Source organism: Lolium perenne, chromosome 4 (assembly GCF_019359855.2).
Source record: "Lolium perenne isolate Kyuss_39 chromosome 4, Kyuss_2.0, whole genome shotgun sequence".
Taxonomy (NCBI): Eukaryota; Viridiplantae; Streptophyta; class Magnoliopsida; order Poales; family Poaceae; genus Lolium; species Lolium perenne.
The window spans coordinates 147,866,387-147,938,475 of NC_067247.2; the positions used below are offsets into that span (position 1 = coordinate 147,866,387).

The window sequence follows — 72,089 nt, forward strand, 5'->3', positions numbered from 1 at the left end:
AGAGCACTGTCAAAATGCCTAACTTGTACTTACTAAAACCATCAAAATGAACACTGTTAGCATCAGCAGTTAGAACTAAATTCCACTAAGCCTACAGTCAAAATGAACACTGTTAGCATCAAAATGAACACCTACTGCTGATGCTAACACCATTATGATGTTTTGCTATTCGTTTTTACATTTCATTCAACACCTACAGTCCTAATCCTAACTCCATCATTCCACTAAGCCTAATTTTTCTAGGGTTAGGGTTGGGTCATGGCAGGGAGGGGCGGCCAGGGGGAAGGGGTGAAGGAGGGAAGGGGCGGCCAGGGGGAAGGGGTGTACCTCCCCGAAAAAGAAGACGGCGGGCGGAGGGAGACGCAGGGAAGAGGGAGGAGGTACCTGTCGCCGCCGGGAGGGGAGCCTCTCCGTCGCCCGATGACTGCGGTCGGGAGGGGTGGGATCTGGTCGGGCCGGGGTGGCGAGGAGAGGAGGCCGCCGTCGCTCGTGTCGCCGTCGCTCGTGGCGAGGAGGGCGTCGCTCGTGTCGCCGGGGAGGTGGCGTCGGAGACGAGGCCGCCGTCGTCGGGAGGTGGGGAATGGGGAATGGGGATGGGGAGAAGAAGAGATGGTCGGGATGGCTAAGTCCCCGACCCCCCCCTAAGCAATGGCGCACTGCTAGGGGTGCGCCACAGTGATGCTTAGTAATGGCGCACCACTACGGGTGCGCCACTACGACTTTAGGATAGGGTCAAAAAGAATATGGCTCGTAGTGTTGACAAGATCCGCACCGTACCGCAGTGGCTAGCTATCTGTCCCCTGTTTGGTTAACCCTGGCCGGCCAGGTTCGAACCCTGGCGGCCCCAATTTTTTTTCCCTTTTTTTAAATTGATTTAATACTATAATAAATAGCATAATACACCAACATAAAAGGCATAAATAATTATAATTATGTAGAATATCCAAAAATATAAATTATATGTCTATTTTGATCGGTACAATGTGTAGATTAACAATATGACATCCATTATTCATACAAGAAAATGATACATAATTGATCTCAAAAAAAAATGATACATAATTATCTTTTCACAATCTTCTTGCCCTTCTTTCTCGCGGTTGAATAATTTAGCCCCGGAACTCCTAGACTTCTTCTCTTGAATGGACGGCCTTTAGGTAGGGTGGTCCTGCTTCTTCTTGTTGTGTATGGTTCTTCATCATCGTCGTCGTCATCTTCCATCTTCGGATCGCCGTACTGGTCAAAGTCTAGCTCGTTGGCGGCTCCATCCATTCCGATGATGCTCCTTTTGCCTCTCCTCACGACAACACGGCTGGGCTTTTGCGGGTCGGTAATGAAGAAGCATTGGTCCACTTGGGAAGCTAGTACCCATGGCTCATATTTCGCGGTGACCTTTGCGCCCGCTGTCTTGGATTTGGCTTCGGGTATAACCATGGTGGTGAAATGCCGGTCTTCTTTTATGACGTTCTTGGCCCACCTGACACGGAACATCGGCACATTCTCTCCGGCGTAGCTCAGCTCCCAGATCTCCTCGATCTTTCCGTAGTATCTCTGCTTGACGTCACCGGTGTAGGACTCCATCGTTACCCCGGAGTTCTGATAATCGCTCTTCATGTCCTTTTCCTCGGTGTAGAATTTGTAGCCGTTGATATCGTACGCCTGAAATGTCATCAGGTTGTGTTCGCGCCCTGTGACAAGGCGAATATGAGTTTTTCTTCCGCAGAAGAATCCTCGTCTATAGGGTACGTCAGCATCTTGTCCTTGAACCACCGCGTGAAGGTTGAGTTGTGCTCTTTGATTATATCTCCGTCTGTCCTCTGTTGGCCCTGATCACTGTACGTCTTTGCGATGAAGGTTTTGTGCTCTACCACCCAAGGATCGACCACGTCTATGTGTTGTAGCGCGACTAGGTTTGCTCTTTCAAAGTCGGCGATTCGACCCTTGAAGTCGACATGCATTTCACGGCTACCGTCGCGGTGACCCCATCCAGCGAGCTTCCCGAGATGCTGTTTACGGGCAGGCCAACGGGGTTCTCGATTTCTAGATAACTCGTGCGAAGGAGATGCACTCTTCGGTCGTAAAGCCCTTGGCTATGCTTCCGTACGGACGTGACCTGTTGCGAACGTACCCTTTGATGACACCATTCATCCTTTCGAACGGCATCATGCTGTGCAGGAACATCGGCCCCAATTGGATGATATCCTCCACGATATGTACCAGCAGATGCACCATAACGTCGAAGAAAGCGGGCGGGAAGTACATCTCAAGCTCGCACGATATCACCACGATCTCTTCTGTAGCCTTCTAAGTTGCCTCACGCCAACAGACTTCCGAGAGATGACGTCGAAAAAGTTGCATAGGCCAAAAGCGTTTCCACGAACGTGCGCGTCCATGATCCCACGGATTGCAACCGGAAGTATCTGCGTCATCGGCACGTGACGGTCGTGAGACTTCATCCCGCTGAACCTCTCGCTTTCGCTTTGTCTAGGTACACGCTTATCTTCCCAGCGTAACCGTAGGGAAGTTTTACTCCTAGGAGACAGTCGAAAAACTGCTCGATCTCCTTCTGACTTAGAGTGAAGCACGCGGGGGGGCAGTAATATTCAATCTTTTTGGCATTTTTGCCCTTGCGACGACTTTGCGTGTCCTCCGCCTCATCATCGTCATCGTCATCATCATCATCATCATTAGGGCGTCCCGCGTGAAGCTCCTCCTGATCCCAATTGATTGCAAGTCGTACCTTGCTTTCGGCCCATCTTTGGTCTTCTCGGCATGTTGAGGAGGGTACCAAGCAGACTCTCGCACACGTTCTTCGTGATGTGCATGACATCAAGGCTGTGAGGCACACGGAGGATCTTCCGATGCGGCAAGTCCCGAGAAAACAGACCTCGTCTTCCATACCTTAAGCAGCGGCTCTGGCGCCTTTCGCTTCTTTCCCGGCGGTGGGCACTCTTTCCAATTTTTCAATAGCTCGTCTATTTGCTCGCCGCTTCTCGTACGTGGCCGTCTTCGAGGTTCGTCTTGACCATCGAACAGATCCTTGCGTTTCCTCCATGCGTCGTCCTCGCGAAGCCACCTTCGATGTCCCATGAACACCGTTTTCGAGGACCCGGGATCTCTATCTAGCTGGCGGTACGTTGTGTCGTCCATGCACCTGACGCATGCATTGAATCCGTGGACCACCTGCCCCGCGACATATCCGTAACCGAGAAAGTCGTGCACCGTCGTGAGCAGTGCGGCTCTCATAGGGAAATATTCTTCCGCGGCGGCGTCCCACGTATTGGCAGGCGTGTCCCATAGCGTGGCTAGCTCCTCTTTCGAAGCCCCATATCTGATTGATGTCGTTCCCTGGTTGTTTCGGCCCTTCAATTAGCATACTCATTTGAATGTACTTCCTCTTCATGCACAACCAGGGGGGAGGTTGTACATCCACACAAACACGGGCCAGGTGCTATGCGTGCTGCTCTGGCTGCCAAACGGATTGACTCCATCGGTGCTCGCGCCCAGCCTTATGTTCCTAGGATCGTCCCCAAATTCTGGGTACTCGAGGTTCAACGCAATCCACTGGCTAGCATCCGAAGGGTGTCTCAACATCCTGTCCTTTTCCTTTTTGTCCGGATCATCTGCGTCATCTTCTACCTTCCTCATCTCCGCGTGCCAGCGCATTAGCTTTGCTTGCTTAGGATCCGCGAAATACCGCTACAGACGAGGAGTGATCAGAAAGTACCACACCACCTTCCGAGGAGCTTTCTTCCCCTTCTTGTACCGACTGACGCCGCACATCGGACATATGGTACACGCCGCGTGCTCGTTCCGATAAATGATGCAATCGTTCAAGCACACATGATATTTCACATGCGGTAAATCCAGAGGACACACGATTTTCTTGGCCTCCTCGATACTAGTCGGACACGTGTTACCTTTGGGAAGACGTTCACGCGAGAATGACATGTTGTCGTTGAAGGATTTGTCGGTCATTTTGTGCTTTACCTTCATCTCCGGTGCCATGAGCGTTACTTTCAGGCGGGTATCCTCCGGCCTGCATCCTTCATACAATGGAGTAACCGCGTCTACCTCCGAGTTGATCCATCTTGGCTTTCTCTCGGGCGGCAGCTCTTGCGTTACTCGTCCGCGAGAAGCAGCTCTTGAAGATAAGGGTCCTGCACCCAGTCCATCGACGATGGTCCATCGTCTTCATCTTCATGATCGTCATGATGACCTCCATCTTGATCTTCCTCATCATCAGGTCCAGGATCTCCCACATTGTGATCATGATCATCTCCGGGATCTTCTACATCCTGATCATGCCCGAGATCTTCTACATCCTGATCACCTCCTTCCTTATTTCTTGTTGAAATCCCATGGACAAATTCATAATCATCTTCGTCGCCTTCCCACCGATAGCCATCCATGAAACCACGCATGAGAAGGTGGTCCCGCACCATATCGGCTTTAGGGTCCATAAGGCTCGTCAGCTTGCATCTTCGACACGGACATCTTATCTCCTTTTGGTTATTTCTAATCATCTCGGCTGTCGCGGCTTTCAAAAACCTAGCCACAACGCCTTCGCTCATCATGCGGACCATGATCGCCTGCGGGTATAGAGAAAATGGATATCTTAGCATACCAAAAGAAAATTTTGGCATGACCTTCCCTAAAAATAGGACATATGTATATGCGAGTATGCCCACTATTCGCCGAAACGGAAATGAATCAACGTTTCGGCAAAATATTGGCAACTCCATCGCATTTCAAATCCCTGCAAACAAACACATGCAACACATGTGTGGATCGGAGGCTTTGCATATACAACACATGTGGAGGCTTCGCATACAACAACACACATGCACGTGATCGCGACAAGCTTTTCGCGCATGCGCACAACACATGAGCTTCGCATAACATATGTGCACACACACGTGTGTGTGCAAGACGATCGGAACCGGTCACACACAAAGCATAAAACCAACAAAGTTACCGATACGGCGAGACCTAGAGTGTTGGATGAGGTAAAAAGTTGAGATTGAGTAGGTATTGAGCTAAGAAAGCTTCACCATTACTTACCTATGAAGAAAATTAAGTTTACCAACTTAATTTTGGTGAATGAAGAGGTGAAAATGAGGTGGGAAGGAGGGGCAACACGACCAGATCCAGATTTGGTGGGAGGTGGTGGTGCAAGAGTGTTTGGGGAAAGTGGGTGGCACATGTGAGTGGAGGGTGAAAAGCAGGAAATGGTCCCAGGTTAGCAGTGGCGCACCACATAGCCGTGCGCCACTGCTAGGGTAACATAGCAATGGCGCACTGCTATGTGGTGCGCCACTGCTACGCCTCTCATCTCTAAAGGGGCTCTGGCCAACCCCTAGCAGTGGCGCACCTAATGACATGCGCCATAGGTAACCTATGTAGCAGTGGCGCACCACCGAAGTGCGCCATTGCTAAGCCTATCATCTCTAAACGGGCTCTGGACACCTCCTAGCAGTGGCGCACCTCACCAACGTGCGCCATAGGTAAGAAATGTAGCAGTGGCGCACCCCGTAGACGTGCGCCACTACTAGGTTGGGGGAGGAGCTGGCCTCCTGTCACCACTTACTTATGGCGCACCATAGTCAAGGTGCGCCACTACTACTTTTGTAACAGTGGCCCACCGTTTTGTGGTGCGCCACTGCTAAGTAGTAGTGGCGCACGGCAGCCATGGTGCGCCACTGATGGCAGTCTTACGGCTAGGCCTTTTCCTAGTAGTGTAATGGTGACAGTGTGTGCATCGTGTAGTACTTGGCGTAGGTTATGATTGTAATCTCTTGTAGATTATGAAGTTAACTATTGCTATGATAGTATTGATGTGATCTATGCCTCCTTCATAGTGTGATGGTGACAGTGTGCATGCTATGTTAGTACTTGGTGTAGTTGTGTTGATATGTCGTGCACTCTAAGGTTATTTAAATATGAACATCGAATATTGTGGAGCTTGTTAACTCCGGCATTGAGGGTTCGTGTAATCCTACACAATTAGTGGTGTTCATCATCCAACAAGAGAGTGTAGAGTAGAGCATTTATCTATTTATTCTGTTATGTGATCAATGGTGAGAGTGTCCACTAGTGAAAGTATAATCCCTAGGCCTTGTTCCTAAATACTGCAATTATCGCTGCTTGTTTACTGTTCTACTGCATCTGTACTGTCTGCAATATTACCACCATCAACCACACGCCAGTCCTGGACAGCAAAGCACTTTTCTGGCGCCGTTACTACTGCTCATACTTATTCATACCACCTGTATTTTACTATCTCTTCGCCGAACTAGTGCACCTATTAGGTGTGTTGGGGACACAAGAGACTTTTTGCTTTGTGGTTGCAGGGTTGCTTGAGAGGGATATCTTTGACCTCTTCCTCCCTGAGTTCGATAAACCTTGGGTGATCCACTTAAGGGAAACTTGCTGCTGTTCTACAAACCTCTGCTCTTGGAGGCCCAACACTGTCTACAAGAATAGAAGCACCCGTAGACATCAGCACTCGATCGATGATCCCTAAACCTTAAACCATAAAACCCTAAAACCCTAATCCCTAATCCCTAAACACCCTAAACACTAAACCCTAAACCCTAAACACTAAACCCTAAACCCAAAAACCCTAAACACTAAACCCTAAACCCTAAAAGCTAAACACTAAACCCTAAACACTAAACCCTAGACCCTATACCCTAATTAACACTAACCCTAACCCTAACCCTAATTAAACCCTACATATATAGGCCAAAGACACTTAATTGCGCATCAAGCAAGCGACCAACTAATTAGCGCTGATAAATTAATTAACATGAATTTTGACAAGTTCTCGATCTCGAATGAAAACACATTTGATTAAGTAGTCTCATAATATATATATAATTAGTGTGCATGCGCGCATGGCATACCTTGCATATCATTCGTGCATATATTTCAATATATATTTGAACATATTCTTGGGGATATATATATATTTCAATCTCTCTCTCTCTCGGTCTATATATCGTTGGTGGCCAAGAAACACACTTATATATACGCATGCACTTTATGCGCAAAGGCGCGGGTGCCTCTAATAATGTGTGTGTGTGCACTCGATCGATGATCCCTAAACCTTAAACCCTAAATTAACCCTAATCCCTAATCTCTAATTATACCCTAAACATACACCCTAAACACCCTAAACACTAAACCCTAAACCATAAACCCTAAATATATTTCAATCTCTCTCTAGATCTATATATCGTTGGTGGCCAAGAAACACACTTATATATATACGCATGTACTTTATGCGCAAAGGCGCGGGTGCCTCTAATAATGTGTGTGTGCACTCGATCGATGATCCCTAAACCTTAAACCCTAAAACCCTAATCCCTAATCCCTAATCTATACCTAATAATAAAGAAAATAAGGCTTCTTGTTGGTCCATCTTTTATTACCCCTAAAATTGGTTAAAATTACATCATATGCCACCGGTAAGTTAGATTTGCTATGTTTTCCTTCGCCGCACGCGTGAGACTTCTTGACTCGGTGCTTTTAGTCCGTGCGCTGGCTCAGGCCTTTCCGTGGCCGACGCTGATTCTTCCAAACCGTATCATAGTTAGGTCTGGCTTTGCGTTGTCCTGGGCTACCTCCAATCTGTGTACAACACGATTGGTCCTGCTACTTATATATCGCTGAGTACACGTACGGGCCTTCAAATCCGTCCGGCCACGAGAAAAGATACGCATCGATTTGTTCAAGACGCCATATCTGTCGTCGGGCTGCATGGTGCTTCCGGCTGTGCCACGGATAGCGCGCCGGTGTTCTACTTACTGCGACGATGGTTCCGACTACTCGGACCGTGTCCGAGTGGAGAGGTTCTAGGCCTGCCGGTGGTGGCCGAGCTTGCTGCATCATGGGACGCGACCTCCTCGCCGGCGGTGGCGCCGCAGGGATTCCAATCTCGCCAGAATCCGCGTTTTCTACGTTCACCATATGGCCGTTGATTTGGTGGTGGCCAGTGGTGCGCGATATCGACGGGCTCAAGTGTATGACGAGACCGGAACCTAGCATCGTGGCCTGTGGGCGGCGTCAAGGATGACATCGCCCAACATCGTGCAGCCCCTCCAGGCACCGTCTCCCTCGCAGGCAGGTTGTGCGGCTCAACCCAGCTCCTGCTCCTCCCGGGTCCCGGCCATGGGCGGTCTAGTCCGGCAAGTCCCGGCCTTCCCTGCTCTTCTAGGTGCGCACCGACAGGGAGGCCAACCGCCGACCTGCAGCAGTTGTTCTCCTCCAAAGGCAGCGCCGATGACAGGCTTGCTGCTGCTGACCGAGTGCCCACGCAGCACGCCGGTGAGCACTGCGATGTCGTCGACCCCTCACTTCTTTACCTCAAGTTTCTTAATCTGAAGATGATACGAAAATCGACACAAATCTGGGTGTTCTGTGGTGGTATCAACTTAGCCTTGCAACTGTAATTGCCCACCATCGACGGGATTTAATTGGTGAAGGTTAATGAATTAATAGTGCCAGGACCATCGGCCTCAATATCTTGGAGACGGACATGCTGGTCTGGTCGAGCTCGCTGCTGCCGATCTGAAATATGACCGTGGATGTGGAGACGAGGCTTCAAGTTAATCCTTGCAATACACCTACGCGGAAACCTTCCTACGTCCAAGCCCCACCACCTTTAGTAAGAGATTCAAAGCTAATGTATACTGATTGCATGTCATGCAAAAAAACAGGATCCAACACTGGAAGATCTACGAGTATGATGGCGATGTACGAGTTGATCTAGGTCAAGGAAGGCACACGAGTGAAACCGTGGTGGGGCGCGACCTCCTCACCGGTGGTGGCGCCGCAGGGATTCCAATCTCGTCGGAATCCGCGTTTCCTACGTTCGCCATATGGTCGTCGATTTGTTGTATGCACCGTCGACCATCTGTACAACGAAACCAAAACCAAAAGTGACAAAGTTATACACGGACTCCTCTCTATCCCGATCGATCGTTAATGAAAAGACAAGAATTAATGATAGGCTCTCTTAAAGGATTCTCTTATAGAAGGCGAGAATGTGTATTATTACCTCATGAGAATACCACAACAATTTTGCTTTCAAAATAAATTGTGTACAATGCCCCTTCGATTGCATCATAGTATCAACGTGGCCAGATGGATAGCAACGTCCCACTAGAACCGCACACAGAATATCATATGTGCAGCAATTCAAATTTCATCCAAGTAGATATTTATATGTTTTCTCCAATAGTTATAGCGTGATCTGTCATCTCATGAGCAAGTTATTAAATACTTCCCTAAAAAATGTTTTCTTAACATACAAATAATCTTATTCATCTTGATGCAGAACTCTCATGACTTTATTTTTTCGATAATTGACGCTTTATTACTTAAGAGTTTTGCCATTACACCCGAACTTTGCATATCTTAGATGCACATATTATGGTGGGAGGGGAAGTTCACAACAATCATGTTGACCCAACCATGAATGATATATGACTAAACTGTAGTGATGGCATGGCTGAAAAGCCAAGGGAAAGGCAAGAAGAAAGCAAATTCTAAGGAATATGATTTTTGGTTTTCTCGTGATTGCTCATTTTTAATTACCCAGTGCAACGCACGGGCACATTTACTAGTTATACCCTAAACGTACACCCTAAACACCCTAAACACTAAACCCTAAACCCTAGACCCTAAACCCTAAACACTACACCCTAAACCCTAAACACTAAACCCTAAACCCTAACCCTAGCTAGACCCTAAACACTAAACCCCAAACCCTAAACCCTATATAGACCCTAAACCCTAATTAACCCTAACCCTAACCCTAAAATCCTAGCTAGCTAACCCTAAACCCTAATTAACCCTAACCCTAACCCTAAAATCCTAGCTAGCTAACCCTAAACCCTAAACCCTAATTAAACCCTACATATATATATATATATATATATATATATATATATATATATATATAGGCCAACGACACTTAATTGCGCATCAAGCAAGCGACCAACTAATTAGCGCTGATAAATTAATTAACTTGAATTTTGACAAGTTCTCTCGAATGAAAACACATTTGATTAAATTGCCTCATAATATATATATATACAATTAGTGTGCATGCGCGCATGGCATACCTTGCACATATCATTCGTGCATATATTTCAATATATATCTGAACATATTCTTGGGGATATATATATTTTTCAATCTCTCTCTCTCGATCTATATATCGTTGGTGGCCAAGAAACACATTTATATATATACGTGCATGCACTTTATGCGCAAAGGCGCGGGTGCCTCTAATAATGTGTGTGTGCACTCGATCGATGATCCCTAAACCTTAAACCCTAAAACCCTAATCCCTAATTCCTAATTATACCCTAAACATACACCCTAAACACCCTAAACACTAAACCCTAAACCCTAGCTAGACCCTAAACCCTAAACACTACACCCTAAACCCTAAACCCTAAACCCTAAACACTAAACCCTAAACCCTAAACCCTAACCCGGCCTAGACCCTAAACCCTAAATATATTTCAATCTCTCTCTCGATCTATATATCGTTGGTGGCCAAGAAACAAACTTATATATATACGCATGCACTTTATGCGCAAAGGCGCGGGTGTCTCTAATAATGTGTGTGTGCACTCGATCGATCATTCCTAAACCTTAAACCCTAAAACCCTAATAAGTAATTATACCCTAAACGTACAACCTAAACAATGTAAACACTAATCCCTAAACCCTAGACCATAAACCCTAAACACTACACCCTAAACCCTAAACAGTAAACCCTAAACCCTAAACCCTATAATTAAACCCTACATATATAGGCCAACGACACTTAATTGCGCATCAAGCAGGCGACCAACTAATTAGCGCTAATAAATTAATTAACTTGATTTTTGACAAGTTCTCTCGAATGAAAACATATTTGATTAAGTTGCCTCATAATATATATATATATATATATAATTAGTGTGCATGCGCGCATGGCATACCTAGCTTGCATATCATTCGTGCATATATTTCAATATATATATTTGAACATATTCTTGGGGATATATATATATAGTTCAATCTCTCTCTCGATCTATATATCGTTGGTGGCCAAAAAACACACTTATATACGCATGCACTTTATGCGCAAAGGCGCGGGTACCTCTAATAATAATGTGTGTGTGTGCACTCGATCGATGATCCCTAAACCTTAAACCATACAACCCTAAAACCCTAATCCCTAATCCCTAAACACCCTAAACACCCTAAATCCTAAACCCTAAACCCTAAACGTACACCCTAAACACCCTAAACACTAAACCCTAATTAAACCCTACATATATATATAGGCCAATGACACTTAATTGTGCATCAAGCAGGCGACCAACTAATTAGCGCTGATAAATTAATTAACTTGAATTTTGACAAGTTCTCTCGAATGAAAACACATTTGATTAAGTTGCCTCATAATATATATATATATATATATATACAATTAGTGTGCATGCGCGCATGGCATACCTTGCACATATCATTCGTGCATATATTTCAATATATATCTGAACATATTCTTGGGGATATATATATAATTCAATCTCTCTCTCTCGATCTATATATCGTTGGTGGCCAAGAAACACACTTATATATATACGCGCATGCACTTTATGCGCAAAGGCGCGGGTTCCTGTAATAATGTGTGTGTGCACTCGATCGATGATCCCTAAACCTTAAACCCTAAAACCCTAATCCCTAATTCCTAATTATACCCTAAACATACACCCTAAACACCCTAAACACTAAACCCTAAACCCTAGCTAGACCCTAAACCCTAAACACTACACCCTAAACCCTAAACTCTAAACCCTAAACACTAAACCCTAAACCCTAAACCCTAACCCGGTCTAGATCCTAAACCCTAAACCCTAAATATATTTCAATCTCTCTCTCGATCTATATATCGTTGGCCAAGAAACACACTTATATATATACGCATGCACTTTATGCCCAAAGGCGCGGGTGCCTCTAATAATGTGTGTATGCACTCGATCGATGATTCCTAAACCTTAAACCCTAAAACCCTAATCCCTAATTATACCCTAAACGTACAACCTAAACAATGTAAACACTAAACCCTAAACCCTAGACCCTAAACCCTAAACACTACACACTAAACCCTAAACAGTAAACCCTAAACCCTATAATTAAACCCTACATATATAGGCCAACGACACTTAATTGCGCATCAAGCAGGCGACCAACTAATTAGCGCTAATAAATTAATTAACTTGATTTTTGACAAGTTCTCTCGAATGAAAACACATTTGATTAAGTTGCCTCATAATATATATATATAATTAGTGTGCATGCGCGCATGGCATACTGATACGTCTCCAACGTATCGATAATTTCTTGTGTTCCATGCCACATTATTGATGTTATCTACATGTTTTATGCACACTTTATGTCATATTCGTGCATTTTCTGGAACTAACCTATTAACAAGATGCCGAAGTGCCAGTTCCTGTTTTCTGCTGTTTTTGGTTTCAGAAATCCTAGTAACGAAATATTCTCGGAATCGGACGAAATCAACGCCCAGGTTCCTATTTTACCCGGAAGCATCCAGAACACACGAGAACCGCCAGAGAAGGGAGGCAGGGCCACCACACCACACCCCGGCGCGGCCTAGGGGGGCGCCCCCTAGGGTGTGGGCCCCCTTCGACCTTCTGCGCCGCCTCTCCGCCTATAAAAAGCCCTGGATCAGAAAACCCTACACCAATTGACGAAACCCACGAAAACCTTCCCGGAGCCGCCGCCATCGCGAAGCCAAGATCCGGGGGACAGGATCTCTGTTCCGGCACCCTGCCGGAGCGGGGAAGTGCCCCCGGAAGGCTTCTCCATCGACACCGCTGCCATCTCCACCGCCATCTTCATCACCGCTGCTGCTCCCATGAGGAGGGAGTAGTTCTCCATCGAGGCTCGGGGCTGTACCGGTAGCTATGTGGTTAATCTCTCTACTATGTACTTCAATACAATGATCTCATGAGCTGCTTTACATGATTGAGATTCATCTGAGTTTTGTATCACAATTCATCTATGTGCTACTCTAGTGATGTGTTATTAAAGTAGTTCTATTCCTCCTGCACGTGTGTAATGGTGACAGTGTGTGCACCGTGTTAGTACTTGGTTTATGCTATGATCATGATCTCTTGTAGATTGCGAAGTTAACTATTGCTATGATAATATTGATGTGATCTATTCCTCCTACATATGCATGAAGGTGACAGTGTGCATGCTATGCTAGTACTTGGTTTAGTAGCGTTGATCTATCTTACACTAAAGGTTACTTAAACATGAGCATTATTGTGGAGCTTGTTAACTCCGGCATTGAGGGTTCGTGTAATCCTACGCAATGTGTTCATCATCCAACAAAAGTGTAGAGTATGCATTTATCTGTTCTGTTATGTGATCAATGTTGAGAGTGTCCACTAGTGAAAGTGTAATCCCTAGGCCTTGTTCCTAAATACTGCTGAGTTACTACTGCTTGTGTTACTACTGCTGCAATACCACCACCATCAACTACACACCATCAAGCTATTTTCTGGCACCGTTGCTACTGCTCATATATATTTATACCACCTGTATTTCACTATCTCTTCGCCGAACTAGTGCACCTATTAGGTGTGTTGGGGACACAAGAGACTTCTTGCTTTGTGGTTGCAGGGTTGCATGAGAGGGATATCTTTGACCTCTTCCTCCCTGAGTTCGATAAACCTTGGGTATCCACTTAAGGGAAAACTTGCTGCTGTTCTACAAACCTCTGCTCTTGGAGGCCCAACACTGTCTACAGGAAAGGAGGGGGAACGTAGACATCAAGCACTTTTCTGGCGCCGTTGCCGGGGACCAGAAAGCTACACAACGGGATTTCCTCCCTCGTCAACCACGCGCCAGTCCTGGACAGCATCAAGCACTTTTCTGGCGCCGTTGCCGGGGAGGAAAGGTAAAAGGCTCTCATACTACGGTCCCAGGTAAAGTATTTTTCTGGCGCCGTCGTGTGTGTGCTCGAAGCTATTTCCTTTAGATCCTGCAATTGCATCTTTTTGTTTCTTGTTTACACTAGTTTGGCATAATGGACAACAATGAGCTTCTTGTTCTATTTCCTGATTTAAAACATGGATTGTTTGATGCGAAAATTAAAAAACCTATGAAATCTTCTTTGCATGCTGGTAGTAATATTAGTATGAACGCTTTGAACACCATTGTTGACAATAATATAGAAAGTTCTAAGCTTGGGGAAGCTGGTTTTCATGATATTTTTAGTCCCCCAAGCATTGAGGAGAAAATTTTCTTTGATGATACTTTGCCTCCTATTTATGATGATAATGATACTGGTCTTTTAGTGCCGCCTACTATGGAGAGTAAATTTTGTTGTGATTATACTATGCCTCCTACACTTGATGAGAATAATAATGATAGCTACTTTGTTGAATTTGCTCCCACTACAACTAATAAAATTGATTATGCTTATGTGGAGAGTAATAATTTTATGCATGAGACTCATGATAAGAATGCTTTATGTGATAGTTATATTGTTGAGTTTGCTCATGTTGCTACTGAAAATTATTATGAGAGAGGAAAATATGGTTGTAGAAATTTTCATGTTACTAAAATACCTCTCTATGTGCTGAAATTTTTCAAGCTACACTTGTTTTATCTTCCTATGCTTGTTACTTTGCTCTTCATGAACTTGTTTATTTACAAGATTCCTATGCATAGGAAGCATGTTAGACTTAAATGTGTTTTGTATTTGCCTCTGGATGCTCTCTTTTGCTTCAAATACTATTTCTTGCGAGTGCATCATTAAAACTGCTGAGCCCATCTTAATGGCTATAAAGAAAAGAACTTCTTGGGAGATAACCCATGTGTTATTTTGCTACAGTAATTTGTTTTTATTTGTGTCTTGGAAGTTGTTTACTACTGTAGCAACCTCTCCTTATCTTAGTTTTGTGTTTTGTTGTGCCAAGTAAAGTCTTTGATAGTAAAGTAAGTACTAGATTTGGATTACTGCACAGTTCCAGATTTCTTTGCTGTCACGAATCTGAGTCCACCTCCCTGTAGGTAGCTCAGAAAATTAAGCCAATTTACGTGCATGATCCTCAGATATGTACGCAACTTTCATTCAATTTGAGAATTTTCATTTGAGCAAGTCTGGTGCCATTTTAAAATTCGTCAATACGAACTGTTCTGCTTTGACAGATTCTGCCTTTTATTTCGCATTGCCTCTTTTGCTATGTTGGATGAATTTCTTTGATCCACTAATGTCCAGTAGCATTATGCAATGTCCAGAAGTTTTAAGAATGATTGTGTCACCTCTGAATATGTTAATTTTTATTATGCACTAACCCTCTAATGAGTTGTTTCGAGTTTGGTGTGAAGGAAGTTTTCAAGGGTCAAGAGAGGAGGATGATACACTATGATCAAGAAGAGTGAAAGCTCTAAGCTTGGGGATGCCCCGGTGGTTCACCCCTGCATATATTAAGAAGACTCAAGCGTCTAAGCTTGGGGATGCCCAAGGCATCCCCTTCTTCATCGACAAATTATCAGGTTCCTTCTCTTGAAACTATATTTTTATTCGGTCACATCTTATGTGCTTTACTTGGAGCGTCTGTATGTTTCTTGTTTTTGTTTTTTTTTGTTTGAATAAATGCTTGTGTGGGAGAGAGACACGCTCCGCTGGTTCGTATGAACACATATGTTCTTAGCTCATAATATTCATGGCGAAGTTTTCTTCTTCGTTAAATTGTTATATGGTTGGAATTGGAAAATGATACATGTAGTAATTTGCTAATGTCTTGGGTAATGTGATACTTGGCAATTGTTGTGCTCATGATTAAGCTCTTGCACCATATGCTTTGCACCCATTAATGAAGAAATACATAGAGCATGCTAAAATTTGGTTTGCATATTTGGTTTCTCTAAGGTCTAGATAATTTCTAGTACTGAGTTTGAACAACAAGGAAGACGGTGTAGAGTCTTATAATGTTTTCAATATGTCTTTTATGTGAGTTTTGCTGCACCGGTTCATCCTTGTGTTTGTTTCAAATAAGCCTTGCTAGCCTAAACCTTGTATCGAGAGGGAATACTTCTCATGCATCCAAAATACTTGAGACAACCACTATGCCATTTGTGTCCACCATACCTACCTATACTACATGGTATTTTCCGCCATTCCAAAGTAAATTGCTTGAGTGCTACCTTTAAACAATTCAAAATTTATCACCTCTAATTTGTGTCAATGTTTTATAGCTCATGAGGAAGTATGTGGTGTTTATCTTTCAATCTTGTTGGGCAACTTTCACCAATGGACTAGTGGCTTCATCCGCTTATCCAATAATTTTGCAAAAAGAGCTGGCAATGGGATTCCCAGTCCCAAATTAATTAACAAAAATAGACACTCCTCCATGGTATGTGATTGTTGGACGGCACCCGAAGGATTCGGTTAGCCATGGCTTGTGTAAGCAAAGGTTGGGAGGAGTGTCATCATAATAAAACTAAAATAAAAAGGCACTCCTTCATGGTATGAGATTGTTGGCAGGCACCCGAGGATTCGGTTAGCCATGGTTTGTGAAAGAAAGGTTGGAAGGAGTGCCACCCAAAAATAAAATAAAATGGGAGCCGCTCTTTGAAGGTTTGTCTGGCAAGGGGGTTAGAGTGCCCACTACCATTCGTTGACAACAACATACACCTCTCAAAACTTTATTTTTATGCTCTCTTTATGTTTTCAAAACCAAAGCTCTAGCACAAATATAGCAATCGATGCTTTTCCTCTATGAGGACCATTCTTTTACTTTCAATATTGAGTCAGTTCACCTATCTCTCTCCACCTCAAGAAGCAAACACTTGTGTGAACTGTGCATTGATTCTTACATACTTGCTTATTGCATTTGTTATATTGCTTTGCATTGACAACTATCCATGAGATATACATGTTATAAGTTGAAAGCAACCGCTGAAACTTAATCTTCTTTTGTGTTGCTTCAATACCTTTACTTTGAATTATTGCTTTATGAGTTAACTCTTATGCAAGACTTATTGATGCTTGTCTTGAAGTGCTATTCATGAAAAGTCTTTGCTATATGATTCACTTGTTTACTCATGTCATATACATTGTTTTGATCGCTGCATTCATTACATATGCTTTACAAATAGTATGATCAAGATTATGATGGCATGTCACTCCAGAAATTATCTGTGTTATCGTTTTACCTGCTCGGGACGAGCAGAACTAAGCTTGGGGATGCTGATACGTCTCCAACGTATCGATAATTTCTTGTGTTCCATGCCACATTATTGATGTTATCTACATGTTTTATGCACACTTTATGTCATATTCGTGCATTTTCTGGAACTAACCTATTAACAAGATGCCGAAGTGCCGGTTCCTGTTTTCGCTGTTTTTGGTTTCAGAAATCCTAGTAACGAAATATTCTCGGAATCGGACGAAATCAACGCCCAGGTTCCTATTTTACCCGGAAGCATCCGTAACACACGAGAACCGCCGAGAGAAGGGAGGCAGGGCCACCACACCACACCCCGGCGCGGCCTAGGGGGCGCGCCCCCTAGGGTGTGGGCCCCCTTCGACCTTCTGCGCCGCCTCTCCGCCTATAAAAAGCCCCTGGATCAGAAAACCCTACACCAATTGACGAAACCCACGAAAACCTTCCAGAGCCGCCGCCATCGCGAAGCCAAGATGCGGGGACAGGATCTCTGTTCCGGCACCCTGCCGGAGCGGGAAGTGCCCCGGAAGGCTTCTCCATCGACACCGCTGCCATCTCCACCGCCATCTTCATCACCGCTGCTGCTCCCATGAGGAGGGAGTAGTTCTCCATCGAGGCTCGGGGCTGTACCGGTAGCTATGTGGTTAATCTCTCTACTATGTACTTCAATACAATGATCTCATGAGCTGCTTTACATGATTGAGATTCATCTGAGTTTTGTATCACAATTCATCTATGTGCTACTCTAGTGATGTGTTATTAAAGTAGTTCTATTCCTCCTGCACGTGTGTAATGGTGACAGTGTGTGCACCGTGTTAGTACTTGGTTTATGCTATGATCATGATCTCTTGTAGATTGCGAAGTTAACTATTGCTATGATAATATTGATGTGATCTATTCCTCCTACATATGCATGAAGGTGACAGTGTGCATGCTATGCTAGTACTTGGTTTAGTAGCGTTGATCTATCTTACACTAAAGGTTACTTAAACATGAGCATTATTGTGGAGCTTGTTAACTCCGGCATTGAGGGTTCGTGTAATCCTACGCAATGTGTTCATCATCCAACAAAAGTGTAGAGTATGCATTTATCTGTTCTGTTATGTGATCAATGTTAAGAGTGTCCACTAGTGAAAGTGTAATCCCTAGGCCTTGTTCCTAAATACTGCTGAGTTACTACTGCTTGTTTACTGTTTTACTGTGTTACTACTGCTGCAATACCACCACCATCAACTACACACCATCAAGCTATTTTCTGGCACCGTTGCTACTGCTCATATATATTTATACCACCTGTATTTCACTATCTCTTCGCCGAACTAGCGCACCTATTAGGTGTGTTGGGGACACAAGAGACTTCTTGCTTTGTGGTTGCAGGGTTGCATGAGAGGGATATCTTTGACCTCTTCCTCCCTGAGTTCGATAAACCTTGGGTATCCACTTAAGGGAAAACTTGCTGCTGTTCTACAAACCTCTGCTCTTGGAGGCCCAACACTGTCTACAGGAAAGGAGGGGGAACGTAGACATCACATACCTAGCTTGCAAATCATTCGTGCATATATTTCAATATATATATTTGAACATATTCTTGGGGATATATATATAGTTCAATCTCTCTCTCGATCTATATATCGTTGGTGGCCAAAAAACACACTTATATACGCATGCACTTTATGCGCAAAGACGCGGGTGCCTCTAATAATAATGTGTGTGTGCACTCGATCGATGATCCCTAAACCTTAAACCATACAACCCTAAAACCCTAATCCATAATCCCTAAACATCCTAAACACCCTAAACCCTAAACCCTAAACCCTAAACGTACACCCTAAACACCCTAAACACTAAACACTAAACCCTAATTAAAACCTACATATATATATAGGCCAACGACACTTAATTGTGTATCAAGCAGGCGACCAACTAATTAGCGCTGATAAATTAATTAACTTGAATTTTGACAAGTTTTCGAATGAAAAACACGTACATTTGATTAAGTTGCCTCACAATATATATATATATATATATATATATATATATATATATATATATATAGAGCTGGACTATTCTCGAACCCCCCTTAAGAGGGGTTCTAGAATAGCTATTCTCGAACCCCCTATTCCCGCTACAGTTTCTTATCCCGAAACCGACACATGTGAACGCCCGAGAAAAGAACCCCAACTGGTCCATCCGAACAACCCGATTCCCCATCGTTCCGCTCCCCACCACCTGCCGCACACCCGGCGACCGCCGCCTCCACCATATGCCGCGCGCCCGGCCGCCGCCTCCCACACCACCTGCCCCGCGCCCGGCGACCGCCGCCTCCACCACCTGCCCCGCGCACGGCGACCGCCGCCTCCACCACCTGCCGCACGCCCGCCGCCGCCGCCCACACCACCCGCCCCGCGCTCGGCGACCGCCGCCTCCACCACCTGCCGCGCACCCGGCCACCACCGCCCCCACCACCTGCCGCGTACCCTGCCGCTCCCAATCAAACTCCCTCCCTACCCCCGCCTCCATGCCCTCGTTCCAAGGCCCTCCCCCACCATTCTCGGCAACCGGCGGTGCCCTGTATCCCCGCATCGTGTGGATCTCGTCTGCATCCGGCCCCTCCCCTTCAGCAAGTGCATCCGGCGGTGACCCACCTTCCCCTGCATCGCGTGGATCCTGCCGGCGCGCCACCGCCCCTCCACCGCGCGGATCTCGCCACCGGCGCCCCGCCCCCATGGTCGAGCGCCACTGCGTAGGCCCTCGTGCTAGCTGAACTGTGCCTCTCCTCTCTCTGAGCTTCACCGGCCGGCGCCGCCCAACCACGCCCCTGCAACCGCGCGTCCAGCCCGACGTAGCCCCGTGAGTCCACCACTGTGACGCCTTTGCTCCCGCTCTCTCTCGGCCGTCCTTTTCTCCAGGAGGGAAGGCTGACGCCACGGTTGATGGATGAGCTAAATGAGCTACATGGTGATTTGTCGTTTTTGCTTATTGGTCTGTATAATTTTTCCATGCAATGCAATGTTGAATGCGAAAGATTAACCACATGGTTTTTTGTATTGTAAGGAAGATTGCTTTAGTGCGACATGAAGTTTGGAATCCCAGTTGTGTGGCCGTGGACACCTAGGAGCGCCGCCGTGGACTCTGGAACCAATGTTCCGGGTGACCACGTCTTTGGCGAGTCTATCATGCCCAGGTCAGTCTGCTCCTCGCAATATAGACAGTGGTTGCTATGCTAGTTGCTGCTATGCAAATGCTATTGCTGCCTGCGTTTTTATTATGGTCATACTTTGCTTGTGGTTTTTTACAGCACTGAACGTTTCACTTTTTAATTGTGAACAGTTTGGTTAGGCCAAATAGGGCACGTTCCTATTGGAAAAAGAGCAGAAAAATGACCTTGGTACACTTGTTAGTTTTAGGAAGTTCGGTACGTCCGGTTTAGACAGTGCACTTGTTATTTGTTTCCATCTTAACATTCAATTTTTAATCGAAGTTCTGGTTTATTATCAGCAAAGTTCATTCCAAGTTAATTTCATCGTAAAAAATGAAGTACACTATGCAAACCAAGACGTTTCAGTGTTTTCAAATTAAACTAGTGAAAAATAGACTGATCAAGATCTTGGCCAATGGAACATTGAGAGAAGTTCACTACATGTACAAAGAGAAGTTAGTTTCTGAGTTAATTTATGTTATGTTATACCATCCATACCATGCCTTTTTGTACTTTCCTGATAAAAGCGTGGAAAAGGTTAAGAAAAATAGAAGTGCACTTCTTAAACTACAGAGGTTCACCGATGTAAGAAGTTCATTCTACCTCCCTGGAAGTTTTTACTTCTATGTGGTTTTGTCAGAACAAGAAGTTAACATATTTAGGAACAGGAAGTTAGCATGCTTATTAGAGGAAATGCACTTAATACATACATATTAAAAATTAAAAGAACCAGGACATCAACAGCTGGTCATGCTGTATATTTGTAGCGCTTATATTGTAGTTCAGTTTATTTTTGGACACAGTTCAGATCTTCGCGCTTGAATTTTGGTTCGTATGCTATTGTCACAATATAAGTTTGCTTTGTTTGTTCAGTACTTAAAAGAACCAGCTCCGCCCAGCGCACCTCCCCTGTTGGTTGAGCTCCTGTCTGATGAGTAGCACTGATCTTAATTCAGAGGCTAGCTACTACTGGTACGCAACTTACCAAAGGCACTCTTATGCAATGCGTAGCTGGGCAAAGTCCCGTGCAAATTTTTGTGTTTGTTTTGTCAGTTCGCTTATATTTGTATGGAAAAATACCATCGGTGCTACAGATGTACAAGCTAGAAGCACGTATGTAAATGTGAAGCAGCGCAGATTGCGGAGAATCTTATTTGATAAAAATGGATATATGCTAGTACATCTGTTTTCTATTTGGTTAATCACATCAACATCGGAAAAGGGTTAATAAGCAGCAATAAACTGATGATGATTTGCGGTTAATAAGCAGCAATGATACGATACAGAGTTCATGATTCCCTTAACGTAAAGTCCACTTCTTCCATATGGCTGGTTCAGTATAAAATGGAAATTGCTATTAAAACTAAAACAAAATTGCAGCTATCATTTAAAAAAAATAGGCACAAAAAATTCAGAGAAAAATGTAGTGTTGATTCTGAAGTTCAATTTTATTTATTGGAGAAGCTCACTTTTAGAGAAAAATGCAGAGAAATGATCTATATTTATTGGGCAGAGTTCGCTTCGTCCGAAAGCGAAGTCCAGTTTTGTCATCGGAACAATTCAATTCATAATCAGCTAGCTATTATGAGAAAATTAAACAGAGTAAAAAATAATGCTGCTTGAACATCATCATTGAAAAGTAAATTGTCGAGCTCTGGATTATTCTTATACTTGAAGATACCAGAATTTGCATTCACTTGTACCAGGTACCTAGCAGTAGTTTCATTTCACGCCATGATAGAGTAGCTTAAGAGTTTGACATTATCGTGCTTTGGCTGCATTATTAATTTAATCATGGTTATGCATTTTCAGCAAAGCTGACTGTTTTCATTTGGATTACAGATAAAGATCTTGACCATGACCATCCAATGGAGTCTAATCGCCTTCATCGGGATGCACCTGGTGTGTGCTAATATTTTTGTCCTTTGCTATGCACAAAAGCTTGTGGCCGGGAGAGCTGTAGTATACGGGCGGGCAGTCGAGTCCTTAGCAAAAGGCAGTGCCGTGATGCGAAGCAGGTTAGTCAAGTCTCCTATGAAACAAATTAAAGGATCACAGTGAGTTGCTGTAAAAGTGAAGTTTACTTCTCTATGTTTTTGTCGGAACAAGCAGCCAACATAATCAAAGAATAGGAAGTTTGCGCCTCCTGGACCCCGCCGCCGCGCGCCTCCTAGATCCCCGCCGCAGCGCGCCTCCTAGACCCGCCGACGCGCGCCTCACAAGCTAGAGTTAATTACAATTCATGGTAGCCTACAGTCGTCGAACTCATGTTTGTCATTTCCTTTTTATTTCTTAGTTTGTCTCCCAACAAGCATTTGCATGCCATTACTTCATACAGCCCTTTCATCCATGTATGTATAAACTAGTCTGTTAGTAAAACCAAGTGCATAAACGGATGTATATAATGGTATGAAACGATGATGGACACTGAATGTGAGAAACAGAGCAGTGTACACCCACTTTTTTTTGACCTGGAATAGAAGTTCTATTTACTGTAAAAAATTGTGGAAAAATAGGAAGTTCACTAGTTAAGCTACAGCGGTTCTTTATTTGAGAAGTTTGTGAAGCTCATTTCTATTAATTTGCGAAGTTTACATCTACTGCTATTTTCATTTTTTTCTCGCCTAGGAGTTCAACTATTCATTTATATGTTGATGTATGCCTGACAACATGTTACTTCTACAATAAAAAAATTCAGGGGATTCGCCTTTTCCTGTCCTAAAGTTCATTCTCTGTTGGCAGGAAGTTAGTTTGCGTTTGCGCAATACTCGAGCAGCTACAGGATGCCGGCGATATTCTCTCAGGAGCATTGCCAGGACGAATGCAGTATTGCTGAAGTTCATTTCTTCTAATCCTTGTAGTTCACTTCCCCTAATTCATGAAGTTTACATCTCTTGCTACTTGTTATTTAGTTCATCCATTTGGTTTAGATATGCACTTGTTTATTTAGTTCCTTGTGAAAGTCAATTTTTTGTCGAAGTTCAGTTTTATTGGTGGGAGAGTTCACTTTATTTTTTAGAAGTTCAATTGTTATAGTGCAGATATTCATTTCTTCCAGCAAAAAAGGTTCTAATTCACCCACGAGGGAAAAAGTTCGCATTTTGTTGTCACAAAGTTCACTATTTTCAAATCTGGAAGTTCGCATCTGTTGCTAATTTTTATTGTACTTCTATATGGTGTGTGGTACTAACTAAATTACCCTCAGTTCATGTCACTTGCGGTACTTCTACATGGTGTGTGCTCCCACACAGCGCCACCTCGCCCTTCAATGCAGGTAATGGTCTCAGGCACTGGAGCCTTGTGCCTCTACTTTGATTCCATGTCAAACCTTCTCTGTTGTTGTATTCGGTGCCATCTGAAGTTCAGATCTTAGGAAGTTCGGTTTGTACAAAAATGCGTAGTCTACTTTGTCCATAAAAAAGAAATTCATTTTCTTGTGAATTATGTGGGAGTGTAATTAGTCATGGAATTGGAAAAATTCTTGCCAGGAAGTTCAGAATGTACACATGTTGCAGAGCATGCATTTATTCTTCCTACTGCATTTTTTTCAAAAATTGAGTATTAGATTCAATGGCATTTTAACTGTGTGGTTGTGTAATGTTTATTTATTCTATATTATGGAGGATTCAACTCTAAAGTTATTGCAGGCAGTGCACTTATCCAAAATCTGGTAGTTAATTGTATGAGAAAATAGAGGGAGGAAATATCCCTGAGAAGCCCATTTGATTGGAGAATCATTTCAAACTAGAAACAACTTTACGGTCATTCAAACTAGAAATATCCCTGTCCGCTTGTTTTTATATTTGGATACCTTTTCCGATGAATTTATACTGCTGCATGTCCCATCCGATCGTGTGATTAATTTCTTCAGGGTGTCTACTTTTCTTATATTTGGATCCACTTTTCTGTAAAATTTATGCTGCTTGCATGCTATTTTACAGAGAACTAAATAGAAAGTATATGCTTGGAAGTGCACATAGGAGAAAATAGGCAGTTCTTTTTATATAAAATAATATAAGTGTGCTACTTTTCTTGTATTTAGGTTGTCTTCAGCGGGAACAGCCTGCATATAAATTCACTTCTTATCACATTGATATTTTCCTAATCCCTGCATGTGCACTCTTGTTCCATAGCAGTCCACGGTGTCAATGATGATCGGCAGTCCACATTGCATCAAACCAAGAAGTCAATCTGAAAAGAGGTAATTTTTTTCTAAATTATTAGAGAATGCACTTTGTTTGTCCCCAGAAGCTCGCATCTTCTATCTAGGAAAGTTCAGTGTGTATACACCTAGTTGTGAAGTTCACTTTATATTTTTTAGTTGACCTGAGCTTGTACGTGTATGGTTATGAACTTGCGTATTTTTTAGTTCTTTGTTTTTTATGGAAAAAATGAATCAAGCATGGGCAAAACACGGTACAAGTATGTGCTGATGCGTGTCTGGCTATAAAAAGTAGAAGTTCCTTTGGTTTACAAAGAAAGTTTATGTTTCATTTTGTACATGCTCACTACTGTCGGTTCATCTAGAAAAAAATAGCTTTTCCATGTGTACACATAAAATCAATTCATGTGTGCTTTATTTGTTGTTTGCTATGGAGAAGTTCACTAATTTGTTTTTGGAAAGTTCACTCTTATGCGGTTAGCTATATCTATGGGTAAGTGTCGATGGTACAGACGTAGAAAACTAGAAGTTCGGATTTAATTGTGGAGCAGTGCAGTTCACATGGGCGTTGGCGAACATCCGTCGGCGCACCTACCTCCGCATCGGCGTTGGTGAACATCAGTGCACACCAAGTTCCTCGTCAGGCTGAGATGTTTTTGCAACTGACTGGCTATGAAGTTCACATCTCTTTTTAGGGTAAGTTCACTGCGTGAGGGGAAAGATGTTGGGAAAGACGTTCAGTTAAACACTACAGTAGCTAATATGTTGTGGTACAGTTCATCATTGGTCATGATATGCTGTTGGATGCTGCTGATGTATTAGCTGTCGTGCAGTTTCCATTGATGCATTAGCTGCTGTAAGCTACTATCGATGTTCATGTTTGGATTTTACCCCTTCTCGTTTGATGTTAATGCTTAGTTATTTACCAAGATGCGGATATAGAATTTCACTATTGTTTTTTTGGGAAGTTCGTTAGTATATGATCTGAACTGAGCTGTTGCTTTCTTCGTTAGTCATGGCCATGCAGGGAGTTAGCTTCATCTCTAGAAGAAGTTCATTGTGGGCTGAAAAGAGCACTGGCATGGACTCCTGCAAGCACAGCTCTAGACTTCCGCGAGTGATAGTGTGGTCTTCACGAGCATTGTCGTTGCCGCTGCTGCTTCAAGCGAGATGGTGTCTGGTTAATCTCTTTGAACCTCTCTGAACTTCTTTGATTTTCTCTGTTTTATGCAGCCAATTTAATTGGATAGCTTTTTCTTCACTGCAATTCTTGAGAAAGGAGAGATAGGAGAACCACAGTACTTTGTTCTTATGCCCTAGGTGACATCAAGCCTTATAATTATGCAGATTGGAATAGATAAAATAGCATATCCAAATTCTCTTATAATACAAATATTTGGTTTACAAGCATGTATTCTTGTAAGGTGGTAATCAACCTGATGTAGTTCTTTTCCTATTGCAGTTTCATGTGTGATGGTGATAGTTCGGAGTAAGAAAAGTGATCGTTTTCCTGTGAGCTCGCCGCTGCTGCAAGCTCGACCAAGTGCGATTTGCCCATGCCATCAGCACTTAGTAGTTCACCCTTTACAGTGGAGCTGTACCTTGTGGAAGCACGCATTGGCTGTGAAGTTCAGGGGGGCAGATTTGTGAAGTCCAGAGACCAATAGCTATGTAGTTTAGAGAGCTCAATTTGTTATTTTGGTTGAGACATTGGATTAGCGTTGTGAACATGATTTGTGCTAATGTTATTTTGTTTCTCTTGTCCTGCTTGTGGTTTGGCGACTTTGAGGTTGAATGGAAGTGGACAATTGTATAAAATGTATAACCGATGCGGTTCATTTTATGTAAAATGCGAGTTCACTTTTTTAGTCCAAAAAGACAGTCTTTGTTGGGAAGTTCGTTTAGTATGTACGAGAAGTTCTCCTTTTGTTGGCATCGAGCTTTGACTCATTGACAAATAAAAGTTCAGATCTGTATCCAGAGAAGTGCAGATGCGACGGAAGTTCGCTATATTATTTGAAGTTCACTTTAAACTAGACTAAAAGTTTCGAAAGTTCGCCCTGTATATTATTGAAGTTCGTCGAGAAGTTCAGATTCAGGGGAGAAGAAGTTCACATCCACAGAAGTCCGCTATAATTTTATTACATGCCCTGAAACTTTTATACCGCGATCGGAAGTTCACTAACAAAATATAAGGAAGTTCACTTCTATATTCAACCACCTCATGCACTCTGTTTTTCTGGGCGGAAATCATACGCATAGAAATCGTCCGTACAACCACCGATTACGCAAATCGACTAACTCAACGTACAATTAGCACTAATATAACTCTACTAATACTCCAACATATCGCAATGCCACACCTAATCAATCTAGATGAGCCAATTTCGAAATGTTCTTGTGTCGGCGTTATCTTCACTTTTATGTATTTCTGAAATTAAACTAAAACTATTTAGAATTTGGAAAAACATTCAACATGAAAAATATTCGCCTAATCAATATCTTTTCAACGCAATATCATTTAGAACATTCCGATAAGTGGTTCGGAAATAAGCCCCAAAAACAGTTTGAAAAACCGAGAAGTTTGAAAAACGTAATCACGTATTTTCAAATCTGCTCTTAAACTATAAAGAATTTTGAAAAGTGTTCTTCATGAAAAAGGTGCGCCTAGTCAGCACCTTTCCAACGGCATATCATACGCATCATTCCGATAAACGGTTTGAAAACTGGAACCCCAAAACTATACAAAAATAGAGAAATCCGCGAAAACGTTGTTTTGTATATTTCAAATTAGTTTTAATCAATATAGAATTTGGGAAAACAATGAACACGAAAAAGTTGCGAAATTTCCGTGCGAATCCAACGGTATATTATACGCATCAATCCGATAAGCTGTTTGAAAATCATCATGAAAATACCGTCCGCACGAACATGCAATTCTCGTATTCCGTCGGGAAGTTCACTAGGAAAACACCCGGAAGTTGAAAGGGTTCGAGAATAGTTATTCTCGAACCGGTTCGAGAATAGCAGACCTATATATATATATATATATATATATATATATATATATATATATATATATATATATATATATATGGAAAATAGTGGGCTACCATGGGTGGTAGCTATGCATATACATCTAACCCTTAGATCTTCTATAGGGAGCATGAAACTGCATCGAGAGAGCACAAATTATTAACAGAACTGGCTAACGTCGTCACATCAAAAATAGCATATCCACAACCTCGCCTTCCCCACATGCCGTAGCCATTCTTCGTTGCCTCCCCAACCCCACATCCCCCACCCGTCCCCATTTCTCCTCTCCAACCTCTGCTCACATCCTTCCCCCCCGCGGCTGGCCGCTACATCGCCTCCTCCCGCACGGCAGCATGCGCGGGGAGAAATCAAGGTGGCGTGCAAACCGGAGAGATGGGAGGAGGCGGGCAGGCGCATGTTTGTGAAGGGTTCGCGACGGACTCAGAAGCTCATCCCCGCGGGTGGTCCACCCTGCCTCCTTGCGGCTTCCTTGCCGGGGAAACCGCCACGCCACCTCTACCGCAAATCCCACCACCGGCGACCCTCACCGTGTCCTATTTCTCTAGTACTTCTTTTCTTGGTCTTCACTTTGCCCTTTTTCTCTAATCTTTTTCTTGGTCTGTTGCCCTGTCGACGGCCGCACCTCGTTCGCCCCGTTGGTGGTTGCGCCTCATTTTTAATCACCGGCGGCTGCGCCTCATTTTTCCATGCCACCGGCCTGCATCTCACGGCCCAGTCGGCATCGGAAAGGAGCCAGGGGAGCTGGCGGTGCGAGCAGACAGTTGGGGCGGGAGGCGCTGTCTCCGTCGGGCGAATCTAGGACGGAACCAGAAAATACGGGACGCGGGTGGAGGTCTTCCCGTCGTTCTTTTTTTCAATCAGTTTTGCTTTACTATTTTTTCTTCTTTTCGATCTGGATTTGTTCACGGTTTCAGAGAATCAGTCGGCAGAGAAATCAGTGGTGTGCAGGTTCTAGATCAAGCTGTTTCTTACTACCTTTTTCTTGATCTCTCTTCGCGTCATTTTCAACCGCAAGAGGAATCGGGCGAGCGCCCTCGCTGCCGTCAGCCCCTACCCGGAATCCCACCATCACGATGGATCTAGTCCGACCCAATCTCTCGCCGATGGGGCACTGTGTCGTCAGGCTCCATCCCCCGTCCGCCTCCTCCTAGCGGCAGTTTGCATCGCAGCTTCTCGTCCTTCCCCCGCGGCTGGGCTCCATGGCGTCAACGCAAATCGGGCAACCTCCGCGCGAAAATGGTGAGCGGGACGGAGTGCCTCGGTGTTGATCCGTCCTCCCCTCACATCCTGGGATCGCGTGCATCGCAGGCGTGGGATCCCGAGCCGCGAGCGGACGACCACAAGCCCGTTGCTGGCTCCCGGCAGCGGAGGAAGATGTGGCCAGCACGTGGAGGCCGTAGGCTCCGGGCGGTGGAGGAGGGTGGTTCCGGCGCTGGGAGGCTTCAGGATCTGTGCGGCAGCAGAGTAGGTTGCTGGCACAGGTCGGCCTTGGGCTTCCGACGCGGTGGAGGAGCCAGAAGTCGATATTGAGGTCTGGCTGCTGCTTCTGCAACGCAGGCATCTTCATGCTCGTAGTGATGCCAGCAGTTTTCCGATTTGGCTTTGTAGGTTCTTTTTCGGTTTGGATTTGCTCTTAGTGGAGTTGATGTGCAGCATTGGAGGCAGTCCGCATTCGGGATCCTTGCCTGTGATTTTGTTCTTTATTTTCCATTGGTGTGTGTGGGGTAGTCAAGAGCCGACAAAATGGTGCTTGATTTTACATGCTCGCTTGTGAATAAAAAATTTGCTCTAGGTATCTGATAAGGAATCATTTTTTCACATGTTCCCAGTGATTTTTTTTTTTCTAATATCCAGTTACCATGCCCCACGCCCTGTCATGTTCCGTAGCTGCAATCCATGTTGTTCATTATGCAAGATGGTTTTGTTCCATTTTTATGCGATCATGGTACTAAAAACTGTCCTCCTGTGGCTTATTTCCTGCTGCCCTTGCCTTGATACTGATACACCCCCTTTCCTTTGTTTTTCTAATCTGCACTTTGCATTTTCTTTCTAACCTGAATCTGTTAAATTCTGGGCTTTGCTGTGTACTCTACATGGATTTGATGTTTCAGATTGATAAAATAGAAAGCAAGTGGTGATGAGTTACAGTTAGATGTGCATTTTCTAGTGTATTGAACTTATCAGCTTGAGTCCATGAGGATTGCGAGTGCTATTTTCCCTCCCCAGTTTCGCTTTCTGCTCTATAGTGCTCAAAGGGACACATGTTCAGTTGGCACTGCAGGAGCTAGGTTCTTGGTTGATTTGCTCTGGTCAAATTGTCCTCCTGTATGTGCTGCTATTGAAGACTAATTTCGTGAGATATAGAGCAGGTCGCCTGGTCAAATTGTTGCTTTCCTTTGTTTGAGAGAGAAGTAGAGCGGAGAGACAGAGCTGATTGGGAATCAGATAACAGGAGAGACACCTGCGGCTGCTGGAGTTGATTTCAATTTTTGGGTTGAAGAAGACGCTAGAGACAAGCAAAATTAACCCCTGATTGCTCATGGTCTTGATGCCCTTCTGCTGGAAACAATATGAAGAACACTCACCTCAGGTAATTGATTGCTCGTACAGTCATACTCAAAAGACTTACAATTGTGTTTGTAGACTGTAGTTATTCATCGATGAAATTTGGGATTATGGCTATGTACAATTTTTCAGTGCCGCTAGGACTTTGGACTTCTTTATTCTAAATTATATAAAATGGTATCCATCACATATTTCTGTGTATCTCCATGATACTTGATGATGTCCATTCTTTGACTAAAGGCATGAAGCAATTAAAAGTGGAGCTTGTTTTGCCTTTTAATATCTCAATCCTGGCTACTTTACCGCTAATCCTTTAAAGAGTACTTATGATTCAGTCTTTCTTTACCAAAAATAATTGCTTTTTGTTTGTGGCAATCTGTTTGATGTAAAGATAAAATAAAGTTCTACTCACTGTTATAGAAAACAAGGATTCTTTCTTTGGTATTGATGGTTAATCCCTGTACCTTAAGTCTAACAGCTGAGTGCGCTGTTACTTATCATATATGTTCGTGAACACAAAGACTTGAGAAAGATGCATAAATACTACCAGAAGTGAATGTTAGTTTGCTCAAAAATTTGCCAAGATCAGGTTCTCTGTGTTCATTTGTTGCATACAGTTGTGTCCGCTTGTTTTACAGGTTCTGCTGCAAGTGTAAGAAGGGCACCCAGAGCAGGTGACTATAGCTCCAGATTCAGACAATAAGGAGCCTGAGATAGCGGACAGTAGGTATCATCTAAGATCATTCTGATGATGATGTTGCATGCGAGAAGTAATGGGAAAGGCACCAGATTCAGAAGGTCAAGCAGTTGCTAGAGATGAGAAGTAATGGGAAAGGCACCAGATTCAGAAGGTCAAGCAGTTGCTAGAGATGATTAAGGGCACACACTATGTAGAGATTTCCATTTGTTGATGTATACTGGTGTATTGTTGAAATAAACAAATTTATGTTGTAATTAAGAACCAGTAGAACGTTCCTGACAATTAAGTCTTATAAGTCGTAGACCACAAGATTATGTATGTGTAGCTCTTGAAAAACACAAATAGACATGGCCTCTCACAAGTTTGATTTACCAGCCTAAGATCCGAATACAATCACACTTTTTTCTCGATTGAAAAGTATATGGCCCTGGCTTTCTCATGAGTGTTTTATATGAGTGCGCTCTAGCTAGGTGAGTAGTATTGTAACATGGAGCGTACTAGCAGTCTAGCACAAGCTGTCAATTTGTACATGCACCTACTGTTTGCCCATCATCACCGTGCACTTACCGTCGTTTTTTTGCATGGTTTTACCACTTGTTGCCTCCAACCAGGTTGCAGCACCACCGAGCTCGGATAGTTTTACCAAGGCTACGACTATCCTAAATCAATTTGAACCGCACACGGATGACAGCTCACTGGAAATGATTGACAACCGTAGCCGTCGCAATGTGTGTTTTTAGAAGCAAAACAACAACGTGACTACGGTAGCTACTAGTACTTGTACAACACCTAGCAACACCACACAACTCTATCCGTTACCGAGACAAAAGTGTGAAAAGAGGTTAAAAACGTCAGTGTGTAGACTATCCGGTACCGGCTACCGTCACCGGTGCAATTTGTCAAAAAGACTAAAAAAGGCTAAAATTTCACAAGACGGATGGTCACCACCGTTGCCGACACAATGTGTGAAATCATGTTAAAAAAGGTGTGGGAAAGTTGTGGCAACGTTTTTTCCTGCATGCAATCACGGAGCTCAAACGGCCGTTTAGTGAAAGTGCTCCTAGGTATTTGATCTGGACATGAGTAGAATCAGAACTCCTTCTATCCAACGGCTGCTACCCTATGCATAGCTACCACCCTTGGTAGAAAATCCGCGTCGATATATATATATATATATATATATAATTAATGTGCATGCATGCATGGCCTAGCATGCATGCATGCATATATATATATATATATTTGAACATTCTTGGCGATTTCAATAATCTCTCATCTCTATCTCTCTCTTTATCGATTGGTGTGGCCAGCGTAACGACACACATTATGCTTGCACTTTACGTGCAAAGGCGGGTGCCTCTAATAGTGCATGTATGTGCACACTTGATCGATCTAGCTAGAGTTTTGATTAATTGTGTAGCACACTAATAAAAAGTTGTAATTTAATTAACAAAAAGTTATAATTAACCCTAACACATAAACCCTCTAAATAAACCATAAAACCCTATATAGCTAGCTATAGGCCAACGACGACCCTTAATTGGGCATCAAGCAGGCCAAGGGTCCTCGCGGTCCTCTAATTAAATATATGTGCCATTAACCCTAAACCCTAAACCGTATATATATAGAAAACTAACCTTAATTAGATAATCAAACCCTCGTTAAAACACATAACCCCAAGCTAATTAATAACCCAATCTAATAAAACCTTGCTATATATAGCTAGTAAACCCTAGATTATATAACCCCAATTAATATATATGGCCTATATCGATCATATACATATATAGACATTATTGGGATTCATTAATTATATAATAAGTACTGATAATTCAATTAATTATATATATAAGTACTGATAACACAAATAAAGAAGTTGTATTTGAATCCACACAACCCTAATCTAAAACACATAGCCCCTAACATGGCCTAATTAATTGACCACTTCTCTCTAGCTAATTAGTGGAAATTGCACAAAATCAAAAGGGGTCCCTCACTAATTATACATATATATCTAGATTGTGATAAACTTTTGCCCCATATTTGGTGGATGGGTGCATCTTGGCATGTAAAACAATTAATGTTTGCAAATGGCGTTGTCAAAATTTATGTACAAATGATTTCTTTCCATCCAAAGTGCATAAAATGGGAATTTTAATGAAGAAAGTACAAATAAAACAGCTCAACATGCCTCCACACCCCGATTTTCACACGAAGTAGAGCATATTTAAAGGATAATTCCAGAGTTTTACTATTTTTAAAGCAACTTTGCTAATTTCCACCCACTCACATGACTTTATCTCCATTTAACGAAAATAGGGCAAATTTAAACTACATGGGCGGGATAGTTTGAATTGTGCGCGTGGCAAAGGGAACCACCTATTCCTCAACCTTGTGCACGACAAATTACACACGCAACTCCATTAAACACCACCTACCGGGCGGTCCGGCCGCATGACCCCCCACCCACCGCTACACAACTTATCCCCGTCCGTGCGAAGAGCTTCCCCTCCCCGTCCCGTCTGTGCGAAGAAGAAGCTTCCCCTCCCCGTCGTTCTTCTCGAGACGCACCGGCGGTCAAGTTGATCCACGGTAGGGCTGCATGCATCGGGCAAGACGGCCTAACGATTTATATTTTCTTGATGCTGCTAAAAAAATCGTCAGTATGCTCGAACTAATTTGCACTTTATAGTTTTCCGCTCGATTTGTCCTCGATCAATTTTTTCATTTGCGTGGGCATATAGAGTAAGTTCTGCACTCGATCCGTTAATTTGCTGAAATGCCATGGCAGAGTTTTGTACACGATCTGTTTGCTAAAATGTCGATGGGCAATTTTTGTTTTGTACTCGACATGATTGCTGAAATGCATAATCATGTACTAGTATAGTTTTGTACTCGATGGATATACATTTCCTACTTCACCTTAAATTAATCACCAACCATTGTATCTCATAATTAAACAGATGGACAGAACTTGGATACTGCATGGACACTTATGTTCCCCTTCATATATAAATGGTGTTCAACTCTTTATGGGGTTTATTAGAGCTCATGAAGGTCACAACCTGGACGTGTATTGCCCGCGCTGCACATGTATGAATGGTGAGAAGAGGCCTCACCATGTAGTGGAAGATCATTTACACATTTTTGGGATGGACCGCACATATGTTAGGTGGGTTTATCATGGTGAACCATATAATGATCCTTCAGCGGGAGAAGCAGATCTTGCTCACCTTTGTATGTGTCTTTGGCATATGTAGTTAATTATTTATATTGATGATGCCGCTGTTTCGATCAATAGTTTGCATTGTTGTGCAAGGTTCTGTACTCAAATTTAACTTGTTGCAGATGGATGGACGGGAAGGAGAGAAAAAGCGCTTGCTTCAGGAAATGGGTTTCAGCTCTGGGACATGTGTTGTGCCAGATGAGAAGGTAAATATGTAAAACGACATTTGTTCAGGTTGCATCCCTTAGATGTTTGTCTAATATGTTGATGTACTAATTGCAGAAGCATAGAGTTGAAGAGGTCTCTCAGTTTGATGGGAGATTTGAAGATGAATCTCAGTTTGATGCACATGTGGATGGTACTGATGACGAGCCTTTCATAGACGAAGGTCCTGCACCTGAGATTATCCAGCCTACAGAAGGAGGCCGTGGACCGAGTACACAGCTTTGCGTTAAAGTGGATGCACGCCCAGAGATCATCAGGGGCGTCCTGGTAGTCTCAAGACCACCCAGCCCTGATGCACCTGTGGATGGTACTGATGACGAGCCTTTCATAGACGAAGGTCCTGCACCTGAGATTATCCAGCCTACAGAAGGAGGCCGTGGACCGAGTACACAGCTTTGCGTTGAAGTGGATGCACGCCCGAAGATCATCAGGGGCGTCCCGGTAGTCTCAGGACCACCCAGCCCTGATGCAAAATGTTGACCTACTTTATGATTCGTACTCTTATGTTCTGGTGCTGTAGTATGTACTATCTTTGTTATGATTTGTACCCCTTTGGCGCTAGAACTATAATTAAGCATTCAGTGGATGATCGCGTTGCAAAATTTGACACCCACACAATCAGTTCATCGTATGAGTAGTAGCACAATTACTTCTACAGCCAGTCCTGCCAGCGCATTAATTGGTAGCATGAAACACTTTCAGGCACTCCCCTCTAATTCATATTAATTGACTCAATTTTGTCTAGATATGGATGTATCTAGATGCATTTGTTAACTAGACTAACAAACTTGAGTCAGTTAACATGAATCGGTGTAAACCACACAAGTCCTCGAGCAGCTAGTTTATTGACTCTGGACTCCAAGTCTCTCGCGGCAAGCCATCGACGAAGCTTTGACCAGATCTTGGCCCGCTTTTTTTTTGCGAATAGCAAAGCTTTGAACAGTTCCTCTCGGGATACAGCACGCTGGTGAGCTTGCATGGTTTCCATGAGCACTTTCCGGCGGAACTTCCTCTGCAGCGCCCTCAAGCCGCCGCTGCGAGACAGCATGCAGTGCCTCGAGGTGGACGGAACGGACGAACTCGGGATCTCAGGGCGGGGGGTCCGCCTCGTCCGGGAACGATCTCCAGCGGGTTAACGAGGACATGCATGGCGGCCAGGGGATTTGGGTTTTTTTGTTGTTTGAGCTTGGGATTTGGGGTTTTTTCGGACAGGGGAGGAGGAACCGAGGAAGAGGAAGGAACAGCCCGCGTGCTTGGCGCGTGGCAGTGTGCTTGAATTTCGAATTTTTGTAAAATGTTTCATTTCCCCGCTACAATTCGGGGGTTTTCTTCACGCGCCAATGCGTCCCGCGGGCAGGTTCAAGTGAATTTGGGGTGCCACACTATGGGCTCCATTTTCAGTGAGACATGTAATGACTAGTCACATAAGTAAGTTCATTGTGTAATAAAATATGTTACCCCTCCCCTTTATGTAGCCTCCCTTGTCTCTCCGATCGAGTGCCGACAGCCGACGGATGCAAGCCGCTAGCTCGATCCCCTTCTTTCGCCTCCACCGTCCAGGCATCCAGCTTGGAGGGGCAAGTTGCATATAGACCAAGCGGATTAGGTAGTACTAGTAATGTTCTTTCCTTTCTCGAGATCGCTTCTTTTTTCCTCACCTCGATATCTTGCGCATCTATTTCCTATTCTGGGCGAAGGGGTGTCTTTCTGGTCACCCTCGCGCTGGGATTGATTGATGGGGGTGGGGGCGGGGTCTACCTTTGCTTGGATTGGGGTGTTCTTCCTTTATTTGTCGACATTTGCAACCTTTGTAGTTTTTGCTGATCCTCACTGTATCTTTTGTCAGCTTGTACAGGAAAGGAAAGACCTCGGTGGTGGTGTGGGCGGGAATGGAGCGTAAGGCCACCACGCATGTGGGCAGTTGGCTGAGCCTGAGCTGCGTCCCCAGCCCCGCAAAGCAGGTACTCCGTTTGCTTATCCACTATGTCTGTCTGCATCCTCATTCTGTTCCTGTTCTGGAAAATGCTTAAAGTAGCACATGTCTTCAGCTGTTTGTGCGTAAAGCCTCTGTGACACCATGCTCTATATTCTCTGTATCAGGTTGGTACCTCCAGGTTCCGTGCTGAGGCTATGGGGAACGATAGCGCCCCACCTGCTGCAGGAGCATGGCCAGATCTGCAGCACAAGAAGCGAAATTCCACTGCCGAGCTGGGCAGGGACCACCCAGGGGTAATTTTTTTTAACCAACTTACCATGATGTAGTCTGAATCTGATACTCCCTCAGATCCAAATTAATTGACTCAACTATCTGTAGATACGGATGTATCTAGACGTGTTTTAGCTCTAGATACTACTACCTCCATCCCAAAGCTTAGGGCTTATATTATTTTTGGAAAGTCAAACTATACCATATTTGACTAAGCTTTTACCAAAAATCATTAACATGCAAAATACAAAATTAATATCATTAAATAGGTTGTGAAATCTATTTTCCTACGGTATCTACACAATATTATATTTGTTGATAGAATGTTCTAAAATTTTGGTTAAACTTTACTTGTTTCGATTTCTCAAAAATAAATAAGCCTTAAGCTTTGGGATGGAGGTATCTAGACAAAGCTGAGTCAACTAGTTTTTTTTGTCTGTCCATAGCTAGTGTTCATGGTGCAAAAAGTTAAGAGAATCCACTATATGCATCAGTCTATCTCATACAGTAATTCAATATCACTGCTGAGGTCTGCCTTTTGTTTTGCTATTCATATGCAGACTCAAACTTTGGGGCCTTTACTCAAAAGGAAGATCAAAACTGCGGCTGATCAGGCTGCCAGTATGTTGATGCCGCCCCCATCTTCTAAATGCCTCTACAAGCACAAGGCCACGCGCCCGCTGGGTGTGATCTTTTAATGAATATGGTATATTTTCTTAATCCACAAAACATGCCTTGATTTTTGTCTGTTTATTGTCGGTTTTTTCTAATGCTTGCCAAAAGTTTACAACAACAACAACCAAGCCTTTCAGTCCCAAACAAGCTGGGGTAGGCTAGAGTTGAAGCCCATAAGATCTCGAAGCCAAAAGTTTAGAAACACCAAATTCGTTTGCTTACAATCATCATACAGTAATGTTCATCTACTCTCCAGTTCCCCTAACCCAACAAAAAATGATGTTAATTACGATTTTTAGATTAAAAGAGCACCATTAGGCGCTGTTAATTACGACTTTGAGATTAAAATGTCATTTGCAATTGCTAATTACAATTTTGAGATAAATGATTAGTTTAACCTCGATCTGTTCTGCTCTCCATTTTTCCCAACCGAAAAATGTAACCATTCCATTCCTCTGAAATGGAACCATTCCATTCCATTCCACGCTGTTTCAGAACCGAACACACCCTTGCATTGTTGTGAACTGTTGTCCATACACAGCCATACCCTTCCACTTACATCCAACACTATATGCATCAGTCTGTCTCAGAGTCATTCAATATCACTGCTGAGATCTGTTCCCATTCTTATGCAGGCTGAAACTGCTGCGCCTTTACTCAAGTGGATGCAAAATGAGGCTGATGAGGCTGCTGTGAGGACGATGGTGCCGGCACCATCATCCGAAAACCTCTACAAGCACGAGGCCATGGGCCAGCTGGGTGGTGACCTTTTAATGAATCTGGTATATTTTCTTAATCCACATACATGATTTTATTATTATCTGTTTAATTACTGTTGGCTTTGCCTAATGCTTAGCAAAGGTTCAGAAACACTGCGTTTGCTTACAATCATCATACACTAATTTTTCACTTTTCAGTCTGTCTCATCCAGTATATAAACTGTTGAGTTCCGTTGGCTTCTTTTGTAATCATTTGCATTGTTGTCAACTGTTGTCTATGCACAACCCTATTCTTCCACTTACACCCCGCACTACTTGCATCAGTCTATCTCATAGATTTATTAAATATCAATGATGAGTTCTGTTGCTATTCATATGCAGGATGAAGCTTCTGTGCCTCTACTCAAATGGAAAAAAATGATCGTGATGAGGCTGTTGTGAAGACGATGGTGCCGCCACCATCTTCTGAAAACCTCCTCAAGCACAAGGCCACGGGCCAGCTGGGTGGTATCCTTTTCAGTAAGCAGGTATATTTTCTTAATCCTCATACATGATTTGATTTGTCTGTTTATTGCCGGCTTTGTCTAATGCTTACCAATAGTTCAGAAACACACACAACCCTATTCTTCCACTTACATCCAGCACTATATGCATCAGTGTATCATAGATTCATTTTATATATCACTGCTGATGTCTGTTGCTCTTCAATTTTCATATGCAGACTGAAACTGCTAAGCCTTCATTGGTCAAAAGGATTGCAACTGCTGCTGATGAGGCATCTGCAGAGGCTGCCACCAAGTTACTGTCAGCCCCACCTTCTGGATGCTTATATAAGCTCAAGTCCAAGGACCAGCCGGGCCGTAATCATCCAAGGGTTCGGGTATATTTTCTTAAGCCACATATACATGCCATGATTTATGTCTGATATTATCACCGGCTCTGTCTAATGCTTTTTGGAATTCGGAAACGCCAAATTAGCATGCTTATAATTCATCATACACTAAATTTTGACTGTTCAGTTTGTAACATAGTGTTATGCACTCGCTTGTCAACATTTCCATTGCTCTGAACTATGCACTTTACACAACCTAATTCTTCCACTTACATTCAGCGCTACGCACCAGTAGTACCTCCCATGTTTCCTTCACCATCCCGATGCCGAGCTTGCGGGAATATGGCGGGCCCATGTACATACCCCGCATATAACACCTCCTATGGCTCTATCTACCTTTCTAATAACTCCTTCACAGAGTTACAGGTATGTATTCTCAGTGGTTTAGCATGAATTGGCATATAGTAAAGTCTTGTTTTTAGTCTTCCTGCTTCTTACATTAGTATCAATTTTCACCTGCAGACTGTACCTTGTGAACTTCGTCCAATGATTAACCAGATGTATCCGCATGAAGGGTCTTTCACTATGCATGGCAATGGCAAATTGATGAACACCTACACGGTCTATGAGGTGTATTTCTACAAGACGCAGGCCATCACATATTTGTATGGACATGATTGGAGAAAGTTTGCTTTTGACTACGGTCTGAAGAAGGGCGACGAGCTGAGGATCAGAAACTCAAACTGGCAGATATACGTAACTGCTTACAGAGTTGGAGAAACTTCCAAATATATAATATGTAACTTTTTTGTACTCATATCCTTTGATTACTGCATTTTGAGCAGTTGTTCTAAACCATTCCCTCTGTTCTAGCTTGCTGGGTTTAACATGATCAAAGCCGCAGATCCCCTGATGGAACAGGAGCGGATGTCACAAAGGGCACCCACACCAGCACCGGCACCGGCTTCCCACTCTCCTGCATCAGCACCGGTTCCTGTACCAGCTCCGTTTACTGCATCTACCCAGCAGGCCCCTACATCAGCATTGGTTCCTGTAGAGGGGACATATACTACACCTGCCTAGCAGGCTCCTGCATCAGCACTGGTTCCTCTAGCTACACCGTTTACTGCACCTGCCCAACAGTCTCCTGCATCAGCACCGGTTCCTCTAGAGGCACCGTTTATTGCACCTGCCCAGCAGTCTCCTGCATCAGTGCCAGCTCGTGTACCAGCCCAGGCTCCTGCACCTGCCCCAGCCAGATCACCGAGGTCTCAGCTCATTGTTGTGGCCACCCGTGTGGTGACCAGGACGCATTTGAAGGCTATGTTCGTGAGTATATGACAGCATAACTGCTCTTATCTTGATGTCTTCTCTGCTCAAAGTCTCACATGGTTCAGTCTTTAGTGCATTGGTGCCATTGACTAAGTTTTGGTGGTATCTCTTGCTTTGAATCAGAAATTGCCTAAAAGTATCTCCAAGGATCTCAATGCTGGCCGAAGGGGCAAGATTTCCCTCGTCATGGAGAGTGAAGGTCTCACCGTGGAGGGACGGTACTCCGTCAGTCCCACAGATGGCCGCTTGGCTGTTACTTCCAGGTGGAAAAAGTTCATTGACGGTGCCAAACTTCGCATTGAATCAAAGTTGAAGGTCAAGATCTTTCGATGCCACTGTGACATGCTGGTCATAAAGTTTGCGGTTGTCTAGTTCTGTTGTCCCATAAGCCCTTAGCAAATGCATTTGTAGTTATACTTATATAAGGTTATCTTATCTGAAATGCTAATTAATTGTATGGGTGGTAAAACTCTGGCAAGCTTTTGCTCTTAGCAAGTATGTATGTATGATCAGCTATTATGATAACTAATGTTCGTGTTCATCTTAATTTGCATTTCCGTTTTAGAAAAAAACTTAATTTCTATTTTGGCTGACCTGTTAGAGAACTATCAGATTGAATCCACAACATGATTCAAATAGATTCATTACACCGAGCCACATGTCTTGACCTTGCTATACACAAGTTCCATTAATCAGTGCAAGAAGGCTTACCTGAGCTGCCTGAACCACGGTAGATTCAAATCCACCTTAGCTATCTGGCTAGAAATACAACCTTTGCAGAAAGAGGATTTGCAGTACGGGGAGGCTGACATTGGGGACCCATGAGCCAGCAGCGTCGTCAACGTTTTAAAGGCGGCAGGAGATCGAAACAAAAAAATAAGCCAAAAATCAGTTGGTAAACAAAATTCAAGAAATGAAACATTTACCTTTCTGAGAGGATGACATGCGGGACCCATGAGGCAGCAGCATCCTCAACTATTCCAAGGCGGCAGGGGATCAAAATAAAAAAAGGAAATAGCCAGAAATTAATTGGGGTCAAAAATAAATCTATCAAAGGAAACCTTTATTGTTCATAGAGGATGACATGTGGGACCGACCTGCCAGCTGCGTCGTCATCGTTTCAAAGGGGGCAGGGGATCAAAAGAAAAAGGCAAATAGCCAGAAATTAGGGGTAAAAAATAAATCCAACAAAGGAAACTTTTATTGTTCATAGAGGATGACATGCGGGACCCATGAGCCAGCAGGTTCCTCAGCGTTTCAAACTCGGCATGAGATTGAAAGAAAAAGGCAAGTGACCAAATATCAGGAGCCAAAAATAATCCAAGAAAAGAAATTTTATTGTACATAGAGGATGACATGCGGGTCCCATTTTGCAGCAGCGGTCTCAACGTTTCCAAGGCGGCACAGGACCAAAAGAAAAATGAAGTAGCCAGAAATCAGGGGGTGAAAAAAATCCAAGAAAAGAAAGATTTCAATTGGGCTGCATCTGGACATCTGGGCCTTCGAACTATCCAGCTGGGCCTTTTGACTCATACAATTTCAGCCCACTCCAAAACAGGAAAGTTTGGATTTATCTAAAAAAACAGGAAAGTCCTATGCTTCGCAAAAAACACAAAACAAGGAGATTCAACATATAAGTTTGTTTATGTAAAAATAAATATTTACTTTATCCGTTTGCAATAGCTCAGAGCGAAATACAATGTTTATTGTCTGCAAAAATAATCAAGATATCACATGTTTCTTGTACGGGGAGGCTAACATCGGGGACCCATGAGCCAGCAACGTCATCAACGTTTTAAAGGCGGCAGGGGATGGAAAAAAAACCAAAAATCAGTTGTAAAAAAATCGAAGAAAAGAAAACATTTATCGTTTCTGAGAGGATGGCATGCGGGATCCATGAGGCAGCATCCTCAACGTTTATTGTTTATAGAGGCTGACATGTGGGACCCGTGAGCCAGCAGCCTCTCGACAATGTTTTAAAGGCGGCAGGAGATCGAAAGGAAAAATAAGACAAAAATCAGTTGGTAAACAAAATCCAAGTAAAGAAATATTTACCGTTCTGAGAGAATGACATGCGGGACCCATGAGGCAGCAGCATCCTCAACGATTCCAAGGCGGCAGGGGATCAAAAGAAAAAAAGGAAATAGCCAAAAATTAATTAGGGGTCAAAAATAAATCCACCAAAGGAAACTTTTATTGTTCATAGAGGATGACATGTGGGACTGACCTGCCAACAGCGTCCTCATCGTTTCAAAGGGGGCAGGGGATCAAAAGAAAAAGGCAAATAGCCAGAAATTAGGGGTCAAAAAATAACTCCAAGAAAGGAAACTTTTATTGTTCGTAGAGGATGACATGCGGGACCCATGAGCCAGCAGCTTATTCAACGTTTCAAAGGCGGCATGAGATCGAAAGAAAAAGGCACGTGACAAAATATCAGGAGCCAAAGATAATCCAAGAAAAGAAACTTTATTGTACATAGAGGATGACATGCGGGTCCCATTTAGTAGCAGCGGTCTCAATGTTTCAAATGCGGCTTGAGATCAAAAGAAAAAGAAAGTTGATTGTACATAGAGGATGACATGCGGGTCCCATGAGTCAGCAGCTTACTCAACGTTTCCAAGGCGGCAGGGGATCAAAAGAAAAAAATCCAAGAAAAACTTTTATAGTACATAGAGGATGACATGCGGGTCCCATGAGCCAGCAGGTTCCTCAACATTTTCAAAGGCGGCATGAGATCGAAAGAAAAAGGCAAGTGACCAAAAATCAGAGGGTGGAAAATAATCCAAGAAAAGAAACTTTTATTGTACATACAGGATGACATGCGGGTCCCATTTTGCAGCAGCGGTCCCAACGTTTCAAATGCGACTTGAGATCAAAAGAAAAAGAAAGTACCCATAAATTAGGGGGTCAAAAAAATCCAAGAAAAGAAAGTTGATGGACATAGAGGATGACATGCGGGTCCCATGAGCCAGCAGGTTCCTCAACGTTTCAAACGTGGCATGAGATCGAAAGAAAAAGGCAAGTGACCAAATATCAGGATCCAAAAATAATTCAAGAAAAGAAACTTGATTGTACATAGAGGCTGACATGTGGGACCTATGAGCCAGCAGAGTCCTCAACGTTTCAAAGGCGGCAGGGGATCAAAAGAAAAAGGAAATAGCCAAAAATCAGAGGGTGAAAAAAACCCAAGAAAATGAACTTTTATAGTACATAGAGGATGACATGCGGGTCCCATGAGCCTGCAGGTTCCTCAACATTTCAAACGTGGCATGAGATCGAAAGAAAAAGGCAAGTGACCAAATATCAAGAGCCAAAAATAATTCAAGAAAAGAAAGTTTTATAGTACAAAGAGGATGACATGCGAGTCCCATTTAGCAGCAGCGGTCTCACCGTTTGAGAGGCGGTAGGGGATCGAAAGAAAAAGGTAAGTGACCAAATATGAGGTGCTAAAAAAAATCCAAGAAAAGAAAGTTTTATAGTACATAGAGGATGACATGCGGGTCCCATTTAGCAGCAGCGGTATCACCGTTTGAGAGGCGGCAGGGGATCGAAAGAAAAAGGTAAGTGACCAAATATGAGGTGCCAAAAAAATCCAAGAAAAGAAAGTTTTATAGTACATAGAGGATGACATGCGGGTCCCATTTAGCAGCAGCGGTATCACCGTTTGAGAGGCGGCAGGGGATCGAAAGAAAAAGGCAAGTGACCAAATTTGAGGTGCCAAAAAAAACTCCAAGAAAAGAAAGTTGATTGCTCATAGAGGATGACATGTGGGTCCCAATTAGCAGCAGCGGTCTTAACATTTCCAAGGCCGCAAGGGATCAAAAGAAAAATGAAGTAGCCAGAAATCAGGGGGTCAAAAAATCCAAGAATAGAAAGAATTTTGGTTCATAGAGGATGACATGCGGGACCCATGATCCTGCATCGTAAACGGCTCGATCGGAGAGCGTTGAACGAGATGGCGCGATCGAGAAAAAAAACAATGCCAGAGAGGCTGCCATCTGGGCCCTACATCCCTCGGTGGTGCGGATTTGCGTTGACTCGGCCGGCGAACCCAAGAATTCGAGATGCACCACGTCCCGGGCCACCATACGCAACGTTTTGGCCGTTTTCGTCGGGCTAGGTGGCCTCAAAAACGAGAAAAAAACGTTTTGATATGCACAACGGAGAGACCACAAATCGTCGGCCATGGTGCACTAGCAACCACGGCGCGACTTCAACTTCGTCGGCCATGGCAACTTTTCTTGTAGTGTATCGCTTTAATCAATGTGTGTAAAGTAAACTATGAAACTACCCTTGAATAGAACACCTCTGCTTTCTCCCTAGTAGCAACGGCACATCTACAACCGTAGAGAACAAGGTCACTTCCTATGGTTAAATAGAGGCATGAATCCACTATCGAGCATAAATACCCCCTCATGGAGTCGCTAGCATCTACTTGGCCAGAGCATCTACTAGAAACGGAGAGCATGCAAGATCATAATAACATAATACATAATCGCAACCAAAGCAATATCTCTATAAATCGGATCCACATCAAACCAACATGTAGCAATTACAAATAGATGATCTTGATCATGTTAGGCAGCTCACAAGATCTATACATGAAGCACAACAAGGAGAGGACAGCCATCTAGCTACTGCTATGGACCCATGGTCCCGTGGAGGACTACTCATGCATCACCTCGGATGAAGACATGGCGATGTAGAGGCATCCGGAGGTGATTTCCCTCTCCGGTAGGGTGCCGGGATGGACTGCAGAACCCTCACGAACTGGGGTTTCGGTTGACGGCGGCGTCGAAACTTTTCGTGGATGGAGGCTCTGCTCCTTGGGGTTTTACCGATACGAGAAATAAATAGGCGGAAGGGCGGAGCAAACGAGGCGATGAGGCGCCACTACACGGGCCAGGCGCGGCCAAGGGTGGGGTCGCGCCTGCACTATGTACTGCCATGTGGCAGCTCTCCTGCGCGTGTCCTTCTGGCTCCGTCTTCGTTCCGGAAAAATAAGACTCTGGGCTTTTGTTTCGTCCAATTCCGAGAAACTTTCATGTACAACTTTTCTAAAACACAAAAACAGCAGAAAACAGGAAGTGGCACTGCAGCACTGCGTTAATAGGTTAGTCCCAGAAAATGCTTAAAAGTGTAGAAAAGTGCACATAAAACATATAATAATTGTAACAAAACAAGCATGAAGCATCAAAAATTATAGATACGTTTGGGACGTATCACCTGCCATGCTGAATCAACTGCCGCCAAAGCAGCGCCACCAGACCAGCTTTCCCCACCGCCGCCCCTGTGAAGCCCTACCTCCACACGTAGGAGGGTCTATCGAGCGCGCCACCGCCACCCCCGCCTTCGGTGGCCGGAGAGACGAGATCGGGGAGCCCCCAGAGTAGCCTCGTGCGAGGCGGCCCGAGGGGTCGGTTTGGTATGGGACGCAATTGAGTGTGGTCGAAACTTACCGTTTATAGTCATTTCAAGGACGCAATTGCCTCCTTGGGAAACCACAGCTCCTGTCACTTCTCTGAGACGTGGGTCCAAAGTTCTGCACCATCGACACGTTGCACAAGTGGGGGACACACGTCCTCCGTAATTTCCGTCAAGCGCGCAGTAACTCCAACCAGTAAGTTTGGGGTGATAAGACCAGTTTGCCCCTTGGAACACGTGTAAGGATAAAAACACCTCATATTTTCATCCAACGGTGTGGCGGGTCAGCTTCCTGCTATAAAATTACCAAATTGTCCTCATTCTCCCTCTTCGCTGTGCCGCACATCTGCTTAAGCACAAGGTGCCCGGTTGACATAGGCATCCCAAATGGGCCTGCCGAAGATGGTACCCGGGGTTTACTGAAGGCCCACGACCCGAAGGATAAGAAGAATCGAAAGCCCAAGTTGCTAGTTGATGTCTACGGGTGCTTCTATTCTTGTAGACAGTGTTGGGCCTCCAAGAGCAGAGGTTTGTAGAACAGCAGCAAGTTTCCCTTAAGTGGATCACCCAAGGTTTATCGAACTCAGTGAGGAAGAGGTCAAAGATATCCCTCTCAAGCAACCCTGCAACCACAAAAACAAGAAGTCTCTTGTGTCCCCAACACACCTAATACACTTGTCAGATGTATAGGTGCACTAGTTCGGCGAAGAGATAGTGAAATACATGTGGTATGAATACATATGAGCAGTAGTAACGGCACCAGAAAATAGCTTGATGCTACAACTGGCGTGTGGTTGATGGTGGTAATATTGCAGGCAGTACAGATGCAGTGAAACAGTAAACAAGCAGCGATTTCAGTATTTGGGAACAAGGCCTATGGATTATACTTTCACTAGTGGACACTCTCAATATTGATCACATAACAAAATAGATAAATGCTATACTCTACACTCTCTTGTTGGATGATGAACACCACTAATTGTGTAGGATTACACGAACCCTCAATGCCGGAGTTAACAAGCTCCACAATATTCGATATTCATATTTAAATACCCATAGAGTGCATGATAGATCAACACAACTACACCAAGTACTAACATAGCATGCACACTGTCACCATCACACTATGAAGGAGGCATAGATCACATCAATACTATCATAGCAATAATTAACTTCATAATCTACAAGAGATTACAATCATAACCTATGCCAAGTACTACACGATGCACACACTGTCACCATTACACCGTGCAGGAGGAATAGACTACTTTAATAACATCACTAGAGTAGCACATAGATGAATAGTGATACAAATCTCATATGAATCTCAATCATGTAAGGCAGCTCATGAGATCATTGTATTGAAGTACATAGGGAGAGAGATTAACCACATAGCTACCGGTACAGCCCTTAGCCTCGATGGAGAACTACTCCCTCCTCATTGGAGACAGCAGCGTTGATGAAGATGGCGGTGGAGATGGCAGCGGTGTCGATGGAGAAGCCTTCCGGGGGCACTTCCCCGTCCCGGCGGCGTGCCGGAACAGAGACTCCTGTCCCCCAGATCTTGGCTTCGCGATGGCGGCGGCTCTGGAAGGTTTCTCGTACCGTGGCTTTTCCGTATCGAAGATATAGGTCAGGGACCTTTAAATAGGCGAAGAGGCGGAGTCGGAAGGTCCACGAGGCGGCGACACAGTAGGGGGGCGCGGCCCACCCCCTGGCCGCGCCGGCCTATCATCTGGGGCCCACAGGTCCCTCCTCTGGTGGCTCTCGGGTGTTCTGGAAGCTTCGTGGGATTCTAAGATGCTGGGCGTTGATTTCGTCCAATTCCGAGAATATTTCCTTACTAGGATTTCTGAAACCAAAAACAGCAGAAAACAGGAACTGCCACTTCGGCATCTCGTCAATAGGTTAGTTCCGGAAAACGCATAAAATCATCATAAAGTGTGAACAAAACATGTAGGTATTGTCATAAAACAAGCATGGAACATAAGAAATTATCGATACGTTGGAGACGTATCAGCATCCCCAAGCTTAGTTCCTACTCGTCCTCGAGTAGGTAAACGATAACAAAGATAATTTCTGAAGTGACATGCTACCAACATAATCTTGATCCAATAATAATGTAAAGCATATGAACTGAGATCAAATCACTCAAAGCAAATGTCTATATCGATATAAGAGATGATAATGCAAGAGTTAAATAAGCTAGAAGTTTTCATGAACTATTGCTTCAAAGACATGAAACCGTACAAAGTTCATTAAAGATGTGTTAAGTATTCAGCGTAGAAGTTCTATCCTTCATTCCAAGCATCAAGTAAATTTTCACAACATAAGAAGGATTCAGTCAAGTAAACATAAACATGAACGTCATGAATCAACTGTTTCGAAGTCTACTCAACTTGTGAGCGCAATCATTTGGTATTAGCACCAGGATGTTATGGCATAAAGAACGTTAATGGGGGTTTGGAAGGCCAAATGGAAGAAAGGCTTGCAAAGCTATAAGTGACCATTAGACAAGAGGAAGCCTTATGATCGAAGCTATGCAAGGAGTAGTGATTGCCATGCAACGGATGCACATAGAGCTATATGTGTATGAAAGCTCTCCAATGGAACTAGTGGGGTTGCATCCAACTTGGTTGCTCACGAAGACCTAGAGCACTTTTGAGGAGGCTCATCATTGGAATATACAACCCAAGTTCTATAGTGTAAATTCCCCACATAGTTATACTAGTAAAACATGAAAACTCTCTCATATGGAATATAGGTGCTAAACATGAGCACAAATGAAGACTATGAATACTGCAGGTGCTAAAACATGAGCACAAGTGTGGGTAAAAGATAGTAATGCTGCCCCCTTTTTCTTTATTCTCTTTTTTTTCTTTTCTTTTTCTTTTCTATTTTTTTCTTTCTTTTCTTTTTCTCTTTTTGATGGCCTCCATGGCTCTTTTCACTTTTAGGGGCAACATCCTAATATGACAACACACTTTTTGGTACAAATAACTCATAATGAATAAAACATGATGTATGAAACTGTATGCCTCTGCCAGTGTAGCAGGATGTGCAATGATCTAGCGTAACATGGGTAAACCACACATCAGCTGTATATGATCATGCAAAGCAATATATAAATAATAAATGACTACATGACATGTAATGTAAAATGGATGTTGCATGGCAATATATCTCGGAACAACTATGGAAATGCTGTGGTATATAGGTATGGTGGCTGTTTTGAGGAGATGTATGGGCTTATGTGTAGGAGGACAAGAGAAAGTCCTCCCACGGGTTTGGATGTACCGGCGAAGTATGCACAATCCTCAATGTGAGCAAAAGGCAATGCACAGTACCGAAGAGGCTAGCAAATTTAGATGGTGGAAATGCCAAAATCCGTAGCTTAACATTTGTCAAAAAGAACTCACAAGCTTATTGCAAACAACTAGCAGGTTCATCATTAAGAGCATGATTAAAATTTACTCCAAGGAGGGCCGTTCACGGTGGCACAAGTACCCTGCTAGCTCCCTCGACCTTCAGCACAACTTAGTTATTACGATGAACTCTCAGACATGGAAAGCTATCAAGTCCAACTACACCTTCAACTATTTAAATAGAGTTTGTAGTACGGCACAAGCTTTAAAGACAACAATCCACTACTAATTTTAACTTATTCATCCAGCAAGCTTTAACATCTAAATACCTCAAAACATTTGCAAAGAATCAAGTTATCAAAGCTCAATGATCTACAAGATTATGCAAGTGTTTCATTATACCACTACCACATGTAGCATTTCCTGAACCGACCAAATAACAATGAACGAAGCAGTTTCAACCTTCGACATGAACATTAAAAGCTAAGAACACATGTGTTCGTATGAACCAGCGGAGCATGTCTCTCTCCCACACAAGCATGCATTTATTCAAACCAAACAAAAATGAAAACAAAAGCACACAGACGCTCCAAGTAAAGTACATAAGATGTGATCGAATAAAAATATAGTTTCAAGAGAAGGAACCTGATAATTTGTCGATGAAGAAGGGGATGCCTTGGGCATCCCCAAGCTTAGATGCTTGAGTCTTCTTGAAATATGTAGGGATGAACCACCGGGGCATCCCCAAGCTTAGACCTTTCACTCTTCTTGATCATAGTGTATCATCCTCCTCTCTTGACCCTTGAAAACTTCCTCCACACCAAACTCGAAACAAACACATTAGAGGGTTAGTGCATAATCAAAAATCCACATGTTCAGAGGTGACACATTCATTCTTAACACTTCTGGACATTGCACAAAGCTTCTGAAAGTTAATGGAATAAAGAAATCCATCCAACATAGCAAAAGAGGCAATGCGAAATAAAAGGCAGAATCTGTCAAAACAGAACAGTCCGTAAAGACGAATTTCTAAGAGGCACCAGACTTGCTCAAATGAAAATGCTCAAATTGAATGAAAGTTGAGTACATATCTGAGGATCACTCACGTAAATTGGCATAATTTTCTGAGTTACCTACAGAGAATTAGGCCCAGATTCGTGACAGCAAGAATTTTGTTTCTGCGCAGTAATCCAAATCTAGTATCAACTCTACTATCAAAGACTTTACTTGGCACAAAAATGCAACAAAACTAAGATAAGGAGAGGTTGCTACAGTAGTAACAACTTCCAAAACTCAAATGTAAAACAAAGGTACTGTAGTAAAATAAACACATGGGTTATCTCCCAAGAAGTTCTTTCTTTATAGCCATTAAGATGGGCTCAGCAGTTTTAATGATGCACTCGCAAGAAATAGTATTTGAAGCAAAAGAGAGCATCAAGAGGCAAATTCAACACACATTTAAACCTAACATGCTTCCTATGCATAGGAATCTTGTAAATAAACAAGTTCATGAAGAGCAAAGTAACAAGCATAGAAAGATAGAACAAGTGTGGCTTCAAAAATTTCAGCACATAGAGAGGTGTTTTAGTAACATGAAAATTTCTACAACCATATTTTCCTCTCTCATAATAACTAGCGGGGTGGCCCGTGCATACTGCACGGCTAGACTTGCTTCAGTTACCATTATTAATCCTATTTTCTTGTATCTTCAATGGCAACGCTACCTTGGACACGTTCTTTTAGTACGCAATATAGAATTACTGTAAGTGCACACATATATACCTTATTTCGAATAATAAAGATTCAATTGGAAGGATAGGTGCTTTGCGCAACTCTGAACTTCCCATGTTCTTGTACCTTTGTGATCTATTCGATGGCATTGAATATGCGTACTGTATTAGGACTTGATTCAGGATATATTTCAATAAATTATCTACTTCTACCACTATCATCTGTACATATTTTCTGCCTCCCAAATCCATATATTCTCCTTCAAAACTATAATTTTACTATCACAACCAACATATATTTGCCTGCTAAATTATTCGGACATCTATTATAGCAACTCTGGTGCTGACGACAAAATTTTGAATTCCTCAACGAAATTGTACTTGAAATATACTCAGATCGTGGGTCAGTACTCAGTAGTGACAGAGAGGCACAATAATGTAGAATCAACATACACAATATTTTTTTCGCTCTCTGAGATTGTAATCTGATGATAGAAAATCCAGAGTAATTTACATTGCTTTTAGTATATACCAGTATACTCCATGAAGAATCACTGAAGATTGATTGAGATGATCCAGCAATAAACAAAATACATCTGACAGCGCCATAGTCCAAAAAAAGAAATTTATATGAAGATACCTGCAAAAAATAAATACTAACGTACATACTTTGTATAGATCAAGAAAAATTACTCCCTGATGACCATTCAGTATATGGAAATTAATGGTGCCGAAGAGAAGTGGCAAATACATATCTGAGTAAAGAAGTGAATCTCCTGAATGACATGTATAGAACCTCCGAATATTATCTGGGCGACCTACTCTTGCATGATGCAGGTCGTTCCTATATAAGTTATAAATTTAACACACAGATAGGAATTTGTCCAGGTCATATCCTTGCGTTGGGGTTCAGGTTCAGGCATGTGTCGAATTCACGAACCGATCGGCGGTCTGCTCCTGCTGCATAGTCAATTTTCTCAAGGCCGGCTGCACGTGCCAAGTTTATTAATCTCAGCCGTTGGGATTTCATAAATCTGTACTTGATAAATCTTCGCCGTTGATTGTTTGTTGTTTTAATAATATAATAGATAACTAATACAACTATCAGGATTTCATATAATAAGAGTAATTCTCACATATATATCTTCTTCTACCCGCCTCGTAAGGAAACTTATCATACTTGCCTTATATTTTTTAGGAGATCATAAAATAAATATACCTTTACTATAGTCCATTTTATTAGAGAATCTATATATTTGGATCGTTCTAATTTTACTTTTCCATGTGACTTTTTCTTGTCGACACGTACTACAGTATGTGTAAATATTTTTTTTCCTATGATGATATATATCTTGTCTTATTTTAATTGGACTGGCTGTGATATACTGAATTGTGTGTAATGATATTTTAAACTATGTGGGAAAATAGACAACAAAGCATAGATTAAAAAAAGACTTTGGTATACCTCTTTATAGATACAGCTGAGGCATATCCGCATATGTAATAGCTCCTTACTGAAGTTTTGTCTCGTGTTAACCCCCTGTGGTACCATGACGGCTGAGCACTTTGTTTCTTGACATCGTCGGTGTGCCAGTGTTTTTTCATCCTTAATTAAGAGATGTGTCTGACTTCGTATCCGAAACTTCACTCTATTTTCCATACGATGCATCTATGGCTCATGTATGAGCTAACCTTTGTTAAATAGTCTGTCTGCACAATGCATTCACTGTATGTTAATGACAGACGTACTCCATCCGAGATTGCTGAAACCTCTGCGGATTGAGAGGTTTGTTCGAATGATATGTCCGATGGAATTGGACTCCAACTTGAGCCCACGCTCGTCGATCAGAAAATAGTGGGAACCCAAGTTCTTTTTCCGCCGTTGTACTTATGCCGCCGGGAATCGTCATTCTAACTGTTCTTTGGCCTTTCATCAACGCCAGATGGATGTCGCCGTAGCCGGTTCGTCATCCGTAGATCTTGATGTAAACTCACAAGCCTTACCGTGTCGCCCGGAACTCATCGGAGACTATACATCTGATGTGTGTTTCTACCGGTACTGAAAAAGCAAATCGATCAACCATGTAGAAATTAGGACGACTCTGCCGTGCAAAACATGCATCCGCGATATCTGAAACCTCTGCGGATGGTTGATCTAGGCGGAGCCTTATGAATGGAGATTCATGCCGCCGCGCATGGACTCGCCATCGATTCCTGTTACTTGGCCTTTCAACATGATATAATCACATCTATGGCATTAACCCACATGGCATATTTCTCACAAACGGATGTATATAAGCAAGCAGCTAGCTATAAGTTCCAATCAATGGTACCTGGTTGCGGCTGTCAAACGACTCTGAGATTCGTCGTCATCTTTCCTCCTTATACCAGCCAAATCCAGCACATATTTTACATATTCCCAATCGACAATTGTAGTCTTGCACAGGAGCAAATCTAGCTTATAGAGTCATCGTTGTGGCGGCTACAGGATAGCATGTGCAAGCGTGCCCATGATGATTGGTTAATACCTAGAGTCTTGTTGGTTGCTCCATGAATCTGGAACCCAGCGAAGAGGTACACCGGACGGCTGAAAAAAATCGCCCCGGCTCCATCTCCGGCAGTCTGCGGGAGGGATTAGATCTTTGTTTTAGATCGGATAAGATCGGTTTTGTTTTCCATAAACAATAATATATACCCAACACGTTTTCTATTAGATCTATATAAAACATGATGCGTTATTGTTTCGGTAGTTGACCTTTTAAATCTGAACCATCCACTCTTGGCTGTTAAATCTGAGCCATTATTTGTCTTCTGTTTTAATAATATAATAGATATACAGTAGCATCATGAGCAAACTCAACAATATAACTATCAAATGAAACATTTTTATCATGAGCTATATGCATAAAATTATTACTCTCCACATAAGCATAATCAATTTTATTAGTTGTAGTGGGAGCAAATTCAACAAAGTAGCTATCATTATTATTCTCATCATCAAATATAGGAGGCATATTGTAATCATAATCAAATTTATCCTCCATAACAGGCGGTACTAAAAGACTACTATCATTATAATCATCATAAATAGGAGGCAAAGTATCATCAAAGTAAATTTTCTCCTCAATGCTTGGGGGACTAAAAATATGATGCTCATCAAAACCAGCTTCCCCAAGCTTAGAATTTTCCATATCATTAGCAACAATGGTGTTCAAAGTGTTCATACTAATATGTTCCATGGGTTTTTTAATTTTCGCATCAAACCATCCATGTCTTAACTCAGGAAAAAGAATAAAAAGTTTCATGTTGCTTTCCATTATGCCAAACTAGTGTAAAACAAGAAACAAAAAGATGCAATTGCAGGATCTAAAGGAAATAGCTTCGAGTACTTACAACGGCGCCGGAAAATAGCTTAGTAGCTGAGATCCGGAGTGTGAGTACCTTTTACCTTTCCTCCCCGGCAACGGCGCCAGAAAAGTGCTTGATGTCTACGGGTGCTTCTATTCTTGTAGACAGTGTTGGGCCTCCAAGAGCAGAGGTTTGTAGAACAGCAGCAAGTTTCCCTTAAGTGGATCACCCAAGGTTTATCAAACTCAGGGAGGAAGAGGTCAAAGATATCCCTCTCAAGAAACCCTGCAACCACAAAGAAAGAAGTCTCTTGTGTCCCCAACACACCTAATACACTTGTCAGATGTATAGGTGCACTAGTTCGGCGAAGAGATAGTGAAATACAGGTGGTATGAATATATATGAGCAGTAGTAACGGCACCAGAAAATAGCTTGATGCTACAACTGGCGTGTGGTTGATGGTGGTAATATTGCAGGCAGTACAGATGCAGTAAAACAGTAAACAAGCAGCGATTTCAGTATTTGGGAACAAGGCCTAGGGATTATACTTTCACTAGTGGACACTCTCAATATTGATCACATAACAGAATAGATAAATGCTATACTCTACACTCTCTTGTTGGATGATGAACACCACTAATTGTGTAGGATTACACGAACCCTCAATGCCGGAGTTAACAAGCTCCACAATATTCGATATTCATATTTAAATAACCTTAGAGTGCATGATAGATCAACACAACTACAACAAGTACTAACATAGCATGCACACTGTCACCATCACACTATGAAGGAGGCATAGATCACATCAATACTATCATAGCAATAATTAACTTCATAATCTACAAGAGATTACAATCATAACCTATGCCAAGTACTACACGATGCACACACTGTCACCATTACACCGTGCGGGAGGAATAGACTACTTTAATAACATCACTAGAGTAGCACATAGATGAATAGTGATACAAATCTCATATGAATCTCAATCATGTAAGGCAGCTCATGAGATCATTGTATTGAAGTACATAGGGAGAGAGATTAACCACATAGCTACCGGTACAACCCTTAGCCTCGATGGAGAACTACTCCCTCCTCATGGGAGACAGCAGCGTTGATGAAGATGGCGGTGGAGATGGCAGCAGTGTCGATGGAGAAGCCTTCCGGGGGCACTTCCCCGTCCCGGCGGCGTGCCGGAACAGAGACTCCTGTCCCCCAGATCTTGGCTTCGCGATGGCGGCGGCTCTGGAAGGTTTCTCGTATCGTGGCTTTTCCGTATCGAAGATTTAGGTCATGGACCTTTAAATAGGCGAAGAGGTGGAGTCGGAAGGTCGACGAGGCGGCGACACAGTAGGGGGGCGCGGCCCACCCCCTGGCCGCGCCGGCCTATCATCTGGGGCCCACAGGGGCCTCCTCTGGTGGCTCTCGGGTGTTCTGGAAGCTTCGTGGGATTCTAAGATGCTGGGCGTTGATTTTGTCCAATTCCGAGAATATTTCCTTACTAGGATTTCTGAAACCAAAAACAGCAGAAAACAGGAACTGCCACTTCGGCATCTCGTCAATAGGTTAGTTCCGGAAAACGCATAAAATCATCATAAAGTGTGAACAAAACATGTAGGTATTGTCATAAAACAAGCATGGAACATAAGAAATTATTGATACGTTGGAGACGTATCACTAGTTAAGGAAAGCTAGAGTAGTATTAGGAAAGAACACTTGTAATATTGCGGGATGAGTTGGAAACCCTCCCGGACTCTGTAACTTGTGTATCACGAATCCCTCGGCTCCACCTCCTATATAAGAGGGAGCCGAGGGACAAAGAAAGCATCGATTCATTGTTTCACAAACCCTAATTTTCATATCGTCAAGTACTTTTCGGCCGAAACCTTCGAGATCTACTTGCCCTCTACTTCTAGATAAAACCCTAGTCTACAACCCGTAGGCATTGACAAGTTAATCCCTTGTCAATTGGCGCCGTCTGTGGGAGTTAGAGGCGTCAACGATCTGATCTCGATGGCGCGTTCAAGATCATCGACTTCGTCAACAGCAAGCAACGCGATGGATCGAGGTAAACAGATCGAAACTGGTCCTGTCGATTTTGTTCCTCACCCGCCCTCCCGTTTGGATGCATATGCGTATCTGGAGGAGCCTATGAAGATGACGTTTGGAAAGTTCCACTTTCGCGTTGAGAAAGAGGGAGCGTATCGTCTCGACATTCCAATCTCGTCGGGATTATCGGCGGTCGATTCCGATTTTTCGAGCTCAACATCGTCAACCGAGTCAGGCGACGAGGAGACTTCATCGCCACGCTTCATCAGCACCAGGGCAAGCAAAAAACTCGCCAAGATCTTCAGCGACATGTCCTTCGAGTCATCTGCGGACTCAGATATAAGCGATGACTCGAATAGCCTCGACAGCTTCAACTTCATCGACAGATCCACTACCGTTGGCAAGGTCTTCACCAATCTCTATGATGGTGTCACCAAACCCAGCAAAGATCTGAATTCAAAATATCATCAGATTTATGCCATCGGAGAGACAAGCCGCGATCAGGAGGAGACGTCAGAGGCTTTCGACGATTTGGGAAATCCATACGTCGATTGACGTGGGCACTACCCTTCGAGTAATGGACGTTGCCCTATCCTGTATTGACTAATTGGAGGCCCATGAAGACACCCGAAGGCTAGATGGGCCACCTGGACAGCGCACCGGAAGAAACCTTGGCGGGCAAGACAAGGAAGCGGTCAACAAGGAAATATTAGATCTAAAAGTGATGTAAACCTAGTCGTACTCGGTTAGGACCCTTGAGACCTGGCCTCCTATATAAAGGTCAGGAGAGGGGCTGCCAAGGGACACGAACAATCTTAGCGATCATAGCCAGAAAAAGCTTAGAGCTAGGTAACCCTAGCAGTAGTAATATCGACGAGATCTCAGCCGAACTATTCGGCACCCCATTGTAACCCATTGTCATCGTAATCAAGAACAGACAGGCAGGACGTAAGGGTTTTACCTCATCGAGGGCCCCGAACCTGGGTAAATCACTCTCCCCGCTTGTCTGTGAACCGATGCCTCGTGTCAGCTTGCAGGATTCCATCAACCCTAAGCCCCTATCGGAGGGCATTGGCGAGGAGTACCCTCGACAATTGGCGCCGTCTGTGGGAAGCCTGTCGGCGCAAGGCAAAGCATCGGCAGCACCAGTCACATCCGCGGCGTTTTTACTCGAATCACCGACGCCGGCGGAGCCAAGAGATCCGGTCCGCTGCGGGTCCTTCGAGTTCGTGCCGCGCCGCGAAACACTTCATCTAAATTCTATGGCATCATCTCACGACCCGGAGGCTGTTTTCGGTGGCGTCCACTTCGTCATCTACTCCGGAGGCTTCCTCCGCCTCCCTAGGGCCGGCGCTTCCGACTCAAAGGCCGTACCCCCGAAGGGTGTCCCTTCAGCGACAACCCTAAAAATTTCGCCCAGAAGCGCGCAGGAGAGCGATCGAGGGGATCTTGACACCGCGGCTGGGCAAAGGAAGAGGCGAAGAAGTTCATATCGTGAAGAGGAAGGCAAAACGGTAGTTCATCCTCGGCAGTTTGAGCAAGGATGCCATGACACATCGACAATCAGGGGTCGCACCCGTTCTCCATACCTCTCGGCCACAGAGCAACTTGAGGCGCCATGTTACCTCCACTCCTACTATGACCCAAAAGATGGTCGGGAGAAGTCCAGCCATCCGTTGAAGAACTGCCGACACTTCCTAGAGATTCGACAGTTCTGCGATGATCTTAGAGCTGAAGCTGTATCAAGAGTACGTATGATGGAGGAGAAAGCAAGGTCCTACAACCATCCGCCAGAACCATATGTACCGGTACCATATGAGCCAATGGAAAAAGACGAATATGTACCATCCGAAGTATTCCCAGCGTTACGTGGACAGATCAACATGATCCATAAAACCAGCTTTTCGAAGAGAGAAATCAAGAAGTTCTCTCGAGAAGTAAAATATGCAGAAGTCGCCATGGTTGATACGCCGGATTTCATCAATTGGTCAGAGCAAAGCATCACCTTCAGCAGGGCGGATCACCCGAAAGCTGTCCCAAGGCCCGGTCACGCGGCCCTTGTCCTTGAAGCGCAGATTGGAGGGTACAACATGGGGAAAGTATTCATGGATGGAGGAAGTGGCTTGAACTTGCTATTCGCCAGCACAATGAGAGCAATGGGCTTGACAGTCGACATGTTAAGAGAATCTGACACAGGCTTCCACGGCATTATACCGACTCGACCCGCTTACTCGCTAGGAAAAACGTCATTGGACGTAGTCTTCGGCACACCCAGTAATTTCAGGAAAGAAAAGATCGAGTTCGAGGTAGTCGACTGGGAATCTCAGTACCACGCCATCCTCGGCAGGCCTGCGTTCGCTAAATTCATGGCCGTGCCTCATTACGCATACTTGAAACTGAAGATGCCAGGCAACCACGGGACCCCAATAACCGTTCACGGCAGCTTCGCTCGATCAGACAACTGCGACAGGGAGTTCCAGAAGATCGCCTCGAAGTTTGGAGCCAAGGAAGAACTCAACATGATCGATACCGTTACAGACTATACACAGCCACCAGCCGACAATCGAAATGTGAGATCCAATGAGTTCAACACTGCGAAGGAAACTAAGAAGCTGCAGGTGCACCCTACTGACCCGAAGAAGACGGTCAATACCTCGGCTGATCTCACTGACGCATAGGAAGGCGCGCTCATCGAGTTCCTCCGTGAGCGCTGGGAGATATTTGCATGGGAACCATCCGACATGCCAGGTATCCCCAGGGAACTCGCTGAGCACGCCCTGAATGTTGACCCAACGGCCAAACCAGTACATCAATCAATGCGACGGTTTTCTGAGCCAAAGAGAAGAGCAATTGGCGAAGAAGTTAATCGGCTCCGCAAGGCAGGGTTTATTCGAGAGCTTAAGGAATCTGAGTGGGTGGCCAATCCCGTCATGGTGCCAAAGAAGGACACAACCGCCCTCCGCATGTGCATCGACTATACCAGCCTTAACAAGCACTGCCCGAAGGATCATTTCCCGCTGCCTCGGATAGACCAAATAGTCGATACCACAGCCGGATGCGACCGTCTCTCTTTTCTCGATGCATACTCCGGGTAAAACCAGATTAAACTGAAGAAAGAAGACCAGGAGCTAACCGCGTTCATCACCCCACACGGCGTTTTCTGTTACAACGTCATGACCTTCGGGTTGAAAAATGCAGAAGCTACTTACCAACGCTGCATGCAAGCTTGCCTTGCGGAGCAGATTGGAAGAAACATCGAAGTTTACATCGACGACATTGTGGTGAAAACGAATCACGTAGCCACACTCATCGATGATCTACGGGAAACCTTCGACAATCTGGACAGATACAAAATCAAGTTGAATCCCAAAAAGTGCTTCTTCGGAGTACCCGGAGGACAAGTACTCGGGTACTTCATATCGGCCAGGGGAATCGAAGCCAATCCCTTAAAAATCAAAGCCATTCTCGATATGGAGCCGCCAAAGAATCTGCACCAAGTGTAGCAACTGGCGGGACGACTGGCAGCGCTCAGCAGGTTCATTGCAAAGCTGGGGGAGAAAGCCTTGCCCTTCTACAACTTGATGAAAAAATCAGAAAAGTTCGAGTGGACAAAGGAGGCACAGGAATCCTTCGACAACTTGAAGAAAATCCTATCAACCTCCCCAGTACTTGTGACTCCACGCGAGAAGGAGACGTTGCTCATGTACATAGCTGCAACGGCACAAGTCTTCAGCAGCGTTCTAGTCGTCGAACGAGAGGAAGCAGGAAGAGTCCATGGTGTGCAGCGGCCCGTTTATTATCTCAGTGAAGTACTCACGCCTGCAAGGCAGAGGTATCCCCATCACCAGAAACTGGCATATGCAGTATGGAGGTCAGCTCGCAAGTTGCGGCACTACTTCACGGAACATCCGATTAAAGTTGTAAGTGAAGCGCCCCTGAAGAGCATAATGACCAATCCTGAAGCCACAGGTCGGGTGTCCCAATGGGCTATCGAACTAGCGCCACACGACATAACTTACGTCAACCGAACGGCGATAAAATCCCAAATACTTCCAGACTTTGTGGAAGATTGGATCCAATCACAGATACCGGCAACACCCGACATGTCAGGGTCGTGGACAATGTACTTCGATGGGTCGAAACGGAGTACAGGTGCAGGAGCAGGAGTGGTGCTGATATCACCGCAGGGAGATAAGATGAAGTATATACTACGCATGAATTTCTCTCTGCCGACAAACAACGAAGCAGAATACGAAGCGCTGTTGCATGGAATGAAAATGGCAAAAGCGTGTGGTGCTACTCGCCTAGAAATTTATGGAGACTCGAACTTGGTGGTGCAGCAGTCGATGAACTTGTGCGACGCAGTTAGTGACAACATGATCGCTTATCGGCAGCTGTATCAGAATATGGAGGCTAAATTCGAAGGATGCGAGCTCAAACATATTGGCAGAGCCAGTAATGAGGAAGCCGACACTTTGGCAAACATCGGGTCTACATGCTCCCCCATCCCAGACGGAGTGTTTTACGAAGTGATCGCTCAACGATCAATAAAAGAAAAGACGTCGGCACCTCTGAAATCATCGGCTGATGAATTAGAGGCAATCTCACAGCAAACTCCTTCGGCTGAAGAATCTCCAGCCCCTCCTGCCGAACAAGTCCTCCTCCTTGAGCCACTATGGACCAAACCATTCCTAGCATATCTGACAAAACAAGAGCTGCCAGAGGACTCTGTAGAAGCTAGGCGAATCGTCAGACGTTCAAAAGCTTTCACCGTGATAAATGGTGAGCTTTACAAACGTAGCATCTCAGGGATCTTCCAAAGGTGCATCGCCATTGACGATGGAAAAGCACTGTTGCGTGAGATGCACGAAGGAACCTGCGGGCATCATGCAGGAAGCAGGGCCCTTGTGGCCAAAGCCTTTAGGGCAGGATTTTACTGGCCAACGACAGCGTCGGATGCTAGGGACCTAGTCATGAAGTGCGATCCCTGCCAACGTTTTTCATCAAAACCACACGCTCCTACAACGGATTTAATGACAATACCCTTGGCATGGCCTTTCGCTCAACGGGGACTCGATCAAGTTGGACCGCTGCCAAGATCGTCACTCGGAGGACACACGTACTTGTTGGTCGCAGTCGACAAATTCACTAAGTGGATCGAGGCAGTACCTGTACGAAACCAAAAAGCCGAAACAGCGGTTCAATTCTTCAAGGGAATAACTTGTCGATTTGGTATACCCCACAGCATCGTCACAGACAATGGCTCCAACTTCGATTCCGAGGAGTTCAGGAAATTTTGTGATGACGGAGGAATATAATTGAAATTCGCATCAGTTTCTCACCCCCAGACCAACGGCCAGGTGGAAAGGATCAATGGCCTAATAGGAGATGGCCTCAAGAAATGCCTTAAAGGCGCAGCCGAAGCCTGGGTCGAAGAGTTACCATCCGTGCTCTGGAGCTTGCGTACCACGCCCAACAGGTCGACTCAATACACTCCATTCTTCTTGGTGTACGGAGCCGAAGCAGTCTTACCAGCCGACGTCCGATTTGAAGCTCCTCGAGTGACAGCATACACAGAGTCTTCCTCCAATATCGCGCTGCAAGACGCTGTCCACCTCCTCGACGAAGCACGGGACATCGCCTTGGCAAGAACAACGGTATACCAGCAAGCGCTGAGAAACTACCACAGCCGACGAATACACAGTCGAAGCTTCACTGTTGGGGATATGGTACTTCGGCTGAAGCAAAAAAGACCCCTGAAGCTAGAATCTCCATGGGAAGGACCATACATCATCACTGAAGTGATACTAGGAGGAGCCTATCGGCTCAAAAATCCAGCCTCAGGAAAAGACGTCGAGAATCCGTGGAACATCGCGCAGTTGCGACGGTTCTATACATAGGACACGATTGTTTTTAATTAACGGCCTATAGAGTTGCTTTACATTATGAATAAAGATCTAATCAGATTTTCTACCTTTTTCTTGCTTCAGGCTTTGGCACCCGAACATAACGTTTGGAGTCCTTACAATCGGCTCTAACTCCCATCGGGAGCGCTGACTTATATAGTGTCCTTAATTGAATACTCTCAGCGAGAGCTAAGATTAATGACACACAAAAAACAACCAATCCAAGCCTCGAAAAATATGCGAGAGCTGCAGTCGATGGTTACATTATCACGAGATAAGGCTCAAACCGGTGCACCGTGTGACGAAGCCAAGCTCTCGAATAAATTACATATCGACTTCGCAATAACATTGCATAAAATTCAACGAAGTCGTCGAGAAAGCAGGTTGAACTGATCACTCAGCCGCACTCGACAATAAAATATTAATCAAACTAACATAGCGTGCAGCGTACGCAGTAAACAATCTTATGCAGATACAAGGTTATTACATTCATAATCGGGTCCCCCGGTCCCAGTGGCCCTTCAGATCCTTTTCAAGGCACGATTCCATCCGAGAAACGACGGTGTAAGCAGGACCTCTAGCAACATCATAATGCTGGCTTAAATCCCTTTCAGTATTCGCTACGGCTGTCAAGTCTAAAGATGGATGGCACGCCAATATTGAAGCAAAGGCAAGTTCAGCACCAGCCAGAAGCTCTTTCCGCACCAGCTGTCGAATCCTCTCAGGAGACTTGAATCGGGTGAATAAGCCAGATAAGGTTTCGGGTGCTTGGTCCAGAGGGAACAAGGTGTTCCAAACCATCATGAGATGGGCATAGTACTTATCAAAGTAATAATGCGCCTTCATCACCCGGTACTTAAACTTCGCCATGACGACAGCCTTCGGACGATGCAACCACAGACCATGTGTTGGATGTGCGACATCGGTCATCGCCTCAACCTCTTCATGGATCTTTTTGTCTTCCTCAGCCGCATCCGAAGCTACAACTGGAAAAGGAATGAGTGTCAAGTAAAAAAACATTCAAGCTATGCCAGAAGGCAGGCTAATACTTACAGTTCAAACTTTCGGTAGCAACATAAAGACCATCGAGAGCGTATTGCTCGACAGCAGTCGCTATCTCTCCCTTTTCTTCACCAAGGCATCCATCGCACGAAGAGAGGTGATGTCTTTATTCAGACAGGACACCTGATCACGTAAACGACGAACAAGGTCTGATTCGTCATTACTCGAAGGGTTCGGCAAGACCTCGGCACGGGAAGAAGATGAAGGAATCTGCAGTACGGTCTTCAGTTCAGACTAAGCATTAATATAAAAACTCCCATCGGGAGCATCAAGCACACATCATACAAACAAAAGGATGTTTAAATTGGCAACAGAGCCGATTTTTTAGAGTTACGAACGATCTTATGTACAACAAGTCAAGTAAACAAGTTCAAGGGATTGCCGACGATGAACCAGGGGCAGATTCAGGAACAGGTCCAGCTTGCGCTTCATCCACCAGCTTCAGAAGTCGGTTGGCGCAAGTTATTGCCGATCTCTTGAAAGGCTCAAGATCGACTAGATGGTTTTCATCATCGACAGGCAGTGCCTTAGAAAACTCCTCCAATTCCGACCCCATCCCATGACCCATAAGCAACTGAAAAGTAAGAACTGCTCCAATCAAGCGGCTGCGGCGTTTCAGTACCTCCACAGGCTCGGAAGGATCGACAAGGAAAGCTTCCGCCATCTCGTCGAGAGTCTTGTCCAACGTCATCTTCGGGAAGATCATCGAGTATAGCTTCGACAGTGCTCCCTTAGACTTTTGCATCAGTTTAAGGGTTTGGGTATTGGACTCGGTGGCAAGTGATAAAGCGTCGGCTGTGGAATCCTCCCGGAGCTGATGGCGTCGGCTGACAGTTATGTTGGCGGCCTCTGAAAGAGAGACATATCAGCAATCAACAAAGAAACATCAAGAAAGAAGCGGAATACCATGAGGGTTTTTACCTAATAAATTCTTGACGGATTCACGGAGGACACCTTCCTTCTCATCGATTGCAGCCGCCGTAGCACGCCTGGCATCCTGATCATCCTTCATCTGACGCTTCAGCCTCTTCACCTCTTCCTTCAACAAGGCGTTCTCATTCTTGGCATCAGTAGCAAGCCTGTTGGCTTCGACCACCTGATCAGCCGAAGATTTGACGGCCTTTCGAAGTTGGGAGTTTTCGGCTTCAAGGCGAGTGAATTGCTCAGCAAAGTCCGCCACGGCGTCGACTGTAGCGTAAATCGGCTGCAGCTAGGAAAAATCAAGAGCAGCCAGACAATAGAAACTTGGCAAAACCAGCTAGATTAAGTACTTACATGATCACGACCAGCTGACGGGGTGGGAGCGTCATCAGAAGGGATAACTCTCGATACTGGGACCTTCTCCACACCCGTTCGTGAAGGAGGTGTCGACTTGGCGGGAGAAGGATTTGACTCCTTAGTCGATGCTGCTTTCACAGAGGCAAGCTTGGCCCTCTTCGCGAGAGGAACATCGTCATCGGAGCTACTTAAGTACAATACATAGTTAGCTTGAAGGATGACGGGAAATAGATTAAAACAAAAATAGTAGCGATGCTCACAGATCCAGATCATCTTCGTCCACGAAGAAACTTGTTGAAATCTTCTTAGCAGGAGGAGGCGAAGCAGCTTCATCGGCATCATTATCTCCTCTTCTAGGACTTGATTCAGCCGAAGTGATAAGATCATCGTGTACCTGCTTACGACGCCTGCTCCTGAGGAAGGTGTCATCTTCGGCAGCTTCCTCCTCCTGGACATCGCTGTCTTCAAGAACGTGTTGAACGTCCTCGGTTCCCTCAGAATCGTCATCGTCATCCTCCAATACCACGCCGCTCTCGGGTGAGGGAGGATAGCATTGGGCAACAATGGGAGCCTGCAGAAGGAAAGAAACTTATAAGGCACAGACAGGAAAAGAAATAATAACAATAAACAAGGAGCAGTAAGGTTACCTCGGACGGGAGGTGTTTGAGATCATAAGGAGGACGAGCCGACGTCAAGACAATGGTGTCCTTCGTACTAAGGCATGTTAGGTGACGAACTTCGTCTCGAAGCTCATCTGTCGACAGGTCGGCAGAGTTGATCCTTGACTTGTCGCTTTTGCCAGTATAAAGCCACATCTGGTGAGGGCGGGACATCAGTGGCTGCACTCGACTTTGTAGGAACACTGAAACTACTTCAGTGCCGCACATCGTCAGGCCTCCTGAATTCTTCAAAGTGACTATCTGCTCAAACAGTTCATCGGCTGTCGCCTTTTCTTCGGGAGAAAGGGCGTTTTGCCAAGATTTCTTCTTTTGAGCAACCAAGACGTCATCCCAAAGAGGGAGGTTTGAACGCCGCCCAGGGACAGCGGGATCTCGCAGGTAGAACCACTTGTTGCGCCAGCCCTGGACGGATTCCTTCATCGGGTAGTCGAAGTAATCGACCTCCTTCCTGACGACGAAGCCAACACCACCGACAACGGGGGGGGCCATTACTGTCATTGTGACGCTTCACATAGAAAATCTTCCTCCAAAGGCCCCAGTGAGGCTCAATGCCGAGGAAGGCCTCGCAGACGGTAATGAAAATGGAAAGGTGGAGGATGGAATTTGGGGTCAACTGCCATAGCTGAATCCCATAGAAGAAAAGGAGGGAGCGAAGAAACTCGTGGGCCGGAAGAGAAAGGCCACGGAACAAGAAAGCAGCAAACATAACAGTGAAGCCCTTCGGGGGCTTTGGGCGAGAAACTGAACCTGGGAGACGAATGTCATCCTCAGATGTGGAGATGAAGCCGAGAGCGCGGAGTTTGTTGATGTCGCGGTTGGAAATGGCGGAGGCGCTCCAATCACGGCTAACTTTGCCCGCCTCCGACGTACTGCCGCTCTTCTTCTTGCCCATGGTGAACGGAGCTTCTGACGAAGAGGTAGAGGAACAGGAAGGCTTGAAGGAGAAGATGAGCAGTAAACGGGGTAAAAGATAAAAAAGAGAGGAGGCTCCCTATTTATCCCGTAAGAATTTGCGCCCAATCGTGGCCATAACTCCACAAAGCATCGTGGGGAGTGGGGCAGATCTGACCGTACATGTGGCGCTTGAAGAAGGAGTGGAACCGGCGGCCCATTATTCCCACGTCGCACGAAAATTGAGGAGACGCCTCGATCTCCACGCGTGCATTAATCAAGCCCTAAAACCTGCCCGCGCAGAGCTAGGGTGGGCCCGTTAGGTCAAGTCCTGTCAATCGGCCCACAACAGTTACACGTCAGGTCAAGTCCTGTCAATCGGCCCGCAACAGTGACGTCATATAAAAAAAAGAAACACAGAAGCATCCGAAGGAAAAAATGAAAAGTTATCGGGTGAAAGGACTTGAGTCTACGCACAGATTGCAAGCATCTGTACCTAGACTCGGGGGGCTACTCCCATCGGGAGCGCTGACACGCACCCGATAAAATGAAGACTCGACAGAATAAGCAGTCGAAGGAAGAAGGATTGAGTCTGCACTCGATTGCAAGCGCTTGCACCTAGACACTCCCATCGGGAGTGCATGGTGCACACCCAATAAAAGTTTTTTGCACTCCAGGATCATGCCCGGGGTCTTGATTCTGTGTAGGGTAACGTTGTTTTGCCATCGGCAGTTAACCAACAAAAGTTGGGCACGTTACTCATTATCCTTTGCACAAAGAAAATATATCGGATGACCTATAAAGACCTGTGGAAAACATCGACAGAGGAAAATATTCGAGTGGTACAACTTGAGTCTACGCACGGATTACAAGCATCCGTACCTAGACTCGGGGGCTACTCCCATCAGGAGCGCTGACGCGCACCCGATAAAATAAAGACGGAGCAAATTCAAGATAAGCAAAGAACATCAGGAGAAGACATGCATTAGTCTCTACCCGAACTATCTTCGGCTAGACACTCGGGGGCTACTGACGTGGGCACTACCCTTCGAGTAATGGACGTTGCCCTATCCTGTATTGACTAATTGGAGGCCCATGAAGACACCCGAAGGCTAGATGGGCCACCTGGACGGCGCACCGGAAGAAACCTTGGCGGGCAAGACAAGGAAGCGGTCAACAAGGAAAGATTAGATCTAAAAGTGCTGTAAACCTAGTCGTACTCGGTTAGGACCCTTGAGACCTGGCCTCCTATATAAAGGTCAGGAGAGGGGCTGCTAAGGGACACGAACAATCTTAGCGATCATAGCCAGAAAAAGCTTAGAGCTAGGTAACCCTAGCAGTAGTAATCTTGACGAGATCTCAGCTGAACTATTCGGCACCCCATTGTAACCCATTGTCATCGTAATCAAGAACAGACAGGCAAGACGTAAGGGTTTTACCTCATCGAGGGCCCCAAACCTGGGTAAATCGCTCTCCCCGCTTGTCTGTGAACCGATGCCTCATGTCAGCTTGCAGGATTCCATCAACCCTAAGCCCCTATCGGAGGGCATTGGCGAGAAGTACCCTCGACATCGATCCCTCCGATCTAAGGCGAGGTTTAGGCAATAAATACGTCGGGCCTACACCACGTGTTAGGGTTCAACTTCCACAAGCAGCATGGGATAGAGCCGCAAGAGCTATGGATGGTTCAGAACCAATGTCCACAACCGCTACGACAGAAGAGTTGCAAGCATATCAATATAGGCTCGTGATAACCCACAAGTATAGGGGATCGCGGCAGTCTTCGAGGGAAGTAAAACCCAAATTTATTGATTCGACACAAGGGGAGGTAAAGAATACTTATAAGCCTTAACAACTGAGTTGTCAATTCAGCTGCACCTGGAAAAGCACCAGTAAAAGGGGTGATGTGAAAGTAGCAGTAATATGAGAGCAATAGTAACAGTAACACAGCAGTAGTGACACACGAGCAATGGCACCGGAAAATAGTTGGTACTACTTCCAATGACATATAGAACGAGTATATGATGATGAGAGATGGACCGGGGTTCCCAGCGATCTACACTAGTAGTAACTCTCCAATAACAAGTGACAAGTGTTGGGTGAACAAATTACAGTTGGGCAATTGATAGGATTCAAAGCATTAAGACAGAACATCAAGATTATTAATTATGTAGGCATGTTTTCCATATATAGTCATACGTGCTCGCAATGAGAAACTTGTACAACGTCTTTTGTCCTACCAGCCGGTGGCAGCCGGGCCTCAAGGGAATCTACTGGATATTAAGGTACTCCTTTTAATAGAGTACCGGAGCAAAGCATTAACACTCCGTGAAAACATGTGATCCTCACATCACCGCCATCCCCTCCGGTTGTCCCGATTTCTGTCACTTTGGGGCCTTTGGTTCCAGACAGTGACATGTGCATACAACTTGTAGATACAATCTAAGCAATAAGTATAGAGCTTAAATCTAAGATCATGCCACTCGGGCCCTAGTGACAAGCATTAAGCATAACAAGATTGCAGCAACAATAACTTCACAAACTTTATAGATAGACTAATCATAATGTATCATCCATCGGATCCCAACAAACACAACACCGATTACATCAGATGAATCTCAATCATGTAAGGCAGCTCATGAGATCATTGTATTGAAGTACATGTGATAGAGAGTACCAACTAGCTACTGCTAGAACCCGTAGTCCATGGGGGAACTACTCACGGAGCATGATGGAGGCGGTGGCGTCGATGGAGATGGCTTCCGGGGGCACTTCCCCGTCCCGGCAGGGTGCCGGAACAGAGACTTCTGTCCCCCGAATTGGAGTTTCGCGATGGCGGCGGCGCCCCTGGAGTCTTTCTGGAGTTTCGTCAAAAGGTATCGCGTTTTTAGGTCGAAAGGGCTTATATAGGCGAAGAGGCGGCGCAGGAGGGGAAACAGGGTGCCCTCCCCATAGGCCGGCGCGGCCAGGGGCTGGCCCGCGCGGCCCTATGGTGTGGGGGCCCCATGCCTCCCCTCTGACTCCCCTTCGATGTCCTGGTCCGTCTCGGTGAATTATGATGTTTGGTCTTCGTTTCGTCGAATTCCGAGAATATTGCCCGAACACCCTTTCTGGAACCAAAAACAGCAGAAAACAGGAACTGGCACTATGGCATCTTGTTAATAGGTTAGTTCCGGAAAACGCATGAAATCATCATAAAGTGCAAGCAAAACATGTAAGTATTGTCATAAAACAAGCATGGAACATCAGAAATTATGGATACGTTGGAGACGTATCAGCATCCCCAAGCTTAGTTCCTACTCGTCCTCGAGAAGGTAAACGATAAAAAGAATAATTTCTGTAGTGACATGCTACTTACATAACCTTGATCATACTATTGCAAAGCATATGAGATGAATGAAGTGACTCAAGGCAATGATCTATAGTTGCTAACAAATAGATAACATATAGCAAAACTTTTCATGAAGAGTACTTTCAAGACAAGTATCAAAAGGTCTTGCACAAGAGTTAACTCATAAAGCAATAAATTCAAAGTAAAGGCATCGAAGCAACAAAGGAAGATTTAAGTTTCAGCAGTTGCTTTCAACTTTCAACATGCATATCTCATGGATAATTGTCAACATAAAGTAATATGATGAATGCAAATAAGCAAGTATGTAAGAATCAATGCATAGTTAACACAAGTGTTTGCTTCTAAGATGGAAGGAAGTACGTAAACTGACTCAACATAAAGTAAAAGAAAGGCCCTTCGCAGAGGGAAGCATTGATTGCTATATTTGTGCTAGAGCTTTGGTTTCGAAAACATAAAGAGAGCATAAAAGTAAAGTTTTGAGAGGTGTTTGTTGTTGTCAACGAATGGTAATGGGCACTCTAACCCCCTTGCCAGACAAACCTTCAAAGAGCGGCTCCCATTTTATTTTCATTTTTGTGTGGCACTCCTTCCAACCTTTCTTTCACAAACCATGGCTAACCTAATCCTCGGGTGCCTGCCAACAATCTCATACCATGAAGGAGTGCCTTTTTGTTTTAGTTTTATTATGATGACACTCCTCCCCACCTTTGCTTTCTCAAGCCATGGCTAACCGAATCCTTCGGGTGCCATCCAACAATCACATACCATGGAGGAGTGTCTATTTTGGTTAATTAATTTGGGACTGGGAATCCCATTGCCAGCTCTTTTTGCAAAATTATTGGATAAGCGGATGAAGCCACTAGTCCATTGGTGAAAGTTGCCCAACAAGATTGAAAGATAAACACCACATACTTCCTCATGAGCTATAAAACATTGACACAAATCAGAGGTAATAAATTTTGAATTGTTTAAAGGTAGCACTCAAGCAATTTACTTTGGAATGGCGGAGAAATACCATGTAGTAGGTAGGTATGGTGGACACAAATGGCATAGTGGTTGGCTCAAGGATTTTGGATGCATGAGAAGTATTCCCTCTCGATACAAGGCTTAGGCTAGCAAGGCTATTTGAAGCAAACACAAGTATGAACCGGTACAGCAAAACTTACATAAGAACATATTGCAAGCATTATAATACTCTACACTGTCTTCCTTGTTGCTCAAACACTTTTACCAGAAAATATCTAGACCTTAAGAGAGACCAATCATGCAAACCAGTTTCAACAAGCTCTACAGTAGTTCTCCACTAATAGGTTCAAACTACATGGTGCAAGAACTTAATCATGATCTACTTGAGAGCTCAAAACAATTTCCAAGTGTCAAATTATCCAAGACAATATGAGGCATTTTCTGTTTCCAACCAAATAACCATAAGTATTGTAGCTTCCAACCTTTATCATTGAACATTAAAAGTAAAACAAAGAACAAGTGTTCATATGAAAAAGCGGAGCGTGTCTCTCTCCCACACAAGGATTGCTAGGATCCGAATTTATTCAAACACAAACAAAAATAAAACATACAGACGCTCCAAGTAAAGCACATATGATGTGACCAAATAAAAATATAGTTTCAATAGAAGAAACCTGATAAGTTGATGAAGAAGGGGATGCCTTGGGCATCCCCAAGCTTAGACGCTTGAGTCTTCTTAAAATATGCAGGGATGAACCACCGGGGCATCCCCAAGCTTTGACTTTTCACTCTTCTTGATCATATATCATCCTCCTCTCTTGACCCTTGAAAACTTCCTTCACACCAAACTTCTCATAAACTTCATTAGAGGGGTTAGTACTCAAAAAACTTGAATCCACCTTGGTCCTTTAGTGACACATTGCAAGAACTCAATAAAACATTAGCTACAGCTCTCCACGTCTAGAAAGCCTTGCTTAAAGTCCACAAGAGACAATGCAAAAAACAGAGACAGAATCTGCCAAAACAGAACAGCCAGTAAAGACGAATTTTAAAGAGGTACTTCCGTTGCTCAAATCAGAAAACTCAAAACTAATGAAAGTTGCGTACATATCCGAGGAACACGCACGTAAATTGGCAGATTTTTCTGAGTTACCTACAGAGAAAACAGCCCAGATTCGTGATAGATAGAAATATGTTTCTGCGCAGAAATCCAAATCTAGTATCAACCTTCGATTAGAGGCTTCACTTGGCACAACATTGCAATAAAATAAAGATAAGGAGAGGTTGCTACAGTATTAACAACTTCCAAAACACAACAAAACAGTAGCAAAATAAACACATGGGTTATCTCCCAAGAAGTTCTTTCTTTATAACCATTAAGATGGGCTCAGCAGTTTTAATGATGCACTCGCAAGAAATAAGAGTTGAAGCAAAAGAGAGCATCAAGAAGCAAATTCAAAACACATTTAAGTCTAACCCACTTCATATGCATAGGAATCTTGTACACAAATAATTTCATGAAGAACAAAATGACAAGCATAGAAAGATAAAACCAGAGTAACTTCAAAAGTTTCAGCATATAGAGAGGTGTTTTAGTACCATGCAAATTTCTACAACCATATTTTCCTCTCTCATAATAATTTTCAGTAGCTTCATGAACAAACTCAACAATATAACTATCACATGTAGCATACTTTTCATGATCCACAAACACATAATTTTTATCAAGCTCAAAAATAGTGGGATTAGAACTTTCAAATCCACTTTTATCAATAATATAACATGATGATTGATCAATCTCAAGAGATATGGGACTCATAGATAATGTCAAGACTTCTCCAATCCCATTTTCATTAGTAGT

General features: G+C 44.1%; 2 long non-coding RNA genes across 4 annotated transcripts; both read left to right on the plus strand.

Moving 5' to 3' along the window:
- The first annotated feature begins 20,207 nt into the window (after positions 1–20,207).
- Positions 20,208–26,435, plus strand: LOC127294824 (uncharacterized). 2 transcript variants are annotated; one of them, XR_011742909.1, is made up of 8 exons: positions 20,208–20,460; positions 21,349–21,447; positions 22,318–22,493; positions 22,588–22,720; positions 23,218–23,749; positions 24,612–24,676; positions 25,651–25,817; positions 26,100–26,435. It is a non-coding gene; the product is annotated as an uncharacterized lncRNA (long non-coding RNA). The 2 variants fall into 2 exon arrangements; XR_011742908.1 differs by having other exon boundaries at positions 20,213–20,460; positions 24,612–25,333.
- Positions 26,436–27,882: 1,447 nt separating this feature from the next.
- On the plus strand, positions 27,883–31,330 carry LOC127294823 (uncharacterized). Of its 2 annotated transcripts, none has more exons than XR_007847065.2 (2): positions 27,883–30,284; positions 30,877–31,330. It is a non-coding gene; the product is annotated as an uncharacterized lncRNA (long non-coding RNA). The 2 variants fall into 2 exon arrangements; XR_007847066.2 differs by having other exon boundaries at positions 30,898–31,330.
- The last annotated feature ends 40,759 nt before the right edge of the window (positions 31,331–72,089 follow it).